This window comes from Gorilla gorilla, chromosome 14 (assembly GCF_029281585.2).
Source record: "Gorilla gorilla gorilla isolate KB3781 chromosome 14, NHGRI_mGorGor1-v2.1_pri, whole genome shotgun sequence".
Taxonomy (NCBI): domain Eukaryota; kingdom Metazoa; phylum Chordata; class Mammalia; order Primates; family Hominidae; genus Gorilla; species Gorilla gorilla.
The window spans coordinates 121,366,314-121,438,402 of record NC_073238.2 but is presented as its reverse complement, the minus strand read 5'-3'; the positions used below and the strand labels follow the sequence as shown (position 1 = coordinate 121,438,402).

Below are 72,089 nucleotides of genomic sequence, written 5' to 3'. Positions count from 1 at the left end.
CACAAAGAAACAGGAAATATGGCCCATACACATTTTTTAAAAAGCAATCATTAGAAACCTTCCCTGGGGAAGCCCAGATGTTGGACTTACTAGACAAAAATTTTAAGTCAACTTATAAGTATGAGCAAATAACTGAATAAAAACATGTCTAACAAAACTAAAGAAAACTGGGCATGAAGGCTCATGCCTGTAATCCCAGCATTTTGGGACGCCGAGGCAAGAGGATCACTTGAGCCCAGGAGTTCAAGACCAGCCTGGGCAGCATGGCAAAACCCCATCTCTACCACAAAATACAAAAATTAGCTGGACATGATGACACACACCTGTACTCCCAGCTACTCAGGAGGCTGAGGTGGGAGGATCGCATGAGCCCGGGAGGTCTAGGCTGAAGTGAGCTGTCATCATCACTGTACTCCAGCCTGGGTGGCAGAGTGAGACCCTGTCTCGAAACAAATAAACAACAACAACAACAAAACTGAAGAAAATTATGATAATGATGTCTCACCAAATAAAAAATATGAACCAAGTAGATATTCTGAAGCTGGGAAGTACAATAACTATAATGAAAAATGTATTAAAGTGCTCAATAGTAGATTTCTGGCAGAAGAAAGAATCAGCAAACTTGAAGATAGGTCACTAAGACTATCCAGTCTGAAGAGCAAGAACAGAGAGAAAAAAATAATAAAAAAATGAGCAGGGCCTCACAGACCTGTGCAACATCACAAAGCTTACCAACATATGCATAATGGAAATTCCAGAATAATAAAAGAATAAGAAATGGGCAGGAAAAAATAATTTGAAGAAATAATGTCTAAAAATTTCCTATATTTGATGCAAAACATTAATACACACATCCAGGAAGCAAACAAACTTCAATAGAATAAATTTAAAGACATCCACACACGAACACATCATTTCAACAATCCAACTCTTGAAAGCCAAAGACAAAAAAAGACTTTTGAAAGCAGCAAAAGAGAAATGACTCATCAAATATAAAAGATTCTCAATAAGATTAACAGGGTTTATCATCAGAATTTATGGAAGCCAGAGCAGTGGTAATAAATATTCAGAGTGGTAAAAAGAAAATAATTTTGACCAAGAATTTTGTATCCAATAAAACTCTCTTTCAAAAATGAAGGAGAAACCTGCTCTACAAGAAATAATAAAGGGAATCCTTCAAGCTAAAATTAAAGGGCACTACACAGTAACTCAAAACCACATTAGGAATAAAGACCACCAGCATCAATAACGGTAACTCGTAGGTAAACATAAAAGACAATATAAATCTATTTTTATTTATAACTTTTCTTTTCTCCTATATGATTTTAAAGACAATTGCCTAAAGCAATAATTATAAAACTATGTTGATGTGTTTACATAGTGTAATGATATCATTTGTATACAATTGAAATTAAATTATTAATCTGAACTAGATTGCTATAAACTGAGAAATAAATTGTCATCCCCAGGAAGCCACTAAGAAAATAACTCAAAAATGGAATAAAAATGATAGAAAGAATGAATGGTACACACAAAATATCTACTTACCATTAAAAAAGGTAGTAATGGAGGAATCAAGGAACAAAACAGGCATCAGACATATAAAAAAACAAACAGCAAAATATCAATGCTATGGAATGAATCTAGTTCTCTAAAAAAATTCTATGTTGAAATGCTAACCCTCAGTATGTCAGTATTAGGAGATATGGCTTAAAAAAAAGATTACATTAAAATGAGGCAATTAGGATAGGTTCTCATTACCCAGTCTAATCGGTATCTTTATAAAAAGAAAAAATTTGAAAACACAAAGGAGACATCAGGTTGCGTATGCAGAAAGAAAGACCATGTGAGGACACACAGAGAAGATGGTCATCTGCAAGCCAAGAAGACTGGCCTCAGAAGAAACCAAAGCTACCCACATCTTTGCCTTGGATTTCTAGCAACCAGAACTCTAGGAAGATAAATTTTTGTTGTTCAAGCCATCCAGTCTGTGGTGTTTTCTCATGGTAGCCCTAGAAAACTAATACAAGAAGGCATTAATTCTATCTTATTAGTCATTGCACTAAATGAAAATGGATTAAATACCAGTCAAAAGGCAGAGATAGGCAAAATTAATTTTTAAAAAGAGATCTAACTATATCCTGTCTTCAAGAGACACACATTAGATTAAAAAAAACCAAAGATGTTGAAATTAAAATGATGGAAAAGTATATATCATGTAAACAGTAACCAAAAAAAGGTGGAGTTTCTGTTTCAGCCAAAATAGCCTTAAAAATTGATACTACAGGAAGAGAAAACTTATAATGATAAAGGGATCAATACATCAAGAAAAAGTAACAATTATAAACATGCATGCACCTAACAACAGAGCCTCAAAATACATGAAGTAAAAATTAACAGATTTCAAGGAACAAATAAACATTCAAAAATAATTTTAAGACTTCAGTAACAGATAGAAGAACTAGACAGAAGGTCAACAATGAAATACTAGATTTTAAAAACACTATAGCCCAACTAAACCTAAAAGACTTCCATACAACAGTCTACCGAATAACAGCACAATACACACTTTTTTCAAATGCATATGTAATATGTTCAGTCATAAAAAAAGTCTTGATAATTTTAAAATGATTGAAATCATGCAAAATATACCCTCCAAACACAATTGAATGAAATTAGAAATAAACAGCAGAAGGAAATTTGGGGAATTCACAAGTATGTGAAAGTTAAACTACATGTTTCTAAATAACCAGTTGGTCAAAGAGGAACTCATAAGTGAAATAATAAAATGCTTTTAGAAGAATGAAAATGAAGACCCCAAAATTTATAGGGTGTAACCAAAGTTCAGAAGAAAATCTACAGCAATAAGTACTTACATTAAAAGAGATTTAAAATCTCATGTAAATATTAAAACCTTTCACTTTAACTAGTAAAATAATAGGAAACTTAAAAAGGAAATAGTAATAGTTACAGCAGAAGTAAATGACTGTACAGAAAAAAAAATATAAAAAATCAATAAAACCAAAAATTGGTTCTTTGAGAAGAGCAACAAAATTAGCAACCCTTTAGCTAATCTAAAAAAGCAAAAAGAGATAAGAATCAAATAATTAAAGCTGAGAATAAAAAAATAAAAAAGTCATTACTATCAACTTCACAGAAATAAAAGAGATTACAAGAGAATATTATGGACAGCTGTACAAACATATCAGGCAACTAAATAAAACTGACAAATTACTAGAAAGACATAAACTACCAAACATCATTAAAGAAATTGAAAATTTGAATAGATCTATAGCAAGTAAAGAGATTGAATTAGAAATTCTAATACTTCCCTTGAAGTGTGTACCATTAACTTCTTCCCTTGAAATTTTGCACTTGAAAAGTACAAGCCCAGATACCTTCACTGGTGAATCCTACCAAATATTTAAAGAAGAATTAATACCAATCCTTTACAAAATCTTCTGAAAAATAACAAGAAAGAAAACATCCCAACTATTCTCTGAGGCCAATATTACCCTAATAATAAAATCAGACAAAGATATGACAAGAAAAGAGAATCACACTCTAGTATCCATTATGAACATAGACACAAAAATCCTCAACAGCATACTTACAAATGCAATTCAGCATCATATTAAAGGGGTTATGCACCATGAAAAAAATGAAATATATGCCAGGAATGCAAGGTTAGTTCAATATACAAATTATCAAAGTAATATATTACAGAATAAAAGATGAAAAAAGCACACAAGCAGAAAAAGCACTGGACAGTTTCTCCCATGATGAAACATTTAACAAAGAGGAACAGAAGAAAACTTCCACCTTCCACAACCTGATAAAGGACAACTACGAAAAAAGACAAATGACATTGTACTTAACTGTGAACAAATTAAAGTTCTATCACTTAGATGAAAAATAAGACAAAGATGCCTACTCTTGCCACATTTAATCAACATTGTCCTGGAGGTGTTAGCCAGCAAAATTAGGCAGGAAGATTTAAAAAGCATCCAGATTGGAAAGAAAGAGGTAAAATGATCTCTATTCTTTAGATGACATGAGAACTAATAAATGAGACCAGCTAGTTTGTAAGCCACAAGATCAATATACAAATATTAATTGTATTTCTATACACTAACAGTGAATACTCTGAAAGTGAAATTAAGAAAACTGCAGTTGTCCCTTGGTATCTGCAGGAGATTCGTTCCAGGACTGCCAGTGAATATTCAAATCCACAAATATTCAAGTGTTGCAGTGGCCTTGCAGAACCCATGGATATAAAAAAATTGGCCCTTCATATACATGGGTTTCACATCACATGAATACTGTATTTTCAATGTGTTTGGTTGTGAAGGCAAAAACCTGTCAGTACAGAGGGCCAACAGTATTTGTTGAAAAAAAATCTGAGTACAAGTGAACTCACGCTGTTCAAACCCATGTTGTTTAAGGATCAATGGTATTCCGCTTCAAATACTATCAGAAAAATAAAATACCTAGAAGTAAATTTAACAAAGTGTAAGACTTATAAACTAAAAGCTATGAAACATTGTTGAAAGATATCATAAAATATCTAAATAAAGAGAAACACATACCATGTTTATGAATCAAATGACAATATAGTTAAGAATGCAAATCTCTCCTACTTGATCTACAAATTCAATGGAGTGCTTATCAAAATTCCAGTTGGTTTTTTTGGTAGAAATTGACAAACTGATCCTGAAATTCATATGGAAATGCAAGGCAACCACGATAGCCAAAACAATCTTGAAAACAAAGAACAAAGTTCGAGAGCTCACATTTCTCAAATTCATAATTTAATACAGAAGTATAGTAAATAAGATAGTTGAGGTATTGGCATAAGGATAGACATATAAATCAATGGAAAAGAATTCAGCCCAAAGATAAACACTTACATTTGTAATTAATTGATTATGAACAAGGGTGCCAAGAATATTCAATGTGGAACAGTCTTTTCCATAAATGATGCTGCGACAACCGTATGTCCACATTCTGGATAATAAAGTTGGATCTCTGTATGATATTAAAAAATTTAACTGAAGTCACACACATAAATGTAAGACATAAATTACGAAACTCTTAGAAGAAAACTTATAAGCTTAAATCTTCATGAACTTGGATTAGGCAATGGTTTCTTAGATATAACACCAAAGCACAGGCAACAAAAGAAAGGATCAGTTAGACTTCATAAAAATTAAACACTTTTATGTATCAGATAACTTTATGAAGCAAGTGAAAATATGAACCAGACAATGGGAGAACATATCTGTACATGATAAGCCTGATAAGTTTCTTTCACGGAGAATATGTAAAGAACCTTATGGCTCAACAATAAAAATACAAATAACCCAATTTAAAATGGCCAAAAGATATGAACAGACATTTCTCCAAAGAAGATATGCGACTAGCCTAAAAGTATGTGAACAGATGCTCATCAGTAGTCATTAGGGAAATGCAAACCAAATCACAATGTGTTACCACTTGGCACCCACTGTGATGACTATAATTCAAAAGATGGAGAATAAAAAGTGTTGTCAGGGATGTACAAAAATCAGAACTCTCTTACATTCCTAGTGGGGATGTAAAATGGTTCAGCAACTGTGGAAAAGAGTTTGACAGTTCCTCAAAAACTTAAACATGGGTACCACATAACCCAGCAATTCCACTCTTAGGTACCCAAGAGAATCGAAAATATATGTTCACAGAATGGATATTCATAGCAGCATTATTCACAATAGCCAGAAATTAAAAATAACCCAAATATCTGATAAATGAACAAATAAAATATGGTCTATTCATACAATAAAATAGTATCAATTGTAAAAGTAAAGCATTTATCCATGCAACAACATGGATGAAACTTTTTCAAAGTTTACATCATGATAAGTGAGAAAATCCTTACACATGGTCACACATTGTATAATTCCATTTATATGAAATGTCCAAAATGGACAAATTCACAGAGACAGAAAGTAGATTAGTGGTGGCCAGAGGCGGGGTACAGGGGAGAATGGGAAGTGATTACTAATGGGCCCAGGATTTCTTTGTGGGGTGATGAAAATGTTCTGGAATTAGGTAGTGGTGATTGTTGCATAAGGCTGTGAATGTACTCACAGCTCCTGAATTGTTCACTCGGAAAACAAACAAACAAGAATACCACATAGCAAAATATGGTAAGTGTGGTAGATATAATATTTAGTTTTTGAGATGAATCTTGTAGGATGCATATGATTTTGAGCAGAGTATAGTATCAACAAAGACCTAGAGCAGAAAGTATCAGTTGGTTTGAAATTTAGAGAGGGTCTAGTTTGACTACATTGTCAAGCCATTTGAAAAGATAAGGCTGCAAGCTAGAATGAAATCAGATGTCAGATGACCCTGGAAGTCCCATGGAAGTTCCCATAAGGGTTAGGGAGGCAGCGCTGAGGGCTTTGAAGGCTGAATGCCTTAGGATTATCCTTGCAGGTCAGTTTGAATCCTCACTCCCGGGAATGCTAGAATCACAGAATTTTATAGCCAAAGAAGCCTGCGATACTATCTAGTTCAGTAATTTAAAAGCAGTGGGGCCTATTTTTCAAAAGCGATTTTAGCAATATGTAGGGCAGATAAAAGGAAGCAGCCCTGGGATCCAGATACCTCCCCCTTTCATTTCAGCTTCCCTCCAGACACCCATGAGGAAAAGAGCAGCAGCAGCAGTAGCACAGATAACCCTTCGTTTTAGAGATGAAGACACTGAGAGTCTGATAATTAACTTGCCTTCACAAGAAAATGGAATTGATGTTTGTCAAACTGTGCTCCAGGTGTAGGGGGAAATAACAAAGGCGGGGATGAGGGAGTGCACAGAGTATGATCAGGAATGTTCAGGAAAAGAATTGTGCCATGTAGTAGGAGCCAAGACAATCGCCTTTCTGTGATGAGGTCATTTAGGCCTGGCATGAGTGTAAATTAGGCAGTGATGTCACCCCTCACATGAAGGAGCATGCCTTGAACACATCAGCATCTTCCGCAAAGGTCTGCACATGATGAATGAGTCAATGTTCTCCTTGGCTCTGTCCGAGGGCAGCCCCTATGGCGGCATCTTGTATCTACCCATCAGGATGGGTGACGAGGGTCCCACTGAATGAAGCTGGATAACTCTTCTCCACTTCTACCATGCACAGAGTACACAGGCAAACCCTGGGGAGGGATTCCTGAAAACTCATCTCTCCTCTGAGCTCAGGAAGGAGGGCAGGAAGTTTTCCCCTGCAGGCAAAACAGAAAACAGGGCTCATTTGACGCTCTTACTTCTTAGTGGCCCAACAACAATACACAAAGTCCATATCTTGGCCCTCGACTTTCATCTTTTTGTTCAGCCACAGATGCCAAAATGAACCAATCCATTCAATGAAAATAGCAAACTGACATTTACAAGGGATTCCCCACCAGTCCGGAACTCCACTCACCAATCCAACAATTGCTACACACTTAGGTGGTGAGACCCTCCGAACTTAGTCATGGTCTTAGTTGAAAAGGGGGAAAAGTATATGAACTTATCTGAGAGACAAAGAATAGTGAGAAAGAGACTTCTCATCTGGAAGTGAGAGAAACCTTTTGTCAAATGTTTCCCAGTTTTCAATGCCAGTGAAGACACACACAATGGGGAATATTCAAGTCGCCCAAGAGGAGGAAATCTATTTATTTGCCTTGTATTGTTTCTCGTATTAGATCATGATTCAAAGGAAGTGCTGTTGCAACTGTTTGAATTCTAATGATTTTAAGACAGGTTATGGCTCCAGGTGCTGATTGTGAATACAAACAATAATGATACTATGCTGTATTTTAAAATATATAATAATGGCATTATCCAGTAAAACCACTATCACACTACTGCCTGTATAATGGGAAACAACCACCAGCTTAACTGTGGGGACAAAATTTTAGGATTATAGGGCTAATCTTTATTTAATAAACTCATAGAAAAAAAGTCCTAGCAAATATCTGCTTGTGATGGTAGAGTTTCCCGGCTCTTTCTTGGTTAGACATTAAAGCTATTAAAGGACTTCTAAAAACAGTGAGGGCTTTTGTTTCTCAAGTATGCTCTTCTATTATTAAAGTTTATCTGAACAAAGATTTTCTTTGGGGAAATCTATGCCAGAGTGTCTTTCCTGAGGATGCAACACATGGAAAGGTGTAAAACAATTGTTTTGCCAAGGGGGAAAATACTCCTCACATTCACAGTGATGCACTTTGTTCTCATTATCATAAAATGCAATCATTGTCCATAAACTTTGAAAGAAGACATGGAGAGAATGTTTCCATCATTAAGGAAAAATTACTCATCTTCTTCTCCAAGAAGCTGCCAGGCCTGGCAGAGGGGTGCACGCTCAGAGGATGTTGCCGTTTGATCAAAGGCCAGCAGCCGTGGTCCAGGGCCTCCTCCGACAGGAGGGGTCAGCGGTGTCCCTCAGAAGGAAGCTGAGTGGTTCCGGTTCTACCTAGGCATCCCTCGGACCATCACCAGTTTGGGCTCTTGCACATTTAACCTCTGCTTCCTTAGTTGCCTTCTTTGTGACACTGTTTTTATTCCATTTGACAACAGCTGCAGAGAATTCCTGTTTAAATTTCATGCCCTACTTTGCATGTTCTTCTCACCTCCTTCTGCCAAAAAACTGTATCCCTTTGTTTTTGTGGAGGGTGGAATTAACCAACCTAAAAGATTCCTCTTGGATGGAGAGCCAAACGCATCTCCTCTGTAGCACCCTCAGCAAGAGATGGGGGTGAATCAAAGCGTGCTTCACATTTTCAGGGAAAATGCCTACTTGAATCAGAGTTTTTTGATGACTTTAATTTTCCCCTTTGAGCCTCCAGTGGAATCTTAATTCCCTTTATGTGGAGGAAAGTGCATTGGCTCTGCTAACCAAAATACTCCAAAGCTGCCGGGTGAAGGGCAGAGGACAGCTTGGCAGTCAGACGCTTATGTAAAGGACTGAGTTTAACGGCAGTGTGCATTGGACACTCATGACTCCATGCCAACGAGCAAAACGGCTCCATATAGAAACTTGTTATGATATTAAACCAAAACATCCTGGCCCATTAGTCCTCAAGGCATTTTTTGTTGTCTTTTCTTAGCTTAGTGAATAATGTCTCCAAGTGTGGTACAGTGCTAAATGAAATCTAGTTAAATTAAAAGAAATAAATAAAACTGGAGCTGATAAGCCCAAGCTTGTAGCATACCCTGTGACTTCCATATAATCTAATAATTGCATTAGTTAACCTTTTTTTATCACTTTGATGAATATTACAGTAACTTAAAAGATTTAGAGGCCAACTGGTTATCATTTTTAAAAGATGAAAGAAAACAATCATCTCCATCATTTTCCATTTTGACAAAAATTAATGCTATTTTTTATACAAAAATAAATACTTAAAAAATAAGATATCACTGGATTCATCACTAAAATCTGGAAATGCCTTCTCCTCTGTATATAGCAGGTGATAAGAAATTCTTGTTACTTTCTGTGTTTTACATTCTCTATTCTTACCAGGTGTGGGAATTTAGTTACCTGACCTGGAAGATGATCTCTAAATTTGCATATTCCAAAGCCTTATCTATTCAAGACAAATTACTTGACTCACTGTGTTATTTGGTTCAAAGTATTGCTGTCACTATGATTGCTTATGGCCATGTCTAGAAGGCAAAGGAAAATGGAGCAGCATCTTGCAGATGACTGAGGCCAACATAATGCCCTATGCTCCCCAAAAGACAGGACTGAGAAAGATTATTTGGAGGCAGTGAATAAATTGCCTCAGTTCTCTGCTTTATTTTATAAGGGCAAAAGCGGCCTTTCTGGACATGACAGCTCTCGAGGAAAACTCAATTGTGGATATAAAGAATTTTCACTCTATTTTTTTCCTTCCTTGACCTTTATATCAAGCATAGCACAGGGAACATAGCAGAAAGAGTATAGCTTTGGGCTGTAGGGAACCTGGACTTGCATCTTGTCTCTGTAACCTACTAGCTATGAGACTTTGGGTAAATTATTATTTTTAAAAAAAATTTTGTTTTTTTTTTTTTTGAGACGGAGTCTTGCTCTGTCACCCAGGCTGGAGTGCAGTGGCACCATCTCAGCTCACTGCAAGCTCCACCTCTTGGGTTCATGCCATTCTCCTACCTCAGCCTCCCTAGTAGCTGGGACTATAGGCGCCCACCACCACACCCGGCTAATTTTTTTGTATTTTTAGTAGAGATGGGGTTTCACCGTGTTAGCCAGGATGGTCTCAATCTCCTGACCTCGTGATCCTCCCGCCTCGGCCTCCCAAAGTGCTGGGATTACAGGCATGAGCCACTGCTCCCGGCCTGGGTAAATTATTTAACCATATAAGCCTTAATTCTGGGTTCCTCAAATGTAGCAAGTGTAACTTCAAAACCTTGGTGCGCGAATTAAATGAGATTTACTTGTAATTTGAATAAATCATTAGGGCAATGCGAGGAAATCATGGATCTACAAATAAAAGTGTATGCCCTCTCACTCTATATACTCCTATACCCACCGCCTTCAAAACAAAAATAAGAGCCAAACCAGATAAACAAAAACAAGAACCCACAGTGGTGTCTCTGAGATATTTCAACATGGTGATATTAATAGAAAGGCTTCATAATTTACTTAGAGGCCTTCTCTCTTTGTTGGATTCTTTCAACAAAACCTAAATTCCTGCTTATCTGTGCTGCCTGGTAGATCCTGCGGATCCGTGGGAGCCACCATGGATTTTGATGCTGGCTGTTCCATCAGTGGTTCACTTCGGCATTATTTAAAACAAATTTCCAGTGTAATGAAGCCTCTCCCTTTTGTAAATGTAAATTATATTTCATAAGCCTGGGAACATGTAAGTTTGCCAAATCTGAAGCAAGACAGCCTTGATGACTTCAGTCCGTTCTCAGCCCTTGATTACAATTCGATTTCCTTTGGCATCAAAAGAGAAACTATTTTAGTGAACAATGTTCTTCCTTTAGCAAGAGTGAGCTCCGATTACTTGGCAAAGGACCCGTTCATTTGCCAGACAATATGTCCAGCGTCTTAGCAATAGCTGAAACACTGCATTTGATTTAAGAGCAACCCAACGTGAAGAAAACAGAAGAAAGTATACAGCTCCCTGCAGGGTAGACATCAGAAAATTGGTTGGTTAACTGTCATTTCCCCATTGCTCTCTCAGGTGTGATTTTGTGATGAGGTTGCATTTGGGAGTGGGAGCTGTGACTCTCATCTGCCCCTCGACTGGGCATTCAAGTTAGTATGTGTCTACGTATTCTATTTTACTCAAAATGCTTTTTCTTTCTTCTGATGCTTTCTCAGAGTCACTTGATGATTAAAACCTCCTTTGTGCTTCCATCTCCCCAACTAGCATTGTTCTTTTAAGAAGCACCTTCAGCTCTTCTGTGTGTACTTCAGATTCTGCCAAGTTGCTCTCACAAGAACTTTCAGCTTCTCTCCGACACATGAACATCTTTTCTTGGGAGTTCATTTGAGGTTTCAGTTTGGTCATATTATCTTACTTCATTACTTGGAGAGTATTGTTAACATTACTGGTAGCTGTATATTAGCAAATTGGCGCACCTCCCATTATTCCAGGAGGAATTTTCCTTGTGTGTAAGGAGGAGTGAGGAGTATTACTGTTCTCTCACTAGGTGCAGAAAGAAGCCCTGGGACTCAGAGACTCCGCCTACTCCAGTTAACACTTTGCGTTTCTTGGGCTTGAGAAAAAGCACTGACCACATATCCTTGTCTCTGGTACTTTCCACAATAGACCAGTTCTGTTCCAAAAAAGAGAACAGCTGTAACAACATGGAATTGTGAAACAGGCTGCCCTGTAGCAAGACAGAAATGTGTGTGCATCTATCTGCCTATGGGGAGTCCGTGATGCCTCTTACCGAGAAAACTATCTTCAGGCTCTGGAACCTAAGCATTTTGAGGTCTCTAACCAACCAGAGGTCTATGCTGATCCTTGGTTACCCAGGATTCTCCAACCACATCTGAGCTATAGCAATCTCTCTGTGTCCCAGATTCCTTCTGTGGTGTCATTAAAATTTGTCTTTTCTTTTCCCTATGCTCACAGTGTTGCTCTTGGCTTGTCCATGAACTAATCTCATACTTGTATCAAGCTTAAGATATTAGTAGAAGCTAATGTATTAATGGTTCCCGTCTCATGAACTGTATTTGCATTTTAATAGCAGCCTACTAGCCTACTACAGATGATGAGTTTAACCCCACAAATATTGCCTTAATTTGGTAAGAATTTTAGGCACCAAGACAGGACCTAAGGAGAGAAAAACATATTTTGAGGTTAAAAGGTGCCGTTGGCATTTAATTAACTATGTTGTACGGCATATATCAAAGTTAGTTTAATTATTTATTATATAGCTGTAGCATACAAATAAAATTCTCTGAATTAAATGTCGGAAATGCCAGAATTGTATATATTTTAGTATCCTGATGAAAAAAATCAGACCATCACTTCTTTTCATGCTTAAAACTTTTACCACATCAATATCACTACTGTCGATTTAATAAGAGCTTGGTCAAAGTGGATTTTATAATTTTTTTGTTTTTTCATATTATAGTGGAGGATTGATTTCAACAGATACTATAAATTGGATGGGTAGAGGGAAGAGCTATTTATTAGTACTCGATCATCTTTGTTCTCATTCTGACACAGCCGAGTAGGTCACCTGACATTTTGAACACCTCTTAAGTAGGGGTAATTTAACAAGAGCAGAAGATTTCATTTCTGACCTCTAGTTGTTTTTAATCTGGCAAAGACCTTAAGCAGATGTGAGAAAAAGAACCTAGGTGTTATGAAAAGCATGGTTCCATGAATAAAATAGACATGATTTCTAAGAAATGTAGTTGTGATTTAATTATTTGGGGAATTAGAAGAGATCTCTGTAAAATTATATTCTTTTCCAACAATTCTGCATATTCACTACAGAAAATTTGAAAAATACTGAATGGTCTGTGAAACAACATGTGAGTCAGTCAAAATCCCTCTCTATACTGATATGATTAATTCATTCTGTCCAAAAAGCCAGTTTACTGAGTACTTGCATATGTAAAGTACAAGATGCGTGTGTACTGTAAGTCTGAGAGAGCACTAAATATTACAGAATCGAGATGGTGTCATAGGATGCTACCATGCTTTTTTCATATAGTATTCATACATAAAATTTTCTCCTATACCATACAACTTTTTCCAAAAACATATGTCTCATATTTTTGTCCAAAGTGTCCGTTGGCATCATCAAAGAGGATAAAGGGAGAAAACCAAAAGAGCCAATCTCATAAATGTTGGAAAACACCAGGTATAGTTAAAGCCACCCTTCTTTAAAAAAGAAATATACTCAAAAACACACACACATGATATTAACATAGAGAGCGAGGGTGAACTCTAATGGGATCTATAAAAAAATACCAGGCAGACAGCATATTGGAACATCATCTAAGGACTCAGAAGACGACAATATCCATGAACGTTATTAAACAGTTCACAAAAGAAATGCTTTCAAGTTTCTGAAATTCTTTATAACAATAATATTGTTTACAGCTGTTATTTCTGAACGTTCTTTTTTTTTTTTTTTTTTTTTTAGCAAAAGAATCTTATTTATTTAAATGAGATACCCAGGGCCAGGGGTGCAGTGGTGATATGGTTTGGCTTTGTGTCCCCACCCAAATCTCATCCAAAATTGTAATCTCCATAATCCCCACGTGTCAAGGGTGGGACCAGGTGGAGGTAACTGGGTCATTGGGCAGTTTCCACAGTGCATTTCTCATGATAGTGAGTGAGTTCTCACGAGATCTGATGATTTTATAAGCATCTGGCATTTCCCCTGCTTGCACTCACTCCATCCTGCCATCCTGTGAAGAAGGTGACTGCTTCTCCTTTGCCTTCTGCCATGATTATAAGTTTCCTGAGGCTTCCCCAGCAATATGGAACTGTGAGCCAATTAAGCCTCTTTTCTGTATAAATTACCCAGTCTCAGGCAATTCTTTATAACAGTGTGAGAATGGACTAATACAAGTGGCATGTGCTTGTAGTCCCAGCTACTCAGGAGGCCAAGGTGGGAGGATCACTTGAGCCCAGGAGTTCGAGACCAGCCTGGGTAACATACTGAGACCCCCATCTCCAAAATAATAATAATAATTAAAATAAAAAGAACAGATCTTAAAAAATAAATGAAAGACTCCAATACAGAAAATTCAATAAAGGGCAGGGTTGGAGCTGTTGACTCTGGGAGGTCAACAAAACCTCAGCTCTGGTTTCCAGCCAGTAGCTGTAATAAATAGTGAGCTCAGCCTTACACCTTCATTTTCCAGCAGCTTAGAAATCGCCAACCTCTCTACTCCTTCCCACTCTGAGTTGTAGATCACCAATTTAGTGTTCTCAGCTCTTATGCAGGTAATATACACATCCGGGGACCCCCAAATTCAGAATTTCACCATAGGATTTGGAAGCACCCCTCCAAACCTCCCTTGGAAAGGAGGAGGGTGGAGGAGTGGACTCTGCTGATGAGGCACAAGCCCGCTGGGGTTTGCTGCCAGGCTGAGGACCCTGAATGTAGTAGGAAAGTGAAGTAACCAATACAAGCAAGGTCATATTGTGTACTTGGTTTAAGCAGGACACTTTACCTGGTTTTGATATGTAATCTATGTAATCGATCCATTATTGTCCCTGTTTCACCAGTATAAACACTGAGGTTTGAGGAGGTTAAATACTGTCAGTCAGCATTGGAGGGAGTATTGGAACCCAGTACTGTCTCATTACAAGCTGGAGTTCATCTCACTAGTACCTCATATATGACTCCCTTCAAAGTCACTTAGGGCAGTTCTCTGCATTTGACCCATTTCCATTGGTTAATTTCTTTTACAAATGAAGAAATTCACAATATAAAAACAGGATTTCAAAACAAATCTAGAACTTATGTGTGAGAAAAATCCTGACCATGTGGCCTCAGGATGGTAGGAGAGGCGTGATTTATTTTGTATTCGTGTGTGTGTGTGTGTGTGTGTGTGTGTGTGTGTGTGTGCGTGTTTACAAAACAGCTACTAACAATGTAAAAAAGAAACAAATTAATGAGGTTTTGTTAAGGATATATAGGTTTGTTAACTTTCTTTGTCCATACTTATAAACACACCACACACACACACACACACATCACACACACACACAAAGACATCACTAAATTCAACACATAAATGTTGAAAATTTGCAGTTCATTTTTTCTTTTCTTTATTTCTCAAATTTTATATAATGAATAAATATTACTTATATAAATGAGGAGTAACATAAATATTATTTTTAAATAAAAAATTAGAACTCATTGTTTTCTCCCATTTCCTGCATAGAATAGGCCAGAATTGAGCATAGTTGAACCAGAAAATATTCCCAGCCAGTATTGACAGGATTTCTTTCACTCAGAACTGGAATTAAACTGCATTAAAACAACAACAAAAATCGCCAGTTTATAAAACCTTCTATATTGCAGGCACTGTTCCTGGGCTTCATGAGGATGATCTCCTTTAATAATCCAACAGTCCTGCATGGCAGATACTACTATCTATTTTCATTTCATGGATGAGGAAACTGAGGCCTGCAAATCTGGTGTCTTTACCAAGGTAAAACAGTTAGTGGATGACGGAGGCTGTATCTGAACCCAACTTGACTGACCTATAGACCCTCTCTCTGACAATAAAGTCATACTTCCTTCAAGGGACAGTAAGAGTGGCACCTAGATGATAAATGCTCCAAGGGGACCTGAATCCACTACATGTTCCTGTCTAGGAATGTGACATTTCAACAATTTGAACTCTTGTGCTCTAGGGTCCACACAAATGCTGAGGCTCTTTGCAAAACCATAGTTCCTCTATGAGAAGGGCACTCTTGATGCAAGTAAACACTCAGTTCCAGCACATTTGGCACCAGTTTGCTTCGACAGTTCATTTCCTTCCAGGGTAGAAACCAGCTCAATAAGAAAAAGCAAAGCAAAGCAAACAATGTGTACATGCGTTATTTTAATTTTAAAAATTATATGTGTATAATATATTAAAATTATGTAACATATAATTTCTTAAAATTAAAGATCTGAAATTTGACTCAGGGAAGGAATCATTGGTTGAATGACTAGCATCACTTCCTTTAACATCTTGATAATGATTTAGAAAAGGAAAAGGGAACAACAATGGTCTCCCAATGTTCTTTTCCACGGGAAAGAAAGATTAAATACCAAACACTTATTCACCATGAATGTGAGAACCTATTTTTTTAAAATAAATCTTCCATGGTGGGAAAAATTCATAGTATTAACCAATGATAAATGAATAGAAACTGAAAGATTTGTGGGCACTCGAGCCTTGGACATGAGCAAATTCCCTCACGTGCTTCTCTTCAACAGGCAGGCTCAGATTCTGGATTTGTCTGCAGCAGGATTGGTGGCTCAGATTCAGCAGCCATTCGTTTATTCAACAAATATGCAGACCACATTCCGCATGGCAGGTATTGCACAGGATACATTTGTGAACAAGTGAAAGTTTCAGCTCTCGAGGAGTTTAAGTTCTAGTAAGTGAAGCCAACACAAACAAACAAGAATATAAGATAAACGCACGTAGGGATAAATGCAGTAGATTAAGGAGAGAGAGAAGGTAGAATTGGTGAGGGGAGAACACATTATCTGAGAAGGGATGGTTGGGGAAGATCTCCCCACCATCTTTTGAGGTGACTTTTGAGCAGAACAATTTCAGGAAGTGAGGTGTGTAAAGCTCTGGGGAAGCTAAGTCCAGGATGGGGAAGTGGTAGTTCAAATGCTCTGAAGCAGAACAATGTGATGTGGTCAAGAGTGGGAAGAAGGTCATGATTGCTATAAGATCCTAACCTAGCGCTTCTCAAATGGCGTCTGATTTTCCTGCATTGGGTACATTTGGCAGCGTAGGGAGACACTTTCGATTCTCACATGGTGGGTGTGGGGGTGAATTCTATAGCATCTAGTGGGTAGATATCACGGTTGCTGCTGAACGTCCGCCAGTGCACAGGACACTCCACAGTCAAGAATGATCAGCCCCGTGTCACTAGCACCTGCAGTTGAGAAACCCTGTTTGAAACTCTCATTTCCAGTCTTTCGCAGGCGGCTCTGTCTGGTCCTGTGACGACGAAGCCCCATGATTAAGGAGACAATTTAGACAGGGGACCAAATACAGGCTCTTGCCCCAGGTTGTATGCATCCTATCACGAGCAAGAGGGGTCACCGAACTGACCATATGTTCACTAAGTAAATAGGAAGGCATGGCATCAAAAGAACAGACAATGAAAAGTTTAATATGTAATCGTTTTTACCTTTATAAAGTCTTTAGTTCTCCCTTAGGGAATATAAAGAACATCCAGTATAAATTTCTTGCCTGTGTGGAACCCTCTCTACATGGCTTCCCCTAATTTCACTGCACGGCATCACTCTGCTTCATATACCGTGACACAACCTCCTCATTTCCACTTGCATCCTAAAAATTCAGCACCAAATAGTGCAATTACCAGTCACAGGGTTTAATACAAACCAAGGAGAGAAACATAGCAAGGGGAAGGTAAAGAAGAACAGAGATAGGAAATGAGATGGGCCGGGGTAGGAGGATGCAGGGGAAGACATATAAGAGAGTGGAGCTGACCCGGATGACAGGCACTGCCGAGCGCAGAGAGCTCTGAGCTGTCCTGGTGAGATTCTGTTAGGCCAGAACGAGATAAATGCTGCACAAGGTATTGAGGAGAGAGAGATGGAGAGATTCAAAGGTTAAAAATTCCAGTTTTCATCCTATAGTGTTTTGAATACCTATCAAATGAAATGTGTGAAGTTCTGTGGCAAAAGGTGTCCAGATCTTTGGTGGGATAGTGTATTTTGGGAAACTAGAAAGTTGTATTTTAGGCAAATTATAAAAAAGCCACGCAAGAGTGTGCACTTGTACCTTGGCATGCGCCCTTTATTTTCTCTACATTTAAACCATTTCAGACATGGTAACTGCATGTTCATTTACAATAAACCAGCTGCATTTTTCTTCGGGATTAAAAAGAAACGAGTCAACATTGGGTTTCTTTTTCTCAGCCCTGGTTTCACAATTCCCTCCTTCAATTCACGTACCTCTGATTGCTACCTACTTTTCTCCTCTCTGCTGCCTTTTCTCCTCTCTGCTACTTTTCTCCTCTCTGCTGTCACATTCCCTTTCTTACAAGTTTAAAAAGTGGAGACTTCGGGGGAGACATGATGGAGGGAAATGACGCCCTCAGGAACTGAAACTAGAAGAAAAGCTTGCAGGTTGAAAAGTTGTGCTCCATAAGTTGCATCCATTTAAATTAAGTAAACTATAGGGTATTAGTACATATAGATGGTCTAATAATTGTGCCTTATATACCTATGTAGAACCTGTGTATGAGATTTTAAAACTGCTTGAAAATGGAATGTATATGGTATTTGTGATAACGCCGATGATGTGCACCTATAAGGAATTTCCCACTAAATATGTAAGTAATTATTAAACACTTTACGATGATACTCAGTGACCAGCTAAAAAGAGATCTTCCAGTGATGTGGTAGATGATTTCAAACCAGACATTCTTCCCATGTGAAATAGTATTATGTATTTACAGTCGCATCTGTCTGATTTCACAGCTCGTTAACTAGACAGTGCAAGAGGAGATTGCACTCTTAGTGCTTGTTACATTTACTATCTAGGTCTCTAGAGTAGACACATACATCCCAGCACAAATAGTACACAGTGCGGATACCTTCAAACCCCCTTATCCGTCTCACATGCTGATAAATGCCTCCTCCCATCACCGAGTCCATTTACATTGTCTATAGTCAGGGGGAGCAGAGAGCACACGAATACATGAGATGAAGCTGTTCCTTCAGAATGGGACCAAGAAGCGAAAAATGTGCTCAGCAGAGGCCCCTTTATCCCCCGTCAGAGGATACAGGCTGGTGAATATGGAATGTGCTAAGATGCATCTGGCGCAAGGTTTAATGCTGGCCAGGAGTGGGTGGGAAAATAAAGCTGATAATGATCCCGTCTAGATTTTAACGGAGAGATTAATCTTGCTTCTGTTTGGAAACGTGGAGTGTAGTTTTTTTTTTTTTAGAAGGCTCTCCTGGGACATGAACTTAACGTGGCAAGGGTCAGCCACATGTGAATCATCTGCCCTCGGCTTTGGCACACACAAGCGCTTCTGCGTCGCTGGGAATCCCTGAGAAGGTGAAAGGAAATGGCCTGGTGGGTGTAGCTTCAAAGGGCTGGGGTGGACAGTGCACTGCTTTTCTTTTCCCATCAGTGTCTAAATTTGTCTCCATTGTTTGTTTCTTTCTTTCTTTTTTTTTCTCTCGTACTAAAATGGGACTTTGGCCCAGTGAGGGGCAACAATGTCTTGACGGAGAACTCTGTCCGTGGATGACAGGGTCATCTACATTGTCTGAACTCCATGTGCAACAGAGATTACACCCAGAGAAAACAAAAGAACTACGCAACAGAAATGTCCACGGCCAGTAAACAAGAGAAACGTGACCTCTGTAGCCGGCGTCTTCCTGCAGTGGTTGGAGTTGGCGAAAAATAATTGCTCTACTCCCACCCTACCCCCATCATTAGCCCATCCCATGGGAAAGAGAATCCAGAGAGCCAGGGTTTCCTAAGGCTCAAACTACTTCTTGGGAGTGGGGTAAAGACTTACAGAAGCTACGTGAGCGGAAATTTAATCAGCACAGTCTCTTTGCACTAAAGGGTACCCAAGTGGTTTCCAAGTATTAACGTAACTTACAGTAGTTAATAGAAGTATTATGACTGGGAGAAATCTGACTCAACATCTAATACAGTGTAGTCCAATATTTTAATTTAAATGGGATATTAGACCTAACTAAAGCAATGGTAGTACATAAGTCAGCGACCCAGATGATATATTTACTGCTGTTCCATATAGCAAATAACTTTTCATTCATTCAACAAACGTTCTCCTATGCCAGGCTTTTAACTCAGCAGTGGACTTAAATCCTAGTATTAGATCTCTCAGCTCCTTTGCAAATATGAGCATTTATGGTTTTAAAAATCATATATCTCTACCAGGCATGGTGGCTCACACCTGTAATCTCAGCACTTTGGGAAACCAAGGAGGGAGGATTACTTAAGGAAGGCCAGGAGATTGAGACCAGCCTGGGCAACATAGCAAGACTCTCATCTATGCAAAAAAAAAAAAAAAAAATTGTTTTAAATAACCAGGCCTGATGGCATGCACCTGGAGTCCTAGCTACTCAGGAGGCTGAGGCTGGGGGATCACTTGAGCCTGGCAGTTTGAGGCTGCAGTGAGCTAGAATTGTGCCACTGCACTCCAGCCTAGGTGACAGAGCGAAAGACTCTGTCTCAAAAAAAAAAAAAAAAAATCCCATATCTAAAAATGTGCCATTCGTAAAAGTTAAAAAGTATGCACTATTAACTTATTTCAGAGATTTATAGCCAAAAAAAATTCTCTATAGAAGTATTTGGTGATTGTAATTTACAAGATGCAAAGAATGCAAATATTCCAGCCTTGTAAAACTGGATCAAGTCTCCTGGTACTTTTAGGATAGCCATACATTTCAATAACCTCTGTCACTATTAAAGTATTTTGGGAAATAAAAACAGGGACCACAAAACTGAGCGTGACTCAGACATACCAGCTGAAACTTCCAATATCCTGGCGTCTTACAGCTGCTGGCCCATACAGCGTCTTTCTCCTGTGTTTGCTGATACTATCATTCCTAAAAGCAAGTTGGAAAGGCTGCTCCTAAAAAGCTGATTGAAAATTGATAAGTTAAAAACAAAGAAGATGTTTATACTCTTCCCTAAAGTGAAATTCATAAAAATTTTACTGTTGTTTTTGTTGCAATTCAACTCCTTTCATTTAACTTATTGCACAATATAATTCATGAACCGAAACAATGAGGTTGACTTCCAACATCTGGGAGAATTGAAGGAAGAAATGACTGTGTGAGCAGGAGGTGATAATCAGGGAAAGAACAAAAGCTACCAAGATGTGCTTTCTCATATCATTGTTGAGGCTCATTTCAAAATCCAACGATCAAACTTCTCATCTTCATACCATGAATCACCTTTTCTGGATACCACGGAAGTAAAATACTTTACAATGATGGCCGTAGGTCATTTTGCATCAACTTGTGCTCGTGTGCCTGCCATAATATTCTCTCCCTTTGATTTTTACAGAGGTATGTTGAATCTGTCATCATCAGCAATTTGTAGCCTCTTGACAGTTGGTCTGTCTTTGAGATCCAGAGAGGTGTGCAGACAAATACCAGATGATAAGGCCCGAGTTAAGCAGTGGAACAAGTTTAAAACATACAACAAAGTACATATCAGAGTCATTTTACATGGGTGTTGAAAGTTAAGCAACAACACCCAAAACCAAATTCTGTTGGTCTCCTGAAATCAGGAATAAGTGGTTGAGGTGGAACGCAGGGTTAGAGAAATTGAACGTCAGCCCCTTGGGGCCCCAGTGGATTGGCTTGTTCTTTCTACATCAACTTCATCCCAGGACTGAGAGAAGTACAGACTTCAGAGGCAATGAAATCGATATAGAAAAAAATAAAACACGCAATTTGGGAGAGAATACACACCAATATTTACCTGATCTTAGGGAAGGAAAATACTTTCTTAGACTAAAACCAACAAAAGAAATGATAAAGGAAAAAACTGGCTACACTCGTCTAATGCTTACAATGTACTAGGCATTGTTGTATAAGCTTTATAAATACCAACCAATTTAATCTTTCTAACAAAGACATAGGGTGCACACTATAAATTAATCTCAGTTTACAGCACAGAAACCCGAGGCAGTGAGAGATAATGTGACGCACTCAAGGTGAGATAGCTTACAAAGGACAAAGGCAGGATTAAAACCCAGGCAGTCTAGCATTTGAGTACATACCTTAAACTCTCTGCAACCCGTGCTTAGATTTTATTGTCAGAAATGTAAACATCTATAAATTTGTTAAACAGGAGAACATAAGAAGGCAGCGGGTTAATATCTGGAGAGTCTAGATTGGTGGTGTTCAACTCTGGATGCAGAGAAAGTCACCTAGGGAACTGAAAAAATACCAATGCCAGTACCCCCAATCCAGGCCAGTGAAACCAGAATCGCTGGGAAGGGGCCTGGCATTCGTATACTTATTAAAAGCAGCCCAGGTGATTCTTGTGCACAGCCAGGGTTGAGAATGACTGAGATAGGACCAGGGAAATGTATATCATTATTTTAATTAAAAAAAATGAACAAGGAGTATCAACAAACCAATAAAAAAAAAGTTCAGATGAATAATGACAATTACTGTCACTTATATATCAACAGAGACATATGGTTTCAAAACAGAGTATCATTCAGTTTCCATCAAAGTAACAGCCAGGTGCGGTGGCTCAAGCCTGTAATCCCAGCACTTTGGGAGGCCGAGGCGGGTGGATCACGAGGTCAGGAGATCGAAACCATCCTGGCTAACACGGTGGAACGCCGTCTCTACTAAAAAAAAAAATACAAAAAAATTAGCCGGGTGTGGTAGCAGGCGCCTGTAGTCCCAGCTACTCAGGAGGTTGAGGCAGGAGAATGGCTTGAACCCGGGAGGTGGAGCTTGCAGTGAGCTGAGATCGCGCCACTGCACTCCAGCCTGGGCAACAGAGCAAGACTCCGTCTCAAAAAAAAAAAAAAGAAAAAAGGTAACAAAAATGCTCTTAAAAATATTTTGATAGTAATGAGACACCCTGTATTAGTAAAAGAAGCATGTTAGGTCTAAAATTTGGTACACACTTCCTAGAAGTTGTTAATAAATGATACCTTAAAACACTAAAATTGATTCCACTTCTCAGGATCTATCTTAAGGAAATAGAGATAGGCATAGACATTCAGGCACAAGGATGTCTGTAACAACATTATTTATGGTGGTAAAATATTGTTAACATCAAACATCAGGAGAGTAGGTAAATAAATTATTCGTTCATTCACACAGCAGAAGGCAGTGCAAGGCAGGCCTTACACAGCTCATGTTGGTCAGGAGCTATGCCTATGATGTAGTATTGGGAGAAAAAAGATAACAAAACTACACACTATATATTCACAAGTTTGTAAATCTATAATTAAAAGACTAGAAGGAGGGGCCAGGCGCGGCGGCTCACGCCTGTAATCCCAGCACTTTGGGAGGCCGAGGCGGGCAGATCACGAGGTCGGGAGATCGAGACCATCCTAGCCAATATGGTGAAACCCCGTCTCTACTAAAAATACACAAAAAAAATTAGCCGGGAGAGGTGGCGGGCGCCTGTAGTCCCAGCTACTCCAGAGGCTGAGGCAGGAGAATGGCGTGAACCCGGGAAGCGGAACTTGCAGTGAGCCGAGATCGTGCCACTGCACTCCAGCCTGGGTTACAGAGCGAGACTCATCTCAAAAAAAAAAAAAAAAAGATTAAAAAAAAAAAGACTAGAAGGAAATAAGCAAAACATTAACAATAGTTATCCCTATATTAACTTTTTTCTTATCATCTCTGTAAATTTCAGCACGCTTGGAGGGGCATATTCCAACAGGCTGGGTGACCACTACTCTGAAAAGGTGAAGAAGTTGCCTTGACACTGATTAAATCATTCTGCTAAGTTCCTCAGATATCCTTCCAAATTCTGAGATCCATGACTTATATCATAACCCAAGGTCGAAGGACTTTCGCCCACAGTGTAGGTAGGCAGAGGTGATATTCACCATGCCAAGAAGTTTGGTGAAGTATTTGCCTGCCGTGCTTACAAAGTAGCTTACAGGCCCCTTTTATCTATTTACATCTGTTTATATGTGTCATGTTAGTGCTAAAGGATAAGAACCATATGCAGATATTTTCAAAAGTCTAGAAGTAGGATCCATGTCATTGGGTCACATTTCCAAACAACTTTTAACATATTTATGCAAGTTATGAATGTATGCATATATGAATTAGCACTGCATTCTCAAACTGCTTCTAATTCACTTTTATATGAAAATGCTGACTTATAAGTTCTGATATTTTAGACGATTCAGACATTTGTAGGTACATTGCCTCCTACAAAAGACCTTTGTGCTTGTAAGATCAGCTGAAGCTCAGGATGTCTGCACATCAAGTGTTTAAGTGTTCTCCCCATTCCAACTCGAGGTCTGTGTCTTCCAGAAAAGTCTACCTGTAAACAAGTAAAGAACAGGAAAGAATATTTCTGAGTGTAAGAGACATAAAGAAATAGGATACATACATATATAAAATATATTATCTATTATTTCTATGCATTATGAAATATAAGATTATATATTAATACAGATATACATGTATTTTTGCTGAAATATATCGTTTAAATAATCTTTCCTCCTGAAGCTGCTGTTTCCTTCCTGAGGCTGTGCTGCCAGTAATAATACCCAATCAAGATTAAATTAGTGGTCACCAAGCACAATTCAGTAGATTGAATCCAGATAAAATGACTTGCACAGTGGGAACAAAATTCTCCTCTCTTCAACAGGAAGCTGGAGCACAGGGAGCACAGAGGGAGTTAGACTGAGCCAGTATGTATTTTGGATTTCTTTCCATGTTAACAAATGTCCCAGTGAGAGAAAGTTCATAGCCATCGGCATTAAGAGCCTAGAGGTAGTTGTTAGTAGGCTGCCACTGGTGGTCTCTTCCATTTCAATGGACACATCTGTGAGCTGATTACTTTACTTTTTTAGACCCTGGACTCATTTGTACAGTGGACCATGAAGACATAGAGATTTGCTAAATCTCCTGGCTGTGTCTGGCTCTGCCCTGCCCCTCTGAACTTGATCCTGTGCCCAAGAAGCTGAAAAGTACCAACGAGGCAATGTAGAAAGGTCTTGGTAGGCAGCAGACATGAGGCCACAGTCACACATCGTAGTCACTGGTGTGAGAGGAGCAAAGCCACCATTCCCTTTACAGATTGTTGCTCTTCATACATCAATGAATTAAGAAAAAGGAGGGCACACCAGTCTCTCCTGTGAAGTATGGGCAGTTGACTGGAGACAGGTTTGGATGCAGTGAGGCCCATAGTGCTGCCCAGCTGTGGGATACAGAGTGCTGCAGCAGTGGGATGGTGTGATGACAGCAGGGTGAAAGCCTGGCACTTTGGTTAAAGATGTTACACGTGTGGCTTATAAGTGGTTTCTGGAGTAACAGGAAGTCAACCACACAAGCCGGTGTGAACAAATTTGTGTGAATATGCCTCATGGGGTCAAATTCCTACCTCACATAATCACCTACCTTGGACTGACTTCTCCTCTGTGCCCAGAAATTAGGTCTGTATTTGGGAAGATGCCAAAGAATCCTAAAATTATGCCCTATCCTCAAGGAGCTTACATGGAAGCTAGAAAGATAAGAACCTTGCTAGGGACGACACTGACAACCTAGCTGTTTCTGCACCCACCATCACCATTTCTTCCGTCTCAAAGGAAAGCAAGTGTTTCCCATTCTCCCATTCAAGACTGGCACTTCCACCCACGCTCCACACAGCATGCAAAGAACTGGGCTTGCTCACCTCTTGGCCTCTTTCCCTCCTCCATATCCACCTTCTCCCTCTCTATTCCATTTGTGCCCCCTACAAAATAAGAGTGTGTGCGCAAGTTGTTTCTTTTAAAATTAAAATCCCACCCTCAATCCCACACTCCTCTCCTCTTATCCCCCTCCCTGTCCTTCTCTCACAGCCTAGCTCCTCAAGGATCTCCATACCTGCTGGTGTCAGGCTTCTCTTCCAGCCTGCAACCTTAAGCAATGTGTCGGCTGTCCCTATTGACCCCCTAAATCTACTTTTACAAAGAAAGCTTGTTGGTTGCTAAACTGAATGGACTCTTGAGTTTGCACCCAGCATTGTACTTAGTGTGCTGGACATCTTATCTCCTTAGTGTGGACTCTCCTCATCTCTAGTCTCAAGATTCCAACAGGCACCTAACTAGTTCACTCGCATTCCAGTTATGCCCCTCTATCATCCCATTCTCCAGGCTTCTGCCAAATGACCCATCATCATTCTTCTTGCCAAATACCAATCCCACAGTTGAGATCTTACAGTGCCTCCCTACTGTCCAAAAGGTAAAGTAAAATGCTGTTGGTGAACATTCATTCAGTAACTATGCATTGAGTGCTGTGCTGTACCAGGTATTTTGTCAGTGCTGGGGTACAGTGGTGTAAATGGACAGGATCCCTGACCCTGTGGAGCTCACAGCTCAGAGTGGGAGGCAAATATTTGCTTATTTATGAGCAAACAAAGTGCTGAAAGGTACAATTTCAAACTGTTTTGAGGGTTATCAAGGAAACAAATGTTATTACAGAAATTAAAAGTCTGCGGGAATGTCTTCAGTAAGAAATCATGGACATTTCTCTCTGAGAAGGTGGCATTAAAGCAAGAGCTGACAGATGAAACATAGAGATCCAGGTAAGGAATCAGGGAATGCATGATCTGGGCTAATCTCAGGCTCCGACGCAGGATGGTACTTGGCATGTCCGAGAAGGGGCGATGGATGTGGCTGGACAGTTGAGAGGTAAGAATGGCAAGAGAGAAGTTGATGGAAGTAGCTGGGGGGAAATCATTCCTGGTCTTACAGGCCTGACTGAGGAATGTGGGTCTCATTTCAAGTGCTATGGGAAGCTTTTGAAGAATTATAAGCAAGGGAGAGACACACAATCTAATTTTGTTTTTAAAATAACCTTCTGGCTGCATAACGACAAAAGGAATGTGGAGCAGAGAGGAAGCTAGCTAAAACTGGTGATAATCCACATAAATTTCAATGGCCTAAACTATGGAGGTGGCAGTGAAGATGGAAGAAAACAGACAGGTTTGGAGGCAGGGTTGCAGTGAGGAACCTGCACAGGCAGAAGAAGGAAGGGAGGGCCCAGAAATGTCTCCTTGGAGCAGCAGTGAGTGGGAATGCCACTTCTCAGATGGGGAAAATAGAGAGAAATAAATTTGGGGTGAAATTTAAGAAGCTGGTCTTAACGATATTATTTTAGAGATGTTTCATTTGCAACCTACTGTAGATAATTAGAAATACGAGTCAGAGGACAGATCTGGCTGAACATATATAAGTCGTCTACATATGAATTGTATTTATAGCCACAGGGAAGGATGGAATCATCTAGCAAGGGGGTGGCAAGTGAGAAGAGAATAGTGTACCAAACAGAGACATCCCAATTCTTTGAAATATACTGAGAGAAGGTGACAAAGAGAAGAGAAAACAGGAGAGGGTGGTGTGAGAGGAGACAAAGGAAGATGTTGTTTTAAGAAAGGAATACTCCAATATGTCAGTAAGATGAGGGTTAGGAGTTAATCACTCAAGATGATAAGGAAAGGGATGAATAAAGGAAGTGACAGCTAGATCAGAAGGATGAATAGATAACTCAGGGAGGCAGAATGACAACTGGTGAGTCTGTATTGGAAACATACAGACCCGGGCGGAAAATCAAACACATAAAGATTGAAGAAAAGTATTTTCATCAATAAATGAATCAAACTGTTTTTAAAGTTATAATAAAATGTCTGCCAACTTGTATAAGATTGATATGTTATATATTGCTCTTGACATTATAAATTGATAGAAAATAATTTGGCAGTAAATACATCAAAATCTTTGACCCAGTAATTGCACTTTTGGGAATCTAGGCTAAGAAATGAACCTAAAATGCTTATATGTCCCAAGCTGTTTATTCCAGCATTATTTATAATATTAAATAACTGAGAAAAAATAAATAACTGCAAACCATGAAATGGTTAAGTAAATTATAGTGTATTCACTTGAAACATTATGCAGTCTAGGAGTAATATAAAAAGTATTTATGATGTAATAGGAAGTAAATAATGAACAAAAACATATTTAAACTCTGATTGCAATGTAAAAGTTAATCTATGCTTAAGAAATAGAGACTGGAAAGAAATGCACCCAAAAAACTAGAGTAGATGCATAAGGAAGGTCGAATTATAGATTATTGTTCCCTCTATTTTTTTCTTTTCTCTCTTTTCTTTCTTTCTTTCTTTCTTTCTTTCTTTCTTTCTTTCTTTCTTTCTTTCTTTCTCTTTCTCTTTCTCTTTCTTTCTTTCTTCTTTCTTTATGGAGTTTCACTCTTGTAGCCCAGGCTGCAGTGCAGTGGTGTGATCTCGGCTCACTGCAACCTCCACCTCCTGGGTTCAAGTGATTCTCCTGCCTCAACCTCCAGAGAAGCTGGGATTGCAGGCACACACCACACCACTCGGCTAATTTTTGTATTTTTAGTAGAGACAGAGTTTCACCATGTTGGCCAGGCAGGTCTCAAACTCCTGACCTCCGGTAATGCACCCACCTCAGCCTCTCAAAGTGCTGGGATTACAGGCATAAACCACCATGCCCGGCCCCCTCTATTTTCTATATTAGCTGCAAAGTGGTTTGTATGACTTTCATAATATTAATACAAATATTTCATTAAGATTTTTGGCAATATTATTCTCTTTTGGCCTCATGGATAACAATTCTGTCATAGCTATCATTTTCAATAAGAAGGGAAATATTAATATTTATAATGTTTATATCACGGTTGTGGGATTTTTATTTTAAAAATGAATGCAAGGCTATCTGTGCCGACTTATGTTTATTGCAACTCAAGTTCCTTTGTTTATTTCATTTGGAAATATGCACAGTTGTGAATTGTAAACGTGCATTGAGTCTGCTTGGGTAGCTGGTGACAATCTCTCATAAAGTTGTCACTTTTGGTTTGTTTGTTTTTTTCCTACTTTGCATTTTCAGTCTTCAATGCAGTTGCCCTACTCCATGAACTGCCCCCCACCTCTTTAAAAACCAAAACCTCAGACTCCTTGGGACGTGAGCACAGCCCTCACTAAATCAATATTTTAAGAGCACAAAGACCACAAAGCTGTCAGCCCTACCTGAAATCACATCCGAAAAGCAAACACTCAGGTGGCTTCGGGTTCAGGACAGGAGATTTTTTCTACTTTCAATGAATAATCTGGGCTAGCAGAGCATGGAGGAGCTTTTTCTTGTCTCCTATTCAAAAGGACACACCACAAATTGTGTTGCACTTTTCCTAAAAGACATTCCATCTACTGTCTAATTTTGGAAAGAACCAATTTAATAATCTCAAATAAATTCAGCCTTATTTATTTAAACTAGAAATTGCAGATGGGGGAAAATAGGGAAAGAAGCCTAAAAGCAATGTTTTATATTTCTATTCTTTTCTTTTAATGCTTTATATTTCTTATGTAAGTGACCCAGGTTGGGGAGAGAAATGTAGGCATATAAGGAAAAGGGGGGAAGCACAGCCAATAAACTTGGAGATAGTAGGAAGGAAATCCATTTTTTCAAGTCTGATCTCCAACTGGTATAACAGGCTTCTCCTACATTCTTGTTAAGCTGCAACATATTATTGAAAACTCTTATGTCTCACTCTTCTTGGAGCACAAAACACTGTAATGCAATTTTAAAACATGCTTTCTCCAAGGTGAAGGCTGACTGGCTCAGTGAATAGAGCAACCAAAAAAAAAAATCTGATTGAAGCTAAAAATGACATAAATCACATAGAACTATAATTTGCAAATTCATTGTATGAAGTAATTAATCAAAGCATGGCTGAGTTTTAGGAGTTGAGACTTTGATCTGACAAGTAGAAGAAATCTGGTGAAACTGGTGGGATCACGCCGCTGCGTTAGGACCTAAAATGTTTTTCCATGCTAGTCACAAGTTTAATTACTTCTTTTTTTTTTTCTTTTCTGTTGACAGTCCCAAATTAAAATAAATGGACCACATCGAGACAAATCTAGGATGCATGTAGTGCTTAAGAATATATTGTTCCTGGTACAAGAATAGCTTGAAACTCATGTTTAGATTTGCTCCTTTCATTTCTTTTAAATGGTGAAAGGGTGGAGGGAGGGATCACATGGGCAATGAAAGAAAGGGACCAGATGATTGAAACCGCTACTCCCGTGGATTGCTGGGGCGAGGTGGGCATTGCTTGTTGTGTACTCCCTTTATGCACAGCAGCGTGAAGGTTTGAAAGGGAAAGACAGCCAGGGGGAAATGGAATAGACAATGCCCTGTGGTCACGCAGTGTATTAAGCCAATTCCTTTCTAAGTGCAGGTAAATCGTTTTATATTTAGTGGCAACAATTGAACATATTACAAATTAATGAGGGGTCGGAAGCTTGATTGGAGATTGTCTGCCCACACATTTGCCATCATCGTAAAAAGAAATAGACTACTCAAAGCTTGAGGCAAGGAACTATCCGTAGACAGCAAGCTGGAAAGTCCTGGACACGGTGCACAGCCAGACCCATTTCAAGGAGGCCGTTTCAGGATTTCCTCTCAGCCTTCTCAGCCCTTTCTTGAACTCCAAGTCAGCATTCTCACTTTCTCAGAATCCATCATCTAGAGAGTTCTCATGTCACTCGACCTTCTTGTTTTCAAATTTCCAGTTTCCTAGTATTTTCCCGAGACTCATTGTATCTCATTAGACTGACTTGGAAGAGAGCAGCAGTCCACCACGATGGTAAACAGGAAGAGAGCTGCCCCGTCAGAGCCATGGGCTGCTGCCCTGTGCTGTTTAGGCTTGTGGAGCAGAGATAAGAAAGTGAATCAGTACAGTCCCATGTTGGTGAGAATTTGACCATATATAGGCTCAACAAACATTTCTCTTTTTTTCCTTTTTTTATACTTCCAACTTTTATTTTACGTTCCAGGGTACATGTGCAGTATGTGCAGGTTTGTTACACAGGTAAACATGTGCTACAGTGGTTTACTACACAGATCATCCCGTTACCCAGGTATTAAGCCCAGCATCCATTAGCATTATTCCTGATGCTCTCTCCCTCCTCCCACCCCCGTCACCCACCACCCTCTGATAGACCCCAGTGTGTGTTGTTTCCCACCATGTGCCCATGAGTTCTCATTATTTAGCTCCCACTTACAAGTGATAAGATGTAGTATTTGGCTTTCTGTTCCTGCCTTAGTTTGCTAAGGATAATGGCCTCCAGCTCCATCTATGTCACTACAAAGGACATGATCTCATTCTTTTTTATGGCTGCATAGTATTCCATGGCATATAAATACCACATTTTCTTTATCCATTCTTTCATTGATGGGCATTTTGGTTGATTCCATGTCTTTGTTATTGTGAATAGTGCTGCAATGAATATACACATGCATGTGTCTTTATAATAGAATAACTTATATTCCTTTGGGTATACACCTAGTAATGGGATTGCTGGATTGAATGGTATTTCTCCCTCTAGGTCTTTGAGGAATCACCACACTATCTTCCACATGATTGAACTAATGTACACTCCTACCACCAGTGTAAAAGCACTCCTTTTTCCCCACAACCTCACCAGTATCTGTTGTTTTTTAACTTTCTCATAGTAGTCATTCTGACTGGTGTAAAATGGTAGCTCATTGTGGTTTTGGTTTGCATTTCTCTAATGATCAGTGATTCAATGAACATTTCAAACATGTTTAATTTAAGAAAAAAAAACTTCCTCCTACAAAATGCTACATTTTCTTGACAAAACCATGTAAAGAACTGAAATGTTGTGGAATGTTATGATAGTAAAATTGAATGGCACAGTAGGAACTTGGCAATTCTTATAATCAGCCCCCTCCCCAACTCACTATAGAAGCTGTTTCAAAACTTTTCAACTTTCCTCAAACCTCCTCTGACCCATTCTCTCAACAGATGATCTCTCTCTTCTTTCTTCACAGAGAAAATGGATATGAGAAAAGAGAAATTCTCCCAACTTCTCATACTAAGCCAGCCTTCTTGTGTACAATGGCATACATCCTTTTCTTTCTTTTCTGGTTTATTGGGAAGATGCGTCCCCCTTCCTAGGGCCCTGTTCTCTTGTCCTCCAGACTTTACTTTTTACGTGTCTTCAAGACCTCATTCAATCAATTACTAAATGCCATTTTCCTCCACCATAGTCCTGCAAGCATTTAGGGCAGCTTTGTAAAAACATAAATTATGAAAATCATCCCCTCGTCTGCGCTCATTCAGTGCTGCACCAAGGCTGAAACTTAGTGTGGGTGTGCCCCTCACCAGGCACCTTATCTGTGTGATACACGCCTGAGTCTGCCCTCCCCACACAATCATGAGCAGCTACCACCTACTCCATGCCTTCAAATGCCAATGTTTTATCAGGTCTGTGTCAACAACTTTTAAAAACATAAACCATTCACACTGAAAGAAACAGAGAAAGGGTAAAAGAACTACCTCAAAGTCATCTCCTTCTCTGGCAAATAAAAATCTGTGTCATCAGCAAGTATTGTCTACGTTTGCCTCATCATCTTCTTCATCTTCCATTTTGTCTTCAGTCCACCACAGTCTGCCTTTCACCTTGGTTTCTCCACTGAAATCATTTCCACAAAAGTCACTGTTGTGTCCTTTGGCATCACTTGTGTCATTGGCCACTCCTGCTTCTCAAGGTTCTCTTGACCCCCAGCCCCTCGACACTCCTAGCTTCCCAGCCGCCTCTCCAGCTGCTCCTCCTCAGCCTCCTTTGCACAGTCCTGCTGCTATGAGCCTCTTGAACATTGGAATATTACAACTTTCTGTCCTTGTCTCTTTTGTCTTCTCACTCTACTCACTGTCACTGATTGCTCTCATTTATTCCAAGAGTGTCAATAACTGTCTCTGCTAATGACTAACTAATCTAAATCTCCCACCAACGAGGTTCCAAACTTCAAACCTTTACACCCAGGTGTCCAATGGATGTCTCTACTTGGATGTTCTACTAACACTTCCAATTCAGCAAAGCCCAGTATGAGACCTGTTCTATCTCAGTGAATAATATAACTATCAACTCACCTGTCCTTGCCAGGAACAGGGGCAGCACCTTGATTTTTGGCTATTTCTTTCCATCTCCCCCCACCCAGCCAATCAGCAAGTCCCATTCACTGTTTCCTAAGTGCCTCTAGTCTCCACCCTGCATTCTGCATATGCTCACCACTGTCTCTCTCGAGAATTCTGTTTCCTGACTGCTTTCCCCACTTCTCTTCTTGCCTCTTCCATTCCATTTTCTAGAATTATCTTTCTAAAACACAAACACGACATTGCCCTCTGCTGCTTACAATCCCTCAAGTGCTCCTTGTTATTTAAATATCCCATCCAAAACTCCTCAGAGCGGCTCACAGGCCTGCATCATCTGACCCCTGTTCACTCTTTCATCCTGATATCTCACCTTTACCTCCTCACACCAATTTCCTCACTCTTTTAGATGTGTTTCTCAAGCACGTCTTACTTCATACTATCCTACATAATGCTTCGTCTGCCTAGGACATTGGCTTTTTGATCCCCACAACACTGCAGGTCTAAGCCCTACTCTTCCTTCATAGTTCAACCTGACCATCCCTTCCTCTAGAAAGCTTTTCCTGATACCCCCGGCATCCTGCCATCTGTAAGTTCAGGATAGGTGCCTGTGTCAATTAAGGACATTTATTGTGTCCCATTAATTGTAAATTCAAGGAAGATTCTAGCATTAGTCATGTGAAGTGCAGGGCTTTCTTTTCCCCATGTTTCATGGACATTTCACTTTGGTGTGGATTTCACTCTTGTGGGAGCTTTCACTGGGCTGCAGGAATGATACCCAGCCCAGCTTGCATCATCATGGTCCACTGTCAAAGAAGTTAATCACAATAATGGGAGAATACACTAAAATAAAACCAAATAAAAATATTACTGTAGTAGTCCAGTAGGTATCTTTTAAGCTTTTATCTTTTAATGATGATAAATGTATGATGCACAAGGTCCCAGATCATCCTTGAAACCATCCCTCATCACCCAAATGCGACCATTCTTTTTATACCAATCATCTGGTGGTTTCTGCAGGTTTACTATGGTCTGGGTGACAAGGCTTGCTCTGAGAATATGTCAGTAAATAAGACACTGCTGGTCTTCACAGAATTGACTGGAGGCTGCAGGACCACACAAAGTGTTGGTTGTTACAGTGGAGAAAATGCCGGATGCTACGGAGGCCCCTGGGAGCGGCACCGACGCTAGCTTTTCAGGTAGAGATGAGGTTGACGAGGGAACCAAGCATGCAGGGTCATTTGTGCCTGTTATAGGGCTTGGAATTTATCCTTAGAGCAAAAGGGTGCCAATGAAGAGCTCTAGGACTGGAAGATATATTCAGAGGAGTTAATTTAGATCAAGAAAGACATACGGGTTCATAAATTTAAGCAAAGGCAGTGATAAGAAGGCAGTGAGGGCTGGAATGAAGTGAACAGATTAGGAAGGTGCCCAGAAAGATGAGTAGAGAGAGAAAGGGTCAACAATGCTGGGTGTGGGGGTTCAGCCTGTAATCCCAGCACTTTGGGAGGCTGAGGTGAGACAATCACTTGAAGTCAGGAATTGGACACCAGCCTGGCCAACGTGTGAAATCCCATCTCTACTAAAAATAGAAAAATTAGCCAGGCATGGTGGTGGGCACCTGTAGTCCCAGCTACTCAGGAGGCTGAGGCAGGAGAATCGCTTGAACTCGGGAGGCAGAGGTTGCAGTGAGCCAAGATTGTGCCTCCAGCCTGGGTGACAGAGCGAGACTCTGAAAAGAAAGAGAGAAGAGAGAAAGAGACAAAGAGAGAAACAGAGAAAGAAAAGAAAGGAGAAAAGAAAAGAAAAGAGAGAGAAGGGAGGGAGGGAGGGAGAGAGGGAAAGAAAGTGCCAACAGTGATTTTCCAGTGACTCCATGGAGTAATTCACTGAGATTAGGAAGAGGGTGTAGTTGCAAGTTTCCTGCAATCCTTACAGTAGTACTAGAAGTTCTGGCCTCGACTCTGCAGGAGCCATAAAGAAATAAGGAATCGGGTTTTCTTTGGTCTAGAAACATTCCAAATCCTGATAGTAGCAGTGATATCTTTCTTGTATTTCTATGAAGTAGAGGACACAAGCTACTGAGCAAGATAACAAGAACAAAGACTATCGAAGAAGCTGCAGAAATTCTACCTCTGGGATTCTAAAAATTGGGAAGGAAAACCATGTGATTCAAACAGTGAGGTTGACTTCTGTCTAGCACCAGAGGGCTGGTTTTTGTTTTTGTTTTACTTCCTTTCTAAACTGTGTGATTCAACAATTTCACAATTATATTATATGGCAGAAATCCTTGATCTTTCTTTCAGATCTTTGAAGTGTTTTGTTTGATTTTAATTCTTGTTCATGCCCAGAAAGTTTTCTCCATACCCAGCATCATCATTTTAGGAACAGAAACAAGGAATTTTGTAAGTTTGCATTGCAGGATAGCACATTAATGAAAGAAGGTCAAAGCTATAAACAGCCTTGAGAATGATAAATAATCAGGTAGAATACTACAATGAACGCATTTTACTTGAAGTATTTTGAATTCTTTCTTCAAAACGAAAGAGTTTTAGGATGTCTGAAAATCAAGATAAAACTTTTCTTCATAAAATATCCAGAGAACTGCCTACATTAAGAAATCAAGAGATAGCAGTGAAGTCAATAGGAAGCTTGTCTGCAAACTAAAAATAAAATGGAAATGATTCCTAAGAAGGAATAAATAAAAAGTATCATGTAAAGGTAACTACATTCTGTATCTTCCTAACCTAGTTGAGTCAATATTTCCTCTTCTCTTTAAATGAAGAGCTACTTAAGAAAAAGTTTTTAGTAGCAGCTCTGCTATTTTCAGTCAGACAGCCAGTTAGTTATAAATGAAAAATGTATTTTTTCAAGTACTCTAAATTAGGAGAAAATTTGGGGGATGGGATTCATAACCTGACGAGAGAATGAATGTGAATCAGAGAGAAAGCATTGAAACTTAACAACAGACTATTTGTCATGTCGCTTTATTGTCTCCATATGGAACTATTAAAATAGAACAACGCAGAGACAATACATGAAGCTATAGCTCAAGTTCAATCTTTAATTATATGATTTTTGATTACGTATTCAAATTGCCCCTCAACCCACTTCTTATTGTCGGAGTTGAGGATTTCTGGACAGAATCAGGAAACTTTATTGGAGCGACCGCTTACTCTAGAAGACTTTGCTGAGCACAATTAACTTTGCGTAGCTGCTCCCTGAAGCTCAGCACTCCCATCTGGCTTCACCCTGTGCAAATGTATAAAAGAAAAGCTTTCAAGCGGGAGGAACACAATGTGAAGGATGTCTTATTTTCGTCTATAGTCTCAAACAAAGCTTGGTGACACATTTGCTTAAAAACACAGTTTATCTGAGTGTATGTGTGTACACATGTATGTTTAGGATTAAATAAAGGCTCAGAAGAATAACATACAATGTCTTCTAAAAATTGAAAGGACTGGTGTCTTTTTAAAGCATACATAGAGCTTGGCTAGCAAATGACAATAAATCCACCTTTCCCCATGCTATAGATGTAAATAATTAACAGGGATGTAATTTAAAAATCTCTAGGATATCAAAATATTTCATTAAAAAGGAATATCTCATGCACGGTCAGGTGGGCAGGTTGACTTAACAGCCCCAAATAACCAGTCAGATTTTATCTCTGAATTAACTGGATTCTTAGCTGAATTGATCCACTGTCCACTGTCTCGTACTTACAGGAAGACAGTCAAAGTCAGCTTTGCGATTATGATCGTCTCATATAGGGCATCCTTTTGCATCCCGTATAAGAACTGCAGAACACTCCCAGAACAAATCAATATCAATAGCTAACATACATTTCCAAATGTTTTCCTTTCTAATTTATTTTATGCAATTCTTCCTTTTTCTTTTCCCAAAAATACCCTCTTCTCTTTTTCCATTTCTATTTTGAAAAGGTAAAAATATCTTTCAGAAACCTAGAAACTCCTTAAGCTTCAATGAGTAGTTAGAACTGTCACATTAAAGATAAAAGATGACAGGAACAAAATCAATGAGTTTTAGAAAGTCAGTTGAGAAGATATCATCAATTTCAAGTACTAAGAGAAAATAAATTCTTCTTGAAAAGAAGCTACATCCAGATCTAGGAGGAAGGAAGAAGCTCTTGAGGGTGACAACTTTAGACGTTGGGAACGAGGGTTCCCGTTAGTCAGACATAACATAGGGCAGCCATCTGCAGCAGTGGTTCTCAAACCGCAATGTGGCAGAGAATCACCCGGAGGAGGAAGGGCATACTAACACAGAGTCCTGGGCCACCTCCTCAGAGATTCCGACCTTGTCGGTCTGCGATGAAGTCCAAGATTCTGCATTTCTAAGCCTGCAGATAATGTTGGTGTCACTAGTCTGAGGATAGAGATCTGTTCAAGTACAGGACCAGTTCCAGGACCAACAAGAAGCCTGGGATGAAGCAATACAGACTCCTCTGCCCCAAGAGCCTGCCTCGTAGGCACTTCCCCACATAAGTGGTGTCAGTAGGAAGCAACTTGATCTCCTTCCCCCTGACTTCCTGGCGACCCCCTAAGGACTAACTCAGGGTTCGCTCCAGCTGCAATCTTACTGTAGGCCTGGTGTCATTTTTCACCAAATGTCTTCCTCCAGGAGTACCTTTCCAACTGCTTTCTGAGAAGTATTGTGATCTAAGGGGAAGAGCAAATGATTTCTACAAAGTTGACCTGCTCTTGAACCCTTGCACCGTCTGTATTAGTTTTATGAGCTCAAGCAAGTCAGGTAATCTCTCCAAAGCTCCATTTCCTTAGGTATGAAAATGGTGGTGTTAATAAAAAATAACATATACCTAGACAAGGTCCTTGTGAAGATCAATGACATAAAGTGAAAGTCCCTTTGAGGCTGTAAAGCACTCCAAAAACTTCAGGGACTGTTATTACAGATTCCTGAAAACGTTTTAATAAGGGGAACAAGGTGTTTTGGGAACCACGAAGAGACTTAAAATGCATAGTTACATGGAAGGCAAGTGAAAGAAAACGAAAGTTAAATAATTCTGTAAATAGACAAGTGTCATATCTGGTTATCTGAATGTTTCCTGTTTGGATGGTAAAGAGAGGTGAAAGTCTGAAAAGGCGAGAAGAGAAAGAGTAGATAAAAAGGGGGAAGAGGACTCTCTGATGACAAATCTTGCCGACCTCACAGCTGTGCCTAAAGTCAGCTTCGTTAACCTTCAGTGGGACAGAACAAAGAGCAGCAGTGTGTGGTGGCACCGGCGGGCAGCTTCACGCTCACCATGTGCTGATGAATGCCGGAGATTTCTGTGCCTTCTCTGAGCACTTCACACGCGGAAGTCTGGTTCTAGAGAGTTCTTTTTTTCTTTGTTTGTTTGTTTTCAGATAGAGTTTCACTCTTGTGGCCCAGGCAGGAGTGCAATGGCGAGATCTTGGCTCACTGCAACCTCTGCCTCCTGGGTTCAAGCCATTCTCCTACCTCAGCCTCCCGAGTAGCTGAGACTATGGCATGGGCCACCACGCCCAGCTAATTTTTGTATTTTTAGTAGAGACGGGGTTTCACCATGTTGGCCAGGATGGTCTCAATCTCTTGACCTTGTGATCCACCCACCTTGGCCTTCCAAAGTGTTAGGATTACAGGCGTGAGCCACCACGCCCAGCCTAGAGAGTTCATTTTTGAAAGCTTTTGAAATTATGTAAATGTTCTTCTTTTAAAACCATATACTCATTTTAATAGGGTGCATGCCACCAGGAGACAAATATTGTTTTTAAAAAAAATTTAATGATAATATTCTACTGCTAAACACAGCCTTGTAGACTAGAAATTACAAGAAACCGTTTCTGTTTCTGTCTCTATCTCTTCTCATTCTATGAATTTATTTATTTATAATCTGTTTATTATAATGTTTATCTCAGAGAGAGATTAGGAACTTTAGCCAATGTTTTTTGAACATGCAGAAAGTCCCTGTTGTAAGATTTAGAAGGAATGAAAATGACATTAATATATTACAAATAATCAAAACGTAGAAGCAAAAGAGATGACTGAGTTCCAGATGTTTCCATTACTCTTTAATTTTTTTTTTAAATAAACTTCTAGACATTTTCTTTCTTGAGATAGAATCTTTCCATTAGGATGGTAATTTGCAAAGCAGAATCTTTGGGTTTCCTCAGGTTAGCTTGTTTTTCTTCTTTTTAAATAGATAAAAGTTCTGTGAACAGGTTATTTAAGGGGCCGTTTATCATTTGCAGAACATGCAGTCGACACAGGAAGGGGATCGTGCCCATCACATGTGTTTGGTCTTGCCAACAGAAGAGACCCCCTGAGACTTCTATCACAAGTCTGGGTCTGAGATCAGTTTCACAACTTGCTTTGAATTCATATGAGTCCTGACTGCTAAATTTGCAAATGCTTCCACATAAAGGTTATGCACCCACCGTACACGCAGCAGCTATTCAAAAAGATAGCCATATTGGTTGCTAGGAGATAGAGGGATCCTCTCAGAGAAAAATCAGTCCTGACAAAAAAAAATTTTTTTTACATAAAGACCTTTTAAATATAAATACCTTTGACAGCAGCTATTATTATTCACTGAGTTCCTTCACATCTGAATAAATGGCAGAAAAATGATGATATTATTCATATGCCATTATACACTAAAGTGTTAAAATAGAAGAGTCTTATTTCCTTCTCTCACTCTTGCTCTCTCTCCTTCCTTTGTTATTGCTAAAGAGAAAGGAGAAAGCTGGTTTTTTGTTTCTTTCAATTGAATTTCTCTGCTTTCCTTTTTAGATTCCTGGTATAACAGACACCTCTCAAAACCCGAGGCCAAAGATTTGGATTATTGCATTTTTCCTCCCAGATCCAAATGCCTTTTTTAAAAGCATGGTTGAAATGGAGAAGAGAGAAGCACCAGCAAAACTGATAAGAGTGCAACCAACTGCTCCCCACGGTTAGTTCAGGAAAGCAGGTGGGAGGCTGTGCTCCTTGAAAGCAACCATCCATCCAATTTTATTTCAATAATGTTTGCAATGTTCTTCCTACTGGGTTGACTGGAGGCACAGCTGCCCTATATGTGGGTGCATGTGCTCAGCTTTTGCTAGAAATGACCTAACAAATAAAACATGAAACAAGTAATATACTTGCTGTTTATAAATTGTGTTGTGGATAAATGAAGCAGCAATGGGTTCTAATTCAGTGTGCCCTGCCTGCCCATTGAGGACTTGAGAAGCTCACAGCTGAGGCTCACAAAGGCACGCTGTGGCCACAAAGTGGGGGCGGTGTCCATCCGTGCCTCCCTAGAGCCTGGAGACATGCAGCTCCAAGGCTCACAATAGGAGATCACTGTTGAAACACATTCATTACCATGAGAATGGCCACCCCAGACTCCAAGTGTATTATTTTTGTTGATATTGTGAATACAGTACAAAGTTTCTCAAGATTTTTTTTTTTGTAGCGTGCCTTGAAAATCAGACTGAGACATGTTTCCTTATCCAAATATTGACAAGCATCTCTCGGTTTATTTAGCATTTTCCTGTGAAAGGCTCAGTATGGTAATGTCCCTTCATTCCCTTTCACACATTTGTCCTGACTCTTGGCACCAGGAAGTTCTTATTGTTCTGCTCAATGCTTACTGGCTCAGTGACATTTTTTTCCCCTGGTTAGTGACAGACATGGTATGTTTCCTTCCTCAAAGTTCCCATGAGAGTTTCTTGTACTATGTTCCACATACACCACAAAAGGCAACATATCTGTAAGTTCTCCTGTTTCTGGTTATTTCCTACTTGCCTTTTTTGTCTGAAACATCCCAGCCAAAGCCATGGCTAATTGTATAAATGTCAAATGAAAAAGCCCCTCAAAATTCAACACACTCCCTATAAACTCATGGCATGTGAATCTACTACCGAATTGTGGCAGCATCCCTTCGAGAATAAGCCAAGGAGGTTAGATTCTGCCTCCTGATAATTATCAAAGCTCCAGGGGCTTACTTGAATAGCCAGCTTTTTAGGTGTTCCTGATAACTCTAATTTTTAAATGCAATTCCTCAACTGTAGGATTTACTAGTCACATAGCATTCTCTCTGATTGTGATGACTAATTATTTCAGATCACAGGCACTTTTTGCTAGAGCGGAACTCATTCATTCATTTCTACATTGAAATAAGAAATAAACACCAATGGCACTAACAGTAAACTTCCAGAACTCAAAGCCCCACCCACAGTGAACATGGACACCACCTGTCCAAGCCCAGAGTAGGAGAGTCAGGGCACCATCTCTGTTTTGCTACTTCTATCAGTTCTCCTACTTTCCCTAGTGGACCCAGCTGTTCCTAAACCTGTCAGGTGGAGGAAACTGTGGCAGGGAATCCTGCTTTACATTCTGAGTGGGAGGGAGTTGTTGGGGAGACTGACTTACCCATCCCAGAAGACACATAGGTGGATCCTTCACTTCATGGCTTCTTTTTAGTTTCTTTTTTTTTTTTTTTTTTCTCAAAAACATCAGCTCTGTTTTTAGTAGCAGGGGTTTTTTTCTTTTCTTTTCTTTTTTTATTTTTTTGAGACAGGGTCTTGCTCTGTCACCCAGGCTGGGATGCAGTGTTGTGATCATCGCTCACTGCAGCCTCGACCTCCCCAGCTCAAGCCATCCTCCCACCTCAGCCTCCTGAGTAGCTAGGACTATAGGCACACACCACCACACTCAGCTAATTTTTGTATTCTTAGTAGAGATAGGGTTTTGCCATTTTTCCCAGGCCTTGAACTCCTAGGCTGAAGCTATTTGCCTGCCTTGGCCTCCCAAAGTTCTGGGATTACAGGCATGAGCCACTGCACCCAGCCCTGGAAGCATTTTGATGACAGAAAATTCCTGGGGGTGCAGGCTTGGACCACTAAGGATTCTGAGCATGATGATAGAACCAGAGGTATGGTTCAGAGACTTGCCAGGTCCAAAGGGCCATGAGCAATTCAACCTAGGTTCAAGACCACACTGGTTCACATGGACTTCGGAGGCAACCCCCAAGAAGCAGCGGTGCCTGGGCTCAGCACCCAGCAAGGCTCCAGGCTTGGGGCTGCATGGACAGGCTACACTGAGGATATAGGCCTATCATAAAAGCATAAGGGAATGACTTGTAGTGTTGTCCAACATCAGCGGCAACCCTCAACATGCCTTCACTGCCTCCCACCTCCTCCCATCCAGATCCAAGCCATCGAGAGCCTGTCTTCTCTAAATGGTAAACCAGCTGCATTGTACTCCAGGGTGCAAGTGTCCAAGGCACGATGCAATCATCCTACTTTTTTCCTACGTTCTTTTGCAAATTACACTCCAGGTACGATTTATTTCTGGTTCATTTCCTGTGACTCAGTTACACAGGATGCAAAATTATGATAATAATAATGCTTGTCTCCAGATAATGAACAAGGGGTTCACATTTCTCATCTCAGGGATGTTATACAAATGTGCAGTATCATTACAGCTAAAATCCATGACTAAAGAAATTAAATTTCCTGGAATGTTTTATATCTAACAAGAATGTTTGTAATCCTCCATATTCACTGCTAAATGAGGTAGACTAGAAAAAAAGAAGATATTTTAAAAGGAAGGAATGGGCTCAATGGGAAAAATTAACAAATGGGAAAATTGCAGCCCTGCATTTTATACTTTATGGACAAAAGGGGGCTTGGTAAACATGCAACAGGAAACCCTGTTTGATTTCTGCAAGGAAAATTTAACTAGCAACAGACTCATGCAGAATCTTCAAAGGAGCAGTTTCTCTACTTGTTTACCTTTTGATATGCAGCTTAAAAAGAATGCTACGCTTCACTTTAGAAAGAAATGATATCATGAATACTTTACTCAGCTCTGCAAACAACTAAATACATAGCTAGATATATAGCAAATGAAAGGTTTTGCCATTTAAAAAAAAAAGCTGGAAAGAAAAGATATACAAAATGTTGGGGTTGGGGGTGGGAGGGTGACATTTTCCAAATTTAGTTCCCTTCATTGTTTCATAAACACATGAGACTAAAATTCAGGCAATTTTTGGATGTCAATCAAATGTAATTTGTCAACAGAACCTATTGGCTTCCATCTCCCTTTTTGTTATGAGGTACCAGCTTCTGACTTTGTGAAATCAGAACAAACAGAAAATCAGTGTCTAAAAATCCCATACACTTATGGAATCGGGCACGTCAATTTAGAGGTATTTCCTCCACACAGCTAGTCAGTGGGGTTGCTCAGGCTATCAGCCCAACCATCCTGCCTCATCTTCATCAGAGCCCAGAGCCGAATACAAATTCCCCGTTGAGCCTTTACCTGTAGAACTGCTAGAACCACAACATCCCAGCCCATTGCTGTACTCGCTGACAGATGAAGAGGTGATGGCGAGGTACAGTGCAGCGGACAGAGTTTCCTCAAAACTACACCTCACACCATCAGCTCTCTTACTTGTCACAATCACCTCTCACCTTTCTAGCTGGGAAATGGCTTCCCCAGAGCAGTTCCTGGTCATAAAGCCATGCTCCCAGTCCGTCTGCCTTTATCTTCGCTGGACCTCATGCCGGTAAAGTGCTGTTTGCTGTTTGTTTGTACCAGACCCTACACATGAAGAGGCTCATTGCCTGACCAGCCAGTGCTGAAGGGGGCTGTGCATACCTCAACTTCCCTGACCACATAAATCATGCAGAATCATGAGGTTAAGCACCTCCACCTCCCATGACCTCACACACTTCTCTCTCTGTTACCTCCAAAAGTAGTTCCTGAGTCCTCGGACAGATGTCTTCTTCCTAAGATCTGCCAACATGGATAGCACCTAGCTTATTCTTTATAACTCCCATTGCATTGACCTTTACAGACAGATCAGGAGCTTCCTAAGTGAGTCTCAATGTCTGGAACACTCTGTGATGCACTTACTTAATTGCAATAAAGCTTTCACCTCTATAATCAAATCAAAACAAGGTTTGCTCAGGACTTACCTTGGAAGGATAGGCTGGGGAAGCTAAAGAAAAGAGGTGAAACAATATATTTTAACACATTCAACTTGAAGTAATATCCAATTCATTACATTTTGTTTGTTTGTTTTTGTTTTTGTTTTTTTTGGGACAGAGTCTCCCTCTGTCACCCAGGCTGGAGTGCAGTGGTGTGATCTCGGCTCACTGCAAGCTCCACCTCCTGGGTTCAAGCAATTCTCCTGCGTCAGCTTCCCAAGTAGCTGGGATTACAGGTGTGCACCACCATGCCCAGCTAATTTTTGTGTTTTTAGTAGAGACGGGGTTTCACCATGTTGGCCAGGCTTGTCTTGAACTCCTGACCTCAGATGATCCGCCTGCCTCAGCCTCCCAAAGTGCTGGGATTACAGGCGTGAGCCACTGTGCCCAGCCCCATTTCATTACATTTTGTATTGTATTATTATAATATATTTCAAACCTATAGAAAAGGTAATGTAACACCAAAATGTAACACCCAACTGTAGAGGTTAAACAAATATTATCATTTTGCAGTATTTGCTTCAGATCTTTTATTTTTAAGAGATTAAACTAAACATTATAAACTAAAGCAATGACCTTCCTTTCTATTATTTATTTCTCTCTCCCCAGAGGCATCTTATAATCTGAAAGTGGTGTGTAACATTCTCAGACTTGTTTTGGTATTTCACCTGCATAAGAAACTCTTTTTGTGGAATGAGTGCAGTATACACATCACGGAAAGGTAATTCAGTTCTGTCTTAATTCTTCACTAATTTCCACTAAAATAAATATAGAACAGATTCAGAAAACTGATGCGTATGAAGTCTATACGCTATTGCTTCTGTGTTACAAATTTACACTACTGTTTTATGCTGTTTAGTTGCTTTGTAGCTTGCCTTTTACACTTAATTACATTTTTTAGTTTGATCCATGCTGATCTAGTTCTACATATGCTACATACTATTTATTGTATTATGGGATTAAATCGGGGTTTTTTTGGCCATTACACTAAAAAGTTATGTTTAAGTTGCTTCTACTTTTTACTACTATATATGATGCTGCAATGATCATCATTTTGCATAATCTTCCTGTGCATTTGTGTAAAAGTTTCTCTAGAACAGACACCAATATGGTTTGGCTCTGTGTCCCCACCCAAATCTCATCTTGTAGCTCCCATAATTCCCACGTGTGGTGGGAGGGACCTGGTGGGAGGTGATTGGATTATGGGGGCGGGTCTTTCCTGTGCTGTTCTTGTGATAGTGAATAAGCCTCATGAGATCTGACAGTATTATAAGGGGGAGTTTCCCTGCACAAGTTCTCTTTGCCTGCTGCCATCCACCTAAGATGTGACTTGCTCCTTCTTGCCTTCTGCCATGATTGTGAGGCCTCCCCAGCCACGTGGAACTGTGAGTCCAATTAAACCTCTTTATTTTGGAAATTTCCCAGTCCTGGGTATGTCTTTATCAGCAGTGTAAAAATGTATTAATACAGACACCTAGAAGTGAAGTTACTGAATCAAAGGTATAGGTAACTTCAACTTTATTCAATATTATTTAGTTTCTCTTTAAAGAGGTGGTACTACTTTGCAATTTTACCAGGGATGTATATATATTCCTGTTTGCCTACCTCCTCATCTGCCAAAAGAATAAATGTGAAGCTGTTATTTTATTTTGCATCTCTCTAAAGAATAGTATGGTTGAACAGTTCTTGGCTTTTGGTTCCTTCTTTTATACTATTTGCCATTTTCTCCTGTTGGGTATTTAAATTTTTCTTATTCATTTTTAAGAGTTCTTTATTTATTCTAAATACAAATCTTTGCTCTATAAATTGCAAATCTATTTTACCACTCTGGTTATCTAATTAATATTAAGAAAAACCAGTGCTTAGGATAGAGTTGCAATATGAATAACAGATAACTTATAAAAATGTAAAAATATTTCTTCTTTGGGTAAAGAATTTTTTTCTTTTCAAAGCTGAGCATAAGGCTACTAATGTTTATCTGAAACATTATATTGTATATACTTCTGAATATTTTCAAAAGTCTTTAATGTTCACATCTTGGCATCTTACTACTATTTACAAATACTGTTAAAATTGATTTATACAATAAAAAGCAGATTCCAAGTCTGTTAAGTCTGAGTCTGAAATATCATAGAATGTCAGTGGGATATTCTTCAGCAACTACTTATCTCAGAAATCATTTTATAAAATAAATTCTGTCCTTGGTGACATAATTTCTTCTATGCCTATAGTACCATGGAGAGCTTCATGAGAGATAAATGTATGTCTGTGTACATATGTGTATATTTGTATATGTCCAGAGAGTATCTTTATTTTAATCTTACACTCCAATTGATAAATTAAACTTTGAGGAAACTCTTTTTATGGAATGAGTGCAGTATACACATCATGGAAAAGTAATTTAGTTCTGTCTTAATTCTCCACTAATTTCCACTAAAATAAATATAGAACAGATTCAGAAAACTGATGCTGAGGACAGACTTAGTGAATCTGTTGAGCCCATGGCTGGAAGTCTAAAATATTATTTTGAATTAACCCATTAACTCATTAGAGATAATTCTATCCAGATTTTAGTCTGTATTTATTCAACAGATTTATTGTCTGTTTTTCTTTCTCCGAAATGGGACCCATTACATCTCTTTAAAGCAGTGTCTTCCACATATTTTACCATTTTTATTTTTCAGAGTACCTCACATACTAATTATTGAGTTATGTATGGTGTAGTCCTAGTTACAAAGCCCAGATTTACTGTATGTCCATTTTAGTGAGCAAGTTTGTACATATGCACACATATACATTGTGTCAAAATGGCCTTTTAAAAAGATGGCGATTATACTTTCAGAAGTACCACACTCCTTTACACACTACTATAGATTTATAAGGATTTCCAACCTGAAATTGAATTTCCCCTTATGACTGGATGTACTACAACCAGTCACAGGCCACAAAGCACCCTACCTCATCTCTTAGTTCATTTGCAGCAGCAGAAGGGCTAGATGGTCTTTACTTTTCAAAGCAACAGTAACAAAATGAGGAACTGAGCCTCCGTTTTATACTTGGACAATCTCGGGTTGGGATCTTGCCTGTGTAACTCAGTTGGTATTTTCATAGAACCACTTAGTAATTGTTAATCCATGTGATAAACTTAGAGTACCGATTTTAGAAGATTGTTTTGGGATGAACTGTACTGGCTAAAATCAACATAGACTAAGTACTGATAGGGCTGTCAATCACATCTCCCCCAAACCTCCATCAATGTGATGGCCAGGAACTTGTGTGGGCCACAGACTCAAACCTGAACTTCTGCCGAAGATATCAAGAAGGAGAAGCCCTCTATTTACTGAAGTCTCTGACTGTAATAACTGAGTGAATTGATATCTTCCACAGCCACCGTAGCACCACAAAAGGAAGGCTTGTCCAGGAATTAAACCAACACAAGGAAAGCCCAGACAAAGAGGGAAGGATGGGCTCATGATGTTTGAACCTCTGATCTGTCTATGCCTTGAGCCAGCCACACTGCAGGATGCTGTTGCTCCAGCAATTAAATGTCCTATTTTTGTTTAGGCTTGGGTTTCTGTCCTCTTTTGGGTTTCCGACGTCCACAATGCCATCCTAACGTAACTTACATTGACCAGTTCTCATCATCTCCACTAGAAGCCAGGCATTAATCAGCTCCTACCAACTCCACCGGATGCCAGATGAGTCCTGTGAATTCTAAATGGGGAGATGATTAGCTGCCAAAACACAGGACTTTATAACACCTGCAGTCAAATTTTGACGTCTTCACAGCCTCACATGTGCTACCAATTCCAAAATTTTTCCTAAGCATGACCAGTAAGCTCGCTCTATACACTGTAATATATCTCAAGGAATCAGATCTTCCAATGTGTAACAGTAGGTAACATTTTATAGAGCCAGATAGTCTACAAAGGTTTTTCTATGCTTTACCTGATCCTGCATTTCCCGTTTCTGTGTGTGAACCAATGCGTGGGTAGACAGTTATCTCTCTCCTTTCAATATGAGGAAACTGAAGCTCAAAGAGGCCAAGAACACAAAGCAATGGGTCTTGAGTCATCTGACCACCTGCATTTTTTATTATATTGGTTTGAATCCTAAGAAATTGCCATTTTTTAGGTCAAATCATTAAGTTCATATGATTTTCCCTCCACAGTGTTGTCTAACTCAGGAACATTTTAGTAATAAGTGACACACACTGACACAAAGTAGCCTAAACAAAAATAGAACATTTAATTGCTGGAGCAACAGCATCCTGCAGTGTGGCTGGCTCAAGGCATAGACAGATCAGAGGTTCAAACATCATGAGCCCATCCTTCCCTCTTTGTCTGGGCTTTCCTTGTGTTGGTTTAATTCCTGGACAAGCCTTCCTTTTGTGGTGCTACGGTGGCTGTGGAAGATGTCAATTCACTCAGTTATTACAGTCAGAGACTTCAGTAAATAGAGGGCTTCTCCTTCTTGATATCTTCGGCAGAAGTTCAGGTTTGAGTCTGTGGCCCACAAAAGTCCCTGGCCATCACATTGATGGAGGCTTGGGGGACATGCGATTGACAGCCCTATCAGTAATAGGAGGGGAAGTTTCCAAAATTAAAGGAGAGTTCTGTTTCCAGAACAAAGGTGAACAGGAGCTGCTCAGGCAAAAATAGCACGTGGTCTGCTGCACATGAAACACCCAAATCTATGGAAAATCTAATGCTCTCCCCAGTGCTACAGTTACACTTGATTACAGAGAAAATAAACGCAGCATAATAAATAATAAGACACAGGGAAGTTAATGAGGTAAAGACCAAGTTAATGATAAACCCAACAACGAACAATCTGGTTAACTACACATTAGAATTGATTTCCTTCTAAAGTTTAAGAAACTTGTTCCCTTAATATTGATGATATTTTGTCCACAAAGTTTTAAAAGTTCAAGTTCATCTCTCAATTTCTTACAATGACATTGGAAAATTAAATAATATTCATCCACTGAACCAAAGCCCATTGTGTAACTCAGGTTTATATTTGCATATTTCTGCTGCCTCCATTGCCCCAAATTTCAGTCAAGCAGGAAACAGAACAGATTTCCGGTCAGAATCAAGCAAACTACATACATCTACCCTACAAATTATATTGGCAAAAATAAATAAGAAGGGACTTATTGTGGCCATCTGTAAGATGACTTCAATAACTAGTAAGGCAGAGAGTTGAATTTTTACAACGTGCTGTTGGAAAACATATGAAATCCTTTATAAACCAAAATTTATATTTAGACTTGGAAGAGCAAAAATGAGTCCAGACTTCTTTGATAACCTCACTTGTCAATGAATAAAGGGTTGACCCTTTACCCCAACATATATATTATTTTTAAAAATAAGTCCTCTAAATATGCACACCATTTGCTAATATATCTTAAGGCACAATATACAGATAAGGAATCATTGCTAATAATAGTGAATGTCTTTTATTATGTATGCATTATATAATATTATATATGGGATGAGAAGCAAAGAAAAGGGGTGGAGGAAAGGAGAGATTGGGAGAGATTTTTCCTTGTTTGAATTTTGGAGGATCAACCTCTTGGTCTTGAATAGGTGATCATTATTACTAGTATTGTTGTTTTTTCTTTAATAATATGACTGATGAAGAGCTCCGTAATAGAAAAATGGCTTACTTGGCAGCTTGCTTGTGTTTGCATTATTACTATTAGCTTCATTCATTGGTTTCTTTTCAGAAAACTTTAAATTCCTTTTACGGAGCGTTAATTTAAAATAGATAATATTTGCAGAACCCAGCACACTCGAGCTGTAATGAACAGCAACCTTCTGGAAAGGAGCCGGGCTGCATGGGCCTCGCCTGCCCCACACCTCAGGCACTGCGCACGGAAACCATGCATCATCCAGTGCAAGCAAAGGGAGCGCATGGTGTCAACAGATATGCTTCACATTTCGTATGCTCGATTTCTCTCATTTTTCAGTGATCTCATGCTTTCCCCCACACAACAATAAGCCCTCCGGAGCATCGCTTCAAGCAGACACAGTCCACTGCAGACCACTCGACATGAAGCACACAAGACTTCGGGACAGGGCTGGCCTGAAGCTTCGTGGTCCCTGTAGAAGAAAATTATGCTCTCACTGTGTAAAACAAAACAGTACGATGGTGACACAGTAGGAAAGCAAAAGAGAAAATTTCAACACTAGAAAGCTTACTGATTTGTTTCAGATTGAATTATTAATACTTATATGATACACCTAGAAAAAATAGTATCCAAGAGTAATAGTCCTATGCCTTAACAACTATCTTTTAAAAACAAGTTTAGAAGTATTTTTGCAGGATATTTTAACTGAATTTGCTATTTTCATTCCAAAATTTGTCGTTTCTTTGATCAATGACTAATTACGTAGAGCAAAGTTCTTCATTTAAATGCTATGATATCTGATCTTGCTAAAAATACACCAGAAAAAAAAATGCTGGGCATCTTTCATTTTTTATTTTTCATAAACCTTTCAAAGTATTAATATAACTTCTGATGAGTATTCTTTCAGAAAGAAAGAATTATATAGTGCAAACCATATAATTACTAAGATGAAAGATGAAAATTACTAGTAATAGTAATGAAATAGTAAGCGTTGTGTTTGTGTGAAAATTAGTAATTTCATCTTACTAAGTAATTTCAACTGTATTATGATAAAACTTTAACATCTCCATGTTTCATGGAGGACAAAATGAAGCAATTTCCATTAATGAATCAAGATGCATTTCCCATTTTAAAACACAAATGGAGTAAACTGTTGGTAATTAGACTCAAAACTATTCAATCAATTCCTGTTTTTGTTAAATAATAACACATTTAGGGAGAGTTAAGAATCTAACTGCTTCTATTCTTTTTACAATGGCTCCTGAAATCTCAAAAGCATTTCAAAACGTCCACTTTACCTCCCTAAAGATGGGTATAACTCACTGTCTTATGAACAGAAGTATTTTTTTTTAATTTCTATCTAATGTCCTTGAGAAATAGAATAGCCACAAATTATTACAGCTTCTAGCATTTCAAGACACTCTGCAGAATAACTGCAAAAAATATCAAGATTCAGAAAAAATTATGCATGACTCAGTTTGATTTTCAGCTGATTCAAAATCTTGATAGTATTTAACAGTTAAGTTTACAGATTTAATTAGCATTAGGCAAAAAAAAAAGAGACATTACCTCGCCATGTTTCTGTTTTTCCTACTAAGAGATACTATGTAAAAATAGCATAGTAAGCACTGAAGAGTTTTAAATACATTTGCAAAACCTTTTTATTTTAACTATGTTGAATTTTAAGAAAAATGTGTAGTTTGTATAGTTTGAATATCTGCAATAATAGTGTTTTCTGTGCAAAAAGAACAAATGTAGAGTGCAGCTGACAGATTAAGTTCTATTTCAGGGTTCAGTTACAAGTAAAGAAACAGAGGAAAAGGAAAGAAAGGTAAAATTACAGAATGATCGTGTGTTCCAAAGAAATCCATCATCCAGCGTTTTCTGCAGGATATCAGTTGATAGGATCAAAAGATAAAAGCCTCATTTGACAATTAAATCTCCTAAATAGGAAAACATTTTAAGTGCCAGGCAGAATCCAGTTTATAAATGCTCAGATGTGCTCCAGATTCTGTCCTCAGGACATCTAAGTTATGTGTTCTTCTAAGGGGAATCTTAAAAGGAATAGTTATTGAAATGATATTATACTGAATTTTTCCAGACTTTCATTATATACACTAGATTCTCCTGTGGATTATGTTCCCACACTCAACTGACTACTTAATGGTGGTCCTACAGTTTTCTTGTCCTGACATTTAAGTTGCCTTAATTGTAAAATGGCTTTCATTTTTTTTTTATGTCAAATTCAAATGTGAATAGTCTTCCAGTATTTGCCTGCCTTTTGCTAAATAATAGAGACCCTGCTTGGCAAAAGGACTGTTAATTATATTGTAAGAAAAATGGCTGAAGAACTTGCAAATAGAAATGAAAAGACTTAAGGAGAACATTATAGTTATGTTGAAATACTTGAAGGATTGTCAAATGAAAGAGACACTTATATTTATCTTGTTAACTCCAGAGAGGTTGACTGTGACTAATGGATGACAATTTTTAAAAGTAGTTTTTAGTCCAAAAGAAGGGAAAAGACTTGAATGGTAATGGTAGCCCAGGAGTAGATGGGGTGGTCTGGTGAAAAATTAAGCAGAGGTTGGTTATTTATGGAAGAAAAATAATGCAGAAATCTCTCAACTGTGAAGAAGTTAATGAATCTAGATAGTTGCTAAGGAAACTTTCAACTCCAAGAGTCTTTGATTCAGTGGTTTTCTTCCAGTCCCTCATCCCATTTACCTCCGCCTGATGCCATCTTCCATCATACCCTTACCAGATAAACTGTCTTGTAGAGTCCTTTTTCTTCCTGTTTATTCACCCTCAAGTTGTCTTCATTTCAGACTCTGATACTCTCCAAACTACATGATCACAAGCAAATTTCTTAACTGTTGAGATCTGCAATATCCTATCTACTCATGTAAAGCATTTAGCACAACTCCTGGCACCTAGCAATTACTAATTGTTTGCCATTATTAGCCATTATTATTTGTACCCTGACTCTCAAATCAGCCTCTCCAATGAGGCATCCACCCACTAATCAGACCCAGATTCGGTCGATCACTTAAGAAATTTCTCTCACTCTCAGGCATGCAGTTATTTTCAGCTGCTTTGAATTTGCTTGGAGACATTTGGAGAGAGTAGTGAAATTGCACTACAGTAGAAGAATCGGGATCCTCGGATGAGAATTGCTCCCTTTAAATGCAGAGGTCTACTGATGTAGCTCAGTCTAGAACTCTTCAGAGATACAAAATGCCCACTTGGAAAAAGAGAACATTGGGTCTTCTGTGGATGGCCCAGGCTTCGGCTATGTTTATGGCTTTCAGTCAGATCAAAACATGGCACAAACACTGGGAGATTCCTTCCTGGAAAATAAAAGGAACATTAAACCCAGGTCGAAGACATTCAACGCAATAACCAACTCGTACTCCTCAAAATTGTCAGGGACATGAAGGGCAAGAAAAGTGAGGAATGGCTACAGTTTGGAGGCAATTAATGAGACAGGGCGATTAAACTTGATATGGGATCCTGAAATGGATCCTGGAACAGAAAACAGACAGTTAGAATACTTGGCAAAATTCTAATGTGGCCTGTAATTTAGCCAATAGCCTCATATCCTCATTCACTTCCTCAGTTTGCTACTTGTACTATGGTTATATAAGGTGTGAACATAGAGGAAGCTGGGTGAGGAGCACAGAAAACTCTCTGCACAATGTTTATAAATTTTTGTAAATAAAATTATTTTTCTATAAAAGTTTAAAATGCAAAATATAATTTTTTGAATCTGTTTATTAATTTTTACAAGACTGACAGATACAATTTTATGTACTTATCATGTACAACATGATATTTTGAAGTATATATACATTGTGGAATAGTTAAATCTAGTTAATTAACATATACATTATGTCACACAGCTCTTTTTTGGTGAGAGTATTTAACATCCACTCATTGCATTTTTAAAGAATACAATATACAAGGTGGCTGTAGCTAAACTATAATATTTTTACATTTTAAATAATATGTTAAAATATTTAAAAATATTTTAAAGAGCAATATCATCACAAGTACTAATTATTCCTGTGCACGTCTCCCACCCTGTGAAACACAGATACATACATACACACAGCACTGAAAGGAAGAAAAAGCAAATTTTTAAACATTTTACATCAATTGCTATGGACTGAACTGTGCTTCTTCCTCAAAATTCATATGTTGAAGCCCTGCCTCCTGTTGGAACTGTATTTGGAGATAGGACCTTTAAGAGGTCATTGTGGCCTCGCCCTTATGACTTCATTTGACCGTAATTACCTCCTAAGAGAGGCAGCATGTCTCTTCTACCCACTTCTCACACGGGGACACAGTGAGAAGACGGCCATCTGCCCACCGTGAAGAGCGCCCTCACCGGATCCAGACCATGCTGGCACCTAGATCTTGGACTTCCAGCCTCCAGAACTGTGAGAAAATAAATTTCTGTTGTTTAAGCCACCCAGTCTGTGGTCTTCTGTGATGGCAGCTTAAGCAGACCAATACCTCCATGTATCAGTTTTCTACTGCTGCCATCACAAATTACCACAAATTCAGGGACTTCAAACAACACACATTTATTATATGACACTCCTGGAGGTCAGAAGTTTGACACAGGCCTCCCTGAGTTAACACCCAGTGTCAGCAGGACCATGTTTCTTTCTAGAGGCTCAGGCAAACAAGCCATTTCCCCACCTTTTCCACCTTCTAGAAACACTCTGCATTCCTTGGTTCATGATCCCCTTCCTCCACCTTCAAAGCCAGCAACAACAAATCTCTCCCCGGCCCTGCTCCCATCGTCATGTCTCTCTGTGACCACAGAGGGAAAGATCACGCCCTTGGACACACTCATGAATCTAGATGGGCTCACCCTGATAATCTATAATGGTTTTCCAATTTCAAGGATCATACCTGTAATGGTTAATATCTGGTATCAACTTGATTGGATTGAAGGATACAAAGTATTGTTCCTGGGTGTGTCTGTGAGGGTGTCGCCAAAGGAGATTAACATCTGATCAGTGGACTGGGAGAGGCAGATCCACTCTCAATCTGGGTGGGCACCATCTAATCAGCTGTCAGTGCGGGTAGAATAAAGCAGGTAGAAGAACGTGGAAGGACTAGACTGGCTAGGCCTTCTGGCCTCCATCTTTCTCCTGTGCTGGATGCTTCCTGCCCTTGAGCATCAGACTCCAAGCTCTTCATCTTTTGGACCCTTGGACTTACACCAGTGGTTTGCCAGGGGCTCTCAGGCCTTCAGCCACAGACCGTAGGCTGCACTGTCGGCTTCCCTACTTTTGAGGGTTTAGGACTCGGACTGGCTTCTGGGCTTCTCAGCTTACAGATTGTAGGACTTCACCTCGTGATCGTGTGAGTCAATTTTCCTAATGAACTCCCCTTTATATATTCATCTTTCCTATTAGTTCTGTCCCTTTAGGGAGCCCTAATACAGTACCCTTAATTTTATCTGCAAAGGCCCTCTTGCTGTGCACAGTGGGTAACACGCATGTTCCAGGAGTTTTGCTGTGGCCATCATTGGGGCCGCTCTCTGACTGCCACTGTTAATCTCCGTTGACGCAGAAACCTGTTGGGATTCAAACTTACACGACTATCAGATATGATGTCACTTAGATCAAATAAAGGTGATTAGGAACTAACTTGTAACTTCCCTGGAAGATGAGCACAGAACAGTGCAGCTAGGAATGCCTGAAAGATATACTCTAGCTTGGCAGATGAGGCTGGAGAAAGAAAGAACAGAAAACAGAAAAGTTGATGTTTGTTCACATATCACATGGGCAGGATTTGAGCTGCTGATGACATGGAAGGAAGAGAGAAAACAGAAATCAAGCAATATGTGCCTTTTTTCTTTGGAGTAAGCTCCTTAACTTGGACGTATAAGGCCTTTGCTTTGAAGCTGTGGAGAAGATATAACTCTGAAGATAAAAATATACACTCACCTAGAAAACTAAAAGTTTAAACTAGCTTGTAAGCTAGTTTAAACTCACTTTTTCATCAAAAAGATCATTTCAGCCATAAAGGAAAAGCAAACATAGACATATCAGGACAACACAAATAGACAAAAATTTCTCCAGGAATAAAGCAACTAGAAAATATAAGGGAAGGAAAATTGCATTCACCTGAATAATTCTAATCATGAGGTAACTAAGAATTCACTTAGTGAACAATAAAGAAAACTATAAAAATGATAAAATTCTACCGACGGACATGGAGAAGAAAGCCTTCACTGCACAGAGATCTACGTTATCCTTGGGGAAGAATGTTCTGGTTTGTAGCTGTGAGGAGGAAGGGCGGAAGCACAGCAAGGTATAGAATGGGCAAAGGAAGCTTCCGAAGGGAAAATATTTGAGCTTCATCCATTGGATTCATTGATGGAAAGGCCTATTTAAAGTTTTTAATAATATTAGTCTCCACTTATTCCACGTCTAGTACTTTGCACAGAGCTTGCATAACTGTTTCCTTGAGCATAACCTGAGATAAAGTAGCCCACACTTTCACATTTGTAAAGTGTTCATGTATGAATTCCATAAGAATTTAACCCTCAAGAAACAGGAATAATTTGTAAATACCCTCATGATGCCTACTCCAGTCCTTATGTTGATTTACTGATATTGAAACCCTAGTATTCTAAATTATTTGCCATGGAACAACTAGAAATTCATAGAAATTATTTTCTAATTTGAAGGAACTTCTACCCTACAATTAGCTCCATTTTTAATCAGCACAAGTACTGTAGTATTATATAAAAGGGTGAATGACTGACTTGATTTGTCTTGTTTTTTTAATTTTTTTAAATGTTCCTCATATGAACTTCATTTTCATCAAATCTCAGCTTCATCAATTCTAAGCACAGTTGCTGTATATTTTAGGTTTCTCCTTCTTAAGTAAATATGTCTAAAACAATAATTGATCGTTTTAAATGACAAATCTTTTGTTTAGAGGTTTCTGACTTCGCATTTAGAAATTAAACATGTTTAGCAATTTATAATGAAAATCATTAACTCTAGTTATTATAGTATATGAAAAACATATTTAAAAATAAAATATGCAAGAAATAATTTTAATCTTTTTGTAATTTGGATTTTTTCCATATCTGCTTTATCATCTACTGTTTTTAAAAATATATGAATAAATCAAATTAGTTGTAAAAGTGTTCACTTAACTCCCTTAGTATTTAAATTTCTGTCTAGCTGTGTAGATATAATCTAGTAGTCAAATTGTGGCATTATTGTTTCAAATATTTTGTATTATGTTAATGATTTATTAAGCCTGTTCAACTCTTCATCTAGTCTGGAGAGAACTCCACAGGGCGCAGATCATAAAGGAGGCTCAATCATCAAAGCATGTGTAACACTGGGAAATAAAGGGAAGTTAGAAGTGAGAGAACAAATGTCAGTTCCTAGGAAAAGTCAAGAGGTGGGCCCTGATGGCAGGAGTCATTCTCAGCTGACTGCCCCAGGGCCTGGTCATCAAGCCGTCCATTTCCCTGGCAGAACAGAAGGTCTTCAGACCCTTCACAGCCTCTACTACTGAGTACGTAAAATGTGAAAGAAATAAAATCAAAATTGTCCTCCAGTATTGAATCCCATATGACTGAACTAACCCTGTGTGTGATTCGTGGCTTCCTAATAGTTTTGTCGCTGAGCCCTTGTTCTTTTCTGTATGGTAGAGGAGTATGTTAAAGCTGTTTGGGTAGGTCACATCTCTAGACTGTTTTCACTCCAGGAGAGTGGCAGTGAGGCTTCATCAGGGCTGAGAGCCTGAGTCCAGGAAAAAATGAGATTGTAGTCCAAGTGTGCTTTCAGGCTCTGGGAAGCAACACTGAAAGGCGGAAGCCGTCCTTGTTGAGGAAGGGGTGCGTTCTCCCATACAGCCCTTACAGGGCTCTTCTTCCTCACTCGTGCCGGAGTGACCAGTGTGATTGAGGCCCGCAGGCCCTTCTCCTGGGCATGGGAGGTGGGGGTGGAAGAGCTTCCACTCCACTAGCTCTTTTCTTTCTTTTATTTTCTTTTTTCTTTTTTTAGAGAAACGTTGTGTTTAATGGTAAAGCTTAGCACACTGCAGAACCAGGAATGGCATGGAGTCACAGCAGCATGCACAGGCAGGTGACCCCCACAGAGCCTCACATGACAAAGAGGATGAGGAAGGTGACCATTCAACAGAAGAGCCCCATGGCCTCAGATAGGGCAAAGCCTAGAGTGGCATAGGAGAAGAGCTGCTGCTTAAGAGACAGGTTCCTGGCATAGCCAATGATCAAGCTGCCAAACACTTTTCCAACGCCAGCCCCTGAACCAGCCACACCAACTGTGGCTGCCCCAGCACCAATCAACTTGGCTGCTAAGTCAATGTCCCGGGAGACAATACTGGTCTGGAACTCCCGTCTGGCCACCCGCAGTGGGGAGCTGCTGTAGGAAGGCTGTTTAGGTGAATTCTCTGGGCTATTCAAGAAGGAGGCAGATACAGTCCTGATTAGACCCCAGGTACAACAGAGGTTCCAGGCTGGAGAAATGAGTAATGCCCCGGTGGTCTGCATTGTTTCAGTCTCCCAGCTTTAGCCCTTGGTCTCAGTGCTCCAGCTCTTTTCTTCTGTTTACTTTATTGGGACTTTTGCTGCATGGAGGAAGATGGAAATAAAGCTTCAGAACAATACAGTTGAAACATTGGTTGTGAGACTCTTTGTTCCAACAGTTGTTGGGGGGTTGGCAGGGTGGGTGTCTAATTAAGCCATAGGGGCTTAAATTAGAATTTGAGAAAAAATTTACTCTTTCTCAAAGAAAAGTCACACCTAGATGTCCAAACAAGTGGGCCTATTGGCTTAAAGCAGCGGACCCAGCAGTGGTCAAGAAGGTAGAACAGCCAAAGCACCCATGTCGCAATCCACTTCAGAAAGGAAAACAAACTGGCGTGGTCTGAGGCCAACTGAAAAAATGACTGTCTCAGAACCCAGGACTGCTATTGATTGGTTGACTCAATAGACATCAGTGCAAATCGTATACAAGAAACCATGAGTGCTGTTAGAAGCAAATGACTGCTTAGAGGAACAGAGGAAGGAAATGCCATTAAGAAGTAATGGATGGGCCAGGCAAGGTGGCTCACACCTGTAATACTAGCTCTTTGGGAGGCTGAGGAGGGAGGGTTTCCTGAGGCCAGGAATTTGAGACCAGCCTAGGCAATATAATGAGAACCCATCCTTAAAAAAAAAAAAAATTTTTTTAATTGGCCCAATGTGGTTGCATGTGTCTGTAGTCCCAGCTACTCAGGAGACTGAGGCAGGAGGGTCACTTGAGTCCAGAAGTTCGAGGCTACAGTGAGCCATGATTGCACCACTGCACTCTAGCCTGGGTGACAGAGTGAGACTCTAAGAAAAAGGAGTGAGACTCTGTCTTTAAGGAAAAAAAAAAAAGTAGTAATGAATATACACACAAATATGCAAATCTAAATAAATATATAGGCTCAGTACGTAATAGATAGAGCTTACTCTCTTGAATGTCTGAACTCGCCACCAAGACTTTGGTTCTCAGCAAAGGTGAGAGTGGGAGAAAGAGGAAGGTGAAGCCTACACAGAGTAACCCTGTGAGTACCTCTTCCTTCACCCTGATCTCTCCAGTAGGGTCCTGGCTCCTTGTCCCCACCTTTCTTCATGTCCTCCTCTCGGAGAAGTCACTCATTAGCACCTGCGTCATCAGAGGACGTTTCCACACAAAATAATGAGTTGCACAGATAACATTAGAGTTTTTGTTGGAATATATTTTTGAAAAATCTAAATGATTCTCTTTTTTTTTCTTAACACCTTTGGTGTTAGGTTCTTGTTTGTTTTGTTTTCTGGAATTACAGAAGAAAAATATTCCTCTGACCTTATGCTCACGCAGAGTCAAATAAACTACCTTGAAAACATTTAGGGAAGTTAATTACAGAAAATACTTTTTTCCTTTCACTGTTGTGCAGCTATGGGTGTAAAACTAGACCATAGAGAAACGGCCTGCTTTACCCCAAGGCATGAAACTGTAGTGGGAAGAAGAGAAGGAGGTGGGAAGTGAGGAGATGGAAGGAAAGTTGATGCCCTCAGACTCCCTCTACCTTGTAGGCTGCTCCTCCTGGACACTTTCCTTCAGAAATCACTCCATTTCCACACCAGGTCTTCCGTCCCTAAACCCAGAAAATGATTCCACGGGTGATGGCCCCAGAGCAAGCCCTTCTGAGCCCTCTCCAGTCCCCCATCTGTCCGACTATCCTCTTAATACCCTTTTCATTGAATTCCAGAGGGCTTCAGCCCATAGTAAAATGAAATTACAAGTATTAAACCTTGATCTCTCTTGAATATAATTCATTGCAAACACTTGTGCCCTTAATCCTTAGCACCCAAATAGCATAATTTTTAAAATCCTCTTATTGATACCCTTTTAATTATTACTCCCAGGAGAGGAAAAAAAATCAGCCATGACCCAGCCACCTCTCACCTTGTCTCTTTATTTTTCCTTTTGTTCAACAAGAATCTCGTGGCCTTTTTCTCACATTATCCCATTATGCATGCTCACTGCGAGGTGGCATTCTTGTCTGTATGTGACACAATCTGTCATTGTCCAAAGGCTACCTACATCAGCCTACTCTGGGGAAAAAAGAGCTTTTACCACACACAAAAAATAAATCTGTTCGGATTACCCACTTTAATCATTTGGTTAAGGATACAGCAATGAGCAACAATACATTTTTTTATTCTCACTAGGGACAGAACGATGTTTAATTAGGCATTTAAAAGCGACTGTTAACTTATACAGACCTCATCACAAATGGTTTTTCAACCAGCTCAGTGATCTGAAACACCAATTAGTTTCAATTCACACTTATTATCTGTCCCTCATTAAACCATTTAGTTCAGAATCTAAATTCTTTTCTGTTCAAGAGTGTTGATGTTTTACTTTAGGTATGAGGAATTTTCTTTTTTTTTTTTTGCCCTTCTAAAAAGGCATTCTGCAAAATGTCTTCCCATATATCTTCTTTTTTAATTAAACAAGCAAGGCAGAGCTTCTTTTCCTGAAAATTCTCTTTGTTGATACTGTTGTTCTTAAGTCCGATCTATCCCATCAGGGGCTTCGTGGAGGGCTCTGGTGATTTCTTTTCCAATGCTGTTGGTCCTGTGAGCATTTGCAGCTGTGCCTGTCAAAACCCGGCTCCAATGCTGCCACCTTGATCTCTGGGTAAGGCCTGGCCTCTCTGGGTATCTCTCTTTCAAATGGAGTCACAGCTCATCCTCCTGCAAGGGCTCATGGTCTCCATAGCAGATTTTTTTTTCTCACTTCAAAGTCTAGCTTTAGGACACAAAAGGTACACAGAAAGAGCATGCAAAGACTATTGGTCAAGGTACTCCAGAGAAACAGAATCCATAGAAGATAGAGAGAAAGAAGCTTTAGGGAATTGGCTCAGTTGTAGAAGTGACAAGTCCAAAATCTGCATCAGCCCCCAAGGCTGGAAATTCAGGGAAGAGTTAAAATGTTGCAACCTTGAGTCCAAATTTTGCAGAGATGCATGCTGGAGACTCAGGCAGAACTTCTATGTTCATCACTTGAAGAGAATTTTTTTCTTTTTCAAGAAACCTTAGTCTTTTCTCTTAAATCCATTGACTGATTGGATTAGGCCTACCCAAATCACACAGGGTCATCTGCTTTAAGTCTACTGATTTCAATCTTAATCACATCTAAAACATACATCCACAGCAATGTTAGGATTTATATTTGACCAAACGAAACTGGGCTTTATGGCCTAGCCAAGTTGACACATAAAATTACCCATCCTAGGTGGAGGATATAGCCTGGAATTTCAATAGCAGCTCTGCCACACACTTCCTCCAAGACATTCCTTGGGCCTCAGTCTCCTTATCTATAACACGGTTCCCCAAATTGAATAAATTAGAAGAAATATGACTTTGGGGCAGTCCAAGGATGAGGAGCATTTGGTTAATAAAGTTGGATTTCCTCTTACTGACATGTCACCAATAAAGTACAAAAAGGGTATAAGCCACTCTTTGAGCCAATCACATTTAAATTCAGATAAGTTTCCAGTTAGTCATATTTCACTGTACTCAAACAATCCCTATCTGGCAATAGGGTTCAAGTAGATTCCTGTTGATGTGGGGAAAGCTTTGGTCTTGAGAGTCGATATGGGAATAACATGATAAATTTAATAAGTTAGACCGTCCAAAGTCAAGCAAGATTGTGTTGGACTAGAAAGCTAGTGTATTAATGTGCAATGGAAGTATGGCTGTATAGTGCAGAGAAAACTGTAGTAGAAGTCATGTACCCTACATGTGCAATGCTGAATCAGTCACTTGCCCTCTCTTGACCTCAATTTCCTTTCCAGAAGATAGGAAATTTGGACATAATGACTTTAATATACCTCCCAATTTCAAATGGGAATCTATTAGGATTCATGTTTTCTCCCTGAATCATTTATATTCATTAAGAAGTATTTGATATTGGTTAAGTCAAATGTTTTAAGCTTTTAAGCCTGTTAAGGCATAAAGGTAATCTGAAGCTTCAAGACTAAAAAATTCTATTTTACTGGGCTCTAGGTCACATAGCATAATAACTATTTATATTAGCTACTGCAATGAAATCAGTCAAAAGTTGTATTTTTATATCATCTGTTCAAACTTTTTATTCTCAAAAGATCTTATGACTAAATCTTCCTTTAGCCAATTTGGTATCAACTATTCTTCTTTGACAGTGCCTAGGGTGATATTTTATTAGACTGTTCTTTCTACAATTTGATATTGCTCAGTGGGATACACTACTTTGTGGGGTTAATGGTCCATGTTATTACATCTTTTTGATCAGTTTAGATCCTTCTCACTATTTTTTACTGCTTGGTCTTTGCTTCCAAACTATAATTTCATTAGAGGATAACAGTTAAAATGGTACTATTTTTAGAAAAACATTCAATAGTGATACATACCTTGTTAAATGAACAACAAATATTTGTTAAGTGGATAAATAAGTAAATTAATACAAATGTATGAGGAAACTCTCCAAGAACTTCAAAGTGCCTTATATAGGACCTTATACATATACGGTATATGAAAAATAGGTTTAAAAGATTGGACAAAATAAATGTAAGAAAAGACAGAAAAAAAAATATCCAAGTGTTGACTACCCAGCCGTATACTCAGCCTTACTTCCATATTTCTCTCACCCTATCCAGTGTTCACTCAACACATACTGCTTAAGTATCTACTGTATGTCTGGCACTCTGCTGGCCACGGAAAACACAGCAATGAGCAAAACAGGAATTCCCACCTGATAGAATTTATACCTTCTCATCTCTCTTCTCAAAACCATACAATAGGGGCAGAAGATAGAGATGATACCTTTATAACAAACTAAAAAATTCAAGAGGTTGGTTGTTGTTGTTGTTATTGTTTAAGTAGTGTTGTTTATTTGATTTTCAACAAACTGCTCAATGTACACTTCAGTTGGCAGGCCGCCATGCTTTCCTTTGAAATACAGAGCCTAAACCACATGGATCCTGTCTGCTTCACCCAAGTAAGACACTTGCGCACCCATCAACTGATGTACAGCCAACCCTGATTGACAGCATGAGAGAGTCTTTCTGGGTGTCATTGTTAGTAATGACCTCACAGGACTCACCTTGGGCCTATGAATGACACAGGACAGGTGTACTTCTCGGCAGTCTCTGTGTCAGATGTGGATCAACCTATCTTCTGGGGCAGCTTCATGCTGTCCTCCAATTTTGTAGCCTTGGGGGGTAAGGCATTGCATCCATTGGATTCAGCATGTAGTCAATCACTCACAAAGCCATTCGCTTGACATTGATTTTCTACCCCTTTTTCACTGTCATGTATAATATCTTGGTACCAAAAAGCATGTTAAGAACAAAATAATTGATTCAAAGGCTTCATAAATATAGTGTCAAAAAGAGATGAAATTCAAACTACTCAATTGAAAAAGGGGTTGAGTGCATGAATAAAAGATTTAGTAGGAAGTGCGGTTGGCATTATTGGCTAGAATCAGGCTTGGGGGTTTCCTGTAATTTAAAATTATTTATGCTGCCTAGCTATCATTCATGGAACCCCTACTCTTTGTCCCTTGTGCTAGACCCTGGGAACACAAAGATGGATAGAGATTCAGCCCCTATTCACTCTGGTCCTCAAACACCAGTCAGATTTTAGATTAACATGTACACCTTTGACTCTTTGGTATGCCGGAAAAATGTAGGCTTTGTAATTATGACTAATCACTTTTCCACACTTTCCCTTTCAAAAGTATAACTATGTTTATACTGAACACTCATTGAAATGTCCAGTTCATAGTCTTCATTCTCTTTTACTAATATTCTTTCCGTTTTCTATTTGAAGTTGGTAACGAATGATTAGTTTTCCTCAGAACGTTAAACTAACTATATCTTTCCAAGCAGTTTTAATAACAAAAGAATACTAAACTTGGAGAAGAGGCTTATTACAAAGGTTTTATTGCTAGAAGATTTTTGGCCAAGAGAATTTCCAAGCATATAATTTGCAGGCTTCTACTTTACCCTCCTCAGTCCTCAGAAACGAGAATGGTTGTCCAGTTATTTCTGCCTGCAAAAGAATCCTGCCCCATCCCCTAGCCCAGCATAGAAATGCAGATCATTACTCGTCAGGCCTGCATCCGCTTCTCCTGATTACATCAGTCAGACGAGACGTCTGCTGATCCTCATCTCAGAAATGGCTCTAGAAGAATGATTCTGAAGACTCTTGATAAGCCTCCCCAAAATTTTGCTTATAACTCTAAATATTACATATTTCACTTTTGCAAAAAAGGAAATGTATGAAAATACATTAATATGCTGCACCCCACCCCAAGTTCCTCTTTCCTGTGTCTATTCATAATCGAACTATAAATAAGGTCTAAAAAACTACAGCCTTCATCTACCAGAGGGAAATGTCCTGGGTTAAGCCTAAATTAAATTGTATTTGTTGTAATTCAAAGATATTTTTCTCAGTCTATTATAATATTCTATTTTTCTGTCATCTATTATCTCCACAAACAGCCATGGAAATAGCTTTACTGATACTAAAATCAGCACCCCAGTTTCTAGAAAGATTAATACGAATTTATTTGCATAATTAATTCAAATGTTCTTAGCTCCTTCCCTGTCATTAGCAAAATAGAATGGAACAGTGAAAAAAAGATTGATAAGCTTTGAAATGATAATAATTCAAAAGGTAGCAAATTATGTCAGCAGGCTGTGTCATTTATCTATTTATGCAGTGGGACAATTATTTACTCTGCTTTGTTTCAAAAAGGATTTCAGGTGGCTTCAGTAATTTCTGCAGCGTAATCCATTTGTTGAAAGGGAACTTTTAACTGATAACTTATGAAAGAGTTGGGAAGAAATTTGGGCAAATTATATCCAAGACTTTTAGAGCAAATTACATAATATTTCACACAGTCAAAAAAAAAAGGAGGACACCCTAGTTGGACAAGAACCAATGGATTATGGAAATGGTTTGGATTCCTTCAAACTTCCATAATTACTTTCAATTGTGCAGTTTTTCTGACAGCTGAGATTTCTTAGTCAGGCTTCAAAACCATTAGCATTGCATAATGCTGAGCCAATGAATGCAGCTAGCCAATGATTATCACTCCCCTCTAAAACCTTAGAATCACAAGGAAATATTTCTTTCCCACTTTGTACTTATTTGGAGACAAGCATTTAGTGACCCCAAAACCCAGTGCCCTCTTTAGCATGCCCTTTGGTCCGTTTTTGATGGCCAATGCTACCATTTAGAGACAGCCTATTACTATCTCTTTCATTTTGTTCATCAAAAGCTAAAAGAAAGAGAAGTGAGATATCTCATTCATGCCAAGTCATATACTTTATCAGAGACTGCATAAGAAAAATACAATAAGCCCTGACATTCTGTCTTTCATTCTCTTCATGAATTAATACATCTATTCCTCTAACAATTAATGAAGAATAAACAATGTGACACAAATCTTTTAAATCTTTAGAAAATTCAAACCTCTCTTTCCCATGACAGTTTCATATTTCTTTATCATACATTTTACATTGTTCATGGGTAAATAGCACAAATAATATGTTTGAGCTGCATTTTCTTACCATTCCCAAATCTATGTGTTAAAATTGATAAAGAAACAAATATTACCATAAAAGCCCAAGACTCATCTTTTGACACCTGCTTTTCTTCTTCCATGTCATGCCTGCCCCTCTTCAGGTTCTGAAAACTACCCCGGTTAAACTTCGTTTGGGATTGGATATGTCAGTTTCACCATAATATAGATTTATGTAATATAACATGGATTCATATCCTTGTGCTATGTCTCCCAGGCATGTGTATTTTAGGAATAAAAGACATTATGTGCAGTTAAAGCAACTGCGTTCCTAAGAGAACAGCAAAGTGCTTGTCCTAGCCAGCCTCACTGCTTTGTAGAGCAGCACATGCTGAGAAGTCCTTCCACAATGGATGAGAACCAAGGTCACCCTTTCACCTTGTGGTTTTTTTTGGTTGTTGTTGTTGTTGTTTGTTTTGTTTGTTTTGAGATGGAGTTTCACTCTGTCACCCAGGCTGGAGTGCAGTGGTGCAATCTCAGCTCACTACAACCTCTGCCTCCCAGGTTCAAGCAATTATCCTGCCTCAGCCTCCCGAGTAGTTGGGATTACAGGCGCCCACAACCAAGCCCAGCTAATTTTTTGTATTTTTTAGTAGAGAGGAGATTTTACCATGTTGGCCACGCTGGTCTTGAACTCCTGACCTCAAGTGATCTGCCCACCTCAGCCTCCCAAAGTGCTGGGATTATAGGCATGAACCACCGCACCCAGCCCACCCTTTCACTTTGGAAGTGATGGTGAGCAGCAAATAACCAGGACAAAGATGTGAAAGACAAAAGTGTAAAATACCATCTCTCAAGTTTATGGCCTAGTGGGAGTGAATAAAACAAACAAGTAATTATAGTATGAAGCATAATAACACCGGGGTCAGTAGAGATACAAAATCATTTAAGAGAAAGAAATTCATATTTATTGTGTGACTTCTAAATACTGAGCACTACACATGTGTTTTCAAGAGTTCTCAAAGAGAAATTATTATTCCTGCTGGAAAAATGGGAAAACTAAGGGTAATCAAGCTCATTTCCCCAAGAGTGTGTAACAAACAAATAGCAAAGTCAGAGACTGAGCCATGATTTTCTGGCACGCTCTTTCCCCATACAATGTGCTGGAAATGCAGAAGAGGCCACATCTGACTGAAGCAGCTTTGCAAAGTAACTGGCATTTGAGATGGTCCTTGGCAGACAGGATCTCAAAAACCAAGTTGAGAATCAAGAGGGAATTCCAGGCAAAGAGATAGGCTTGAACAAACATTGTCGAGATGGAGAATGTAAGACATGTTCAAAAGAAAACATTTTGTCTGAATTTTAGAAAATACAGGATAGTGTAGATGCACTTGGACCTGGACCCAGAATACGTGGGTCCTAATCACCACTAGGTCACTGAGGTGTAAGCCCTGAAATTGGGGCTCAATATTAAGTGAGGCTTTGACATCTGATAAAATCAGGCTTCAAATGACCACAAGTTTCCCTCCCCACTCTGCTCTGACAGGTAAGGTCCCCTAGCCAAAAACACTAATTCACCAGGGGACCAGGCACAGTTCCTGCTTATCTTTGGGTAGTAGATTTTGGTTCCCTGACAGCCTACAAAATTAGTCATACAGCCCCATGAACACAGCAAAAACGGGGGCCAAGTCCCCTTCTTGTTACTACAAACCCACCTCCCACAAGCCCTGGCTGTTCACTCTGTTCTTGAACCATCGCGTGGCCCTGTGGGCTGTCCACTGTCTTCTTCCCTAGGCTGTGAGCATATGTGACAACTAAACTGCTTTCTGCCCCACTTTTCTGGGATCCAGGGTCATCTGTCTGACCCTCTTCATAATCCTAGTGTAGGAATCCTTCCCTCAAAACAGCGTGACAAGGAGACAAATAACCACTCTTAGCCATGCGCCTTTGGGGAAGCTGCTTCACCTCTGTGTGCGTCCGTTTCCTCACCTGTAGAAACACATGTGATCATAATGCCTATTTCATAAGTCTTCTATAAGTGTCATAGATGTTCAGTGGCTGTTAATCATAGGTGGCCCTGATATTTTAACATATTTAATTCTTACCACAAACGTATAATGTATATATAGTTATTATCATCATTATCATTTTTTACTACCAATGAGGAATTTGAAGCAGACAGCAGGGACATAACTTGCCGCAGATCCCACAGCTAAGTGGCTGAGCCATAACTGAGATTCAGGCAGTCTGGTTGCCGAGCCTTTATTAGTAGAGAGATGACTGAGAGGCCCCCAAATCCACCCACAGTATTGGAGGCAAGGACACCCTGCTTTCTCTTTGCTATTGCACTTACCAAGTTGAATTGTAATTCCTTGTTAATTTTCTGCTACTATCATTTGAATGTGCATTCCCTAAAGTCAGGGACATAATTCGCTGTTGATTTGATGGAATCTCTAGTCCATTATCTAAAACAGTGCTCAGCCCACTGTGCAGGCCTGGCCACCTCTTCCTGAACAACAAAATGAGTGACTTCTCCATGGCCAGATTCCTGGGGCTCCTCACATTTCTGCTGCTGCTGAGTCTCTGCATGATTTCACTCTGCTGACTGCACTTCTTTGGAAACTAGTCCTGATTTACAAGGTCCTGAATTACTCCCTTGCATTCTCCTTTGAGGCCTTTTCCACCCGTCCCTGGTAGAATTTCTCTAAAGCTCTGTCCTAAGCTGTCTTCTATCTATTTACATCCTTTCTCAGGAAACTTGCAGCTGTGGTGGAAAGGCTCCCTTTTATGCAGTTCACTTGAAAGTCTGTGTCTTTAACCCTCATTTCCTTCTACAGCCCTAAATGCAAAGTTCCAACTTTTGTCTCTCATCATCCAAACATCCCCACGAATTCAACATGCCTAATGTTAATTCCTCATTAGCCCCACACACTTGCACTCAGATTCTCCTCCTTTTGCCCCTATATTTGTAAATAATACCAACATTTCCTTCAACATTGAAGTTGAAAACACAGCATGCCCCCATTAGTAACAAAGCACCTGGAGATTTGATGGGCACTGTGCTTTCTACCCAAGCTCTCCTACCCTGAAACCCTTAACACAGAGCTTCATTGCCTCTTGCTTCCTTAGACTTAATGATTGCCATTAACAGGTTTCCCCACCTCCAGTTTTTCTCTGTGCTTTCCTACCCCCACATTACTGCCTGCTTCGCCATGAGCCAGAATCTCAGCTCTGAACATTGATGGAGGAGTTTGAGGATCAAATTAGATTTACAGTGTATTTGAAAATGGACCAGGAGATAAGAAAATAAAGATAGAATGCAGAGATGACCTCTCCAAAAAAGAAAATGTTGATAGTGAGGGCAAAGAACATGAGAAATTAAGGGTATAAAAAGGCATGGTGAGGCCGGGCATGATGGCTCATGCCTGTAATCCCGGCACTTTGGGAGGCCAAGGTTGGCAGATCACCTGAGGTCAGGAGTTCGAGACCAGCCTGGCCAACATGGCGAAACGCCATGTCTACTAAAGATACAAAAATTAGCCAGACATGGAGGTAGTCCCAGCTACTCAGAAGGCTGAGGCAGGAGAATCACTTGATCCCAGGAGGCAGAGGTTGCAGTGAGCCGAGATCACGCCACTGCACTACATACGGCCTGGGCAACAGAGCGAGATTCTGTCTCAAAAAAAAAAAAAAAAAAAAAAAGAGAGAAAAGAAAAAGAAGAGATGGCGGATTAAACAGTGCCATCTGGAGCACAGGTGAGTGGATTCACTTTGGCCAAGAAAAGCCACGCTGGTTCTAGGTTTAGATTTGAAGCAGAGAGGACAGGAGCAATGTGGAGGCATTCTGAGATGGAGGGATAGCTGAAAGCATGTTGATCAGATGACCTTAATTTTTACAATGAAATGAGGTTTAATTTGTATGGTGACATAGTGGAAGGTGTGGGTAAAATCAAGGACTTGAGAAAAGTGGAAAAAAAAAAAACTAGTGTAGATAGTTTGAGGAATCTACCAAGATATGAACATGAAAATAATTCTGGTGTATGTGATCTCTTTTCCAAATTTTGAAGCTTAACTTGGTTGGTGGGATAAGTATGATACTCCAGGCCAGTCCTAGTTCCTCTATTCCGTTCTCAAACACTCCAGGAAGGCTCTGTATACACCAGGTTTATGCTAAGCCCTAGAATACTGAGCTAAGCTTGTGCCAGAATTTTCATGGGAAAAGATATAGCAAGAGTTGTTTATGACATAAACAAGCAGTTTGCTGCTTCCCACATATTAGGGAAACAGTTGGATTACACATCAGGGTCTGGAGACTTTAAACAATACTACCAGGAAGTTAATGGAACTGGAACAAGGAAATTACTATGACTCTGCACTCCATAAAAATAAAGAAATGAATAAAAGTGCAATTTATCACTGGAGAAACAATGGAAGCTGAGCTGATAAAATAACCAAAGAAAGTATACGAACAATGTGATCTTGCTGGAATGGAGTTGATCATTTTGTGTTGAAGATTAATACTTCTCTCTAGAACTGCGTAGGCAATCTAAACTTGGTGTGAGGAAAGGTCATTTTATAGCGCCTTTCTGACTGTAACTCAATCACCGTGTGTGTAAGTGTTATGGTATCTAAACCATATGAGTGAAGAATATACGTTGTCTCCTTTCAAAAGACCACTTTATAATTTTTTCATGTACCTTTATTGAGCCTATCTCAATCTAAGTTAAGGGAGTCAAATAACAGAGTCTGCCCAGGAATTGAGTTATTGTTTTTGAAATTCTGTAAAATAAACTGTTTTTTTTCTAACAGATAATTAACATTTCATGGAGTCTGGTTCCCTGCCTATGGGGAGCGGGCTGACTCACTGAACCACAATGGTATCACCAGTTCCCCTCCCACCAACAGAGCGGTTTTGTGAAAGGCTAACGAGGTGGCCTTCAACAAAACTGCAAACAGAGCAGTTTCTCTCTTGAGCTCTTGGTTTCTTTGTCCCCTCCTTGCCTGTTCTCTGAGGTCATTTGCATATACCAAACCATGCAAGATACACCCATCAACGACCAGGCATGGCAATGTCTAACCTGCCAGAGCGTGGACACTCACATGGCTGCTTCAGCCTTCCCAGAACTCATCTGAAAGGCTCTCTTTCCCCACCTGTCTCCACTGCCTTGAGCCACCTTCAAGACCAGGTCTTATTTTTTCCAGCTGTCTCTGTGTATTAGTCAGGGCTTTCTAGAGTGACAGAACTAACAGGATCGATAGATAGATAGATAGATGATAGATAGATAGATAGATAAAGGAGAGTTTATTAAGTATTAACTTACACAATCACAGGGTCCCACAATAGGCCATCTGCAAGCTGAGGAGCAAGGAGAGCCGGTCCAAGTCCCAAAACCTGAGAACTTAGAGTCCAGTGTTCCAGGGCAGGAAGCATTCAGCATGGAAGAAAGATGTAGGCTGGGAGGCTAGGTCAGTCTAGTCTTTTCATGTTTTTCTGCCCATCTTATATTCTAGCTGTGCTGGCAGCTGATTAGATGGTGCCCACCCAGATTAAGGGTGGGTCTGCCTTTCCCATCCCATTGACTCAAATATTAACCTCCTTTGGCAACACCCTCATAGACACACCCAGGATCAATACTTTGCATCCCTCAATCCAATCAAGTTGACACTCAGTATTAACCATCACACTCTGTAACAGCAAAACTTCCTCCTTTGAGAGTGATTTTGATTTCTGGAAATAACTAAAAGCCACTCTGAACCCAGTCATACTGAGTAAGTTGGATAAAGGCATTTTTGTTCTAAGATGAGGTCATAAAACTACCCTTGTGTGAAAGCACTTCAGGATCAAGCAGCCAATCAGGCATGAAGACCCAATAGTCTCCTTGCAATGGCTATTGGCTATTCTCTTGGCCACATCTGTCTTGGCAGCAGTCAGAAGCCAGGTGAGAATTGCCACGGTATTAAACAGAAGCCCGTGGCCACCCCTGTCACCAGCACTCCCAGTCTCCTGGTGAATGGATAACAGGTGACATTCGGGTTCGATGTCCAGCAAAGCTCCTACTGCTCACTGCCCTCTGGGTTCACCCTCCTGGTGGCTGCCTGTCTGCTTCACTACTCACTGCAAATCACTTTCACTGCTTAGATACTGGATCATGGCCCAGGAAGCAACAATGAATGCAGACAGTCAAGCCCCACCCCAACCACTGCATTGTAACAATCTGAGTCAGGGTGGGGAAGGTGCTGTGCAAATCAAAGTTAAATAAACCAGCCGTAGATCAGCATTTTCAAACCTTAACATGCATCAGAATCACCTGAGGAGTGTGTTTAAGAATTAGATAACACCACAGATTGCCAGGCTCACTCCCAGACTTCCTGGTTCAGTAGCAAGGCTCCCAAACTAATCCAAGACCTTTGATTTTACATGAGTCTCTCTACTGAAGAAGTTTCCACAGTTTTCTAGATCCTTTGGACATAAAACGGAACAGAGTTTTTGACTTCCACAA

General features: G+C 39.5%; 1 protein-coding gene and 1 long non-coding RNA gene across 2 annotated transcripts; both read right to left on the bottom strand.

The window, feature by feature from the left end:
* Window positions 1-49,302: 49,302 nt before the first annotated feature.
* On the bottom strand, window positions 49,303-67,579 carry LOC134757021 (uncharacterized). Its single transcript, XR_010130624.1, has 3 exons — window positions 67,305-67,579; window positions 52,563-52,845; window positions 49,303-49,967 (listed from the first exon to the last, which is right to left on the bottom strand). It is a non-coding gene; the product is annotated as an uncharacterized lncRNA (long non-coding RNA).
* Window positions 57,678-58,055, bottom strand: LOC101144419 (ATP synthase F(0) complex subunit C1, mitochondrial-like). The gene has a single exon (XM_055360371.1). It carries the CDS (start codon window positions 58,053-58,055, stop codon window positions 57,678-57,680), a length of 378 nt encoding a protein of 125 aa, XP_055216346.1.
* Window positions 67,580-72,089: the final 4,510 nt, after the last annotated feature.

What these genes read in the sequence shown, in the direction of transcription:
- LOC101144419 (XM_055360371.1), bottom strand. Translation starts at nt 58,055, where the DNA reads ATGCAGACCACCGGGGCATTACTCATTTCTCCAGCCTGGAACCTCTGT.